We start from the raw sequence: 72089 nt of genomic DNA on the forward strand, positions 1-72089 counted from the left end.
GTATGTAAGCCGTCCGCCATAGTGTAATGGTCAACTGGATGTCATAATATTCACTGAATATTCAAAAAATGCCACAATCCTGCACAGAAAGGCTCAATGGCTCTCTGAGAAACTTCAGTATGGTGAATGATGTCAAGTTGACCATTGCAAGATGGCGGACGCATCTATGTGCTTGGGGCTGTCGAATAGGACATCTATACATGTGTGTAATAGTCTGCTGCTCTTCTTGCTCGTGTGATATGGTATGATATAAATATGAGACAAAAAACACATACAGGGGAATTTTTGCACCAATATCTTGAATTTTAGTGCATAACTGCATTCATGGCATTATTGTCCTGCATCATATTTGGCAACTGTCTGAAATGTAAGATGACATACATGTCTGGGGGTGGGGCCATGTGTTAACTGAGTTAAAATATCTTAATCACGTTATTATAATTATTATTTTTATAACTAATTAATTAAGTTAACACATTAAACTGACAGCCCTAATATATATATAAATGACTTACTATTAGAAACAAAAGCAAATTTAAACAGTGGACCTACTAAGGGCATGTTTATCATGTGCACCTTCTTTTCTTTTTAAAGTTATTCTGATTCAAACCTTTTTAAATTAAAAAACAACTTACAGTCAAGCTCGGCATCCCAAAGGTATTGTTAGTGGCATTGTTCATATTGACCTCTTAACATCAACACAATTAGTGACACAATTAGTTAATTATCAAGTTGTTTATTGTTTGTGACAAAACCAAGTGGACGCCATTAATGAAATCCCTCCAGATCTCATCAATCAGACTGACATAGGCCTACTAAAGGTCCCAATGGACCAATAATGACATGAATGTGCAACTGTTATTATTATTGCAATGAACTTAGAGTACCAGTGAATGTTAAGCATTGAATTGAAATGTGTAAATTTAGTTCAAATGTTACCATCCAAAATCTGATCTCTTAAAATTACATGGTTAGACCTCCAAGTGAAGACAATCAAAAGCTTATGTAGACATTTTTTAGACTAAAGAGTTTTACATACTTTAAATACAGCGAATTCTACAGCGCTTTGTGCTCTGGAAACATCCACACTTCTGATTTAACCCATAAAATTAATTTTATTGGTATAGATAAATGTATTGCTATCAATTTTTACTTTGATAAAACCAGTTAATTTAGGTTTTTAGGTTTACACAACACAGTTATTAAATAAAAATGGAAGATGTTTTATTAATTTTGGCTGTTCATTTACAAAACAACAGCACTTTTGGGGGCATGAAAATGGGTTTCAAAAGTTTTTGAAAATTATACCATAATCCTCTCTGTAAACTTCAAAAATGTGAATTTGTGTAAACAGTTATTTCATGCTATGTGTATCACACGTTCAGTCTATAGGCATGATGAATACTTTAAGAATAGGTATGTGCACAGGTGCGTAGTGTTTCTTTAGAAAGTGACAAAGTGACAGCGTTTTTAATCATTTTAACAGATCTGTGTGAATGAGGATTATTTTTTGACAACATTGTTGTCTGTGTGTGAAACTTTTTAAAAATGCCAAAACTTTTCTGTTTTGATTACATTGCTGTAGTGTAATTTACCCTTAGTTACCATTTTTAGGTTTTAGGTTTTTTAGGTTTATGTCAGTAATGGCATACAAACCCATATTTCTTTTACTGGAGGGCCTATATTGCCCTACAGCCTTGCTTTCATAGCTGCCAGCTTGTCCATTTTATAATAAATGCAGTATACTAAAGATCCCACTCTTTTCATTTCAAGAAAAAAAAAGGTGGTGGACTCAGTGATTTGGGGGCCCTAAGCAAATTCCAGGTGTTGGGCCCTAACACAATAAGGGTGTCAGGGTTTCATAATTTATTGAAGCAGCCCTGGGTGCCGTCATTGGCTAGCGGACCCCTACCTGCTGTTAGCATTCCATTGACTCCCATTCATTTTGGCGTCACTTTGACAGCGAATAACTTTACATCTGAGGCGTTTAAAGACTCCATTTGTTCATTCACTATTTCTAAAGAAACACGGAAATGTATAAAAGGCTCCATTATCTAGTATCTTACGTTATAGTCCTGTAGAAGCAGTTTTTGTAAAAAATAGGCTAACGATTGCAACATAACCTGCGAATCTCTGTCGCACGTTAGAGAAATTACCGTATGAACAGGAGGAGAAGCTCGCAGGCAATCTTCTATTGTCTATGAAGCAATCGGGGGAATGTGGAGGCATAAAGTCAAGGGAGATAATTAATCAGAATACTTACCAAAATTTACTCCTGTTCACGCTCGCCTTCCCTGCAAGTTTCAGTGGGTCATTCAGATTTCTCTTGGCGCAGCGATTAGAAGGCTTCCAATTGTCAGACAGGTTGCTCACGTGACCTCTACGTCATCAAGTGCATACTTCTAATTGACTTTATTTTTCTCCATTGAATCCAATGGGGTCGCTGAGTCCATTTCTTTTACTGTCTATGGAGAGTACAAAGTGTGTGTGTGTGTGTTCGTGCGCATCCAATACCAATACGTCTTCGCTGCATTCACCTTCAGCCCTTATCACAGTGCGACAGTTCTTTTTTCTTCCAACAAAAATAAAGCGACTAACACCCATTAAAACATACTTTAGATAACGACCATTAAGCAGCCATACACAGATATTATTAAAGACGCACATCATTGTCTGAAAGCACTAAATGTCACAGAGAGAGAAACATCATGTGGAGTTATTTTGTTTTGTATTGTTAAATATAGTTTTGTATTAATGAATCATTAGTGTATCATGAGAGTAAGAGTAAAGGAATCTGTGTTTTTTTAAGTAATTGATTTACTGAAGTGGCAAATTGATAATAAATGTTGTTATTTTTCATAAATAGAAACAAATAACAGATTAAACATATTGCCAATAGACAATTAACTATAACATTAATACATGTTTTGTCTAAATTCTTAATGAATATTAGCTGGTTAGTTAAATGATTTGAAATGAAATAAATTTTCAGGGGGTGACTTGATGTATAACCAACCTTATTGTTGATTATAAAGGCAAAAATAAAATTATATTTCATTGTAGATGAATATACATTTTTTTTTCTTGTTGAGCAGAGTAGGTCTGAAAATGAGCAACAGTCAGGTGAGAATAGAACGTAGACAGCCTCTCACACACAATACCACTAGTTCCCAAGATTCATTGCAGTCATTGCTTGTTTTAATTGTCTGCCAATTTCCACGTACATTTCATAAGAAAAAGCAGTGGTATCATCAAAGGATAAACATGAATGTCCTAATAATGAATCAGGAAGTCTTTATTGTAAAAAAAAAAATCTACATTCTCAATTTTCTAGTGACTGGTCACATCTAAATTTTCAGTTTGTTTTTTACAGTGTTGTATACGGCTCGGTGAATACTCCTACTCCCATACATGAAATACAGAGAATACAATGGAATAGTGGATTGCATTAAGGTTAGTAGTATACAATACACTAATAGTCAAAAAATATTTTTTAATCATACCATTATTGGGGCTGAGCCCCCCTAAAATGAAAATCTTAGAATCACCCCTGCGACATTCCATTAATAAGCTCTCTACACAGCACAATGAATCTCTTATTTATATCATATCTAAAATTTGTTATAATGAGAGGATTCCCGAGCTTAGAGAACTCAGCACTTTACAAAAACTTAGCATTTTGAGTGGTCAGTGGATTCTAACTTTAACTTTTCTTGTCATTGCGTTCAAGAAACCATCAGATATGTCTGTGATTGGCTACACTGCTCAATACTGCAAATATGTTGGAGATGGCCTCCCTAGGTGGTATGTAAGTATGTCAAGTCTGTTTGAGAATCTGTGTCCTATTTGTGACAAGTATTATGCATTATTCGTCTTCAGGGGTTATAATGTGGATGATGTCAGTATGATGACTGTCTATATAAGAAAGTTTCAGCTTGAATTTGTTGAAGACAACATCAGCATACTGCAGTCTTTTCTAACTGAAGTGCTGGTAGAGGTTTGAAGTGTGAATGAAGTGAGTAATATACTGACAAATGTTTTATTCTTCAATTAATTAAGGGGAAATTTGGTGTTTTATTGATATGAATGTAAACATATTATTTTTCTTGTATTCCACAGATTCCAGAGTCATAATGGAGAACTTTTCCATCATAGTCAGTTTTGAGCTGACCCTGGATCCATTTTCCATCCCTCCAGGAGCAAAATATCCCATATTTATCTTTGGCATCTTCATCTACATGTTTGGTGCTTTTTGTAATCTGACCCTGTTGCTCCTCATTATTCTGACACAAAGTCTTCACAAGCCAATTTACGTTATTTTGTTCAGCCTCCCTCTGAATGATTTTGTGGGAATTACTTCCATGCTTCCCAAGGTTCTCTCTGACATTGTGACAGAAACCAATAATACATACTATCCCCTCTGTGTTCTCCAGGGTTTTCTGCTCCACATGTATGGAGGTGGTGTTTTGTTCATCCTGGCAGCCATGGCTTTTGATCGCTATATTGCCATTTGTATGCCATTGCGATACAATAGTCTAATGACACCCAGAGTTGTTATGGGGATTGTGGCTCTTGTATGGGGGTTTGACTTTTTATTAATTTGTACACTGTTTTCCTTGCAGGGAATGCAGTCAAGATGTAGATCCCATATTGTGAGTGTGTTTTGTGATAACCCTTCTCTTTTTAAGCTGACCTGTGGTAATACTATAGTTAACAACATTTTTGGCTTATTTACAACAGCCATTATGCAGATTATTAGTGTTTCCATTCAAGTATTTTCTTATGTGAAGATTCTGATTACCTGCTTGGTTACAAGTAGGTCTGACACAAAGAGCAAGGCCATCAACACCTGCGTTGCTCAACTGGTCATTTTCGTCATGTTTGAAATTTTTGTGACTTTCTACATCCTGTCCCACAGGTTCTCAAATGTTAATGCAAATCTGCAGAAAATTGTGGGAATGCTTATTTTTTTGGTGCCTCCTGTTATGAACCCAATTGTTTATGGACTGAACAGCCACGAAATCCGAAAACATTTCCTTAAAATCTTTCACAGAAAAATCTCTTTTTAAATGTGTTTTATTATATAAGTTTGTGCCAAGATGTCTTATAAAGCCTTCTGCTGATGTTCAAAGACAATTCCAATAAACTATTTCTAATATGTAGAGGGCAATTGCACAACTATTTTCACTTTAGGGAAAATTAATACATCACAATAATGCCAAGACCTATATTAATAAAATTATTGTTAAGCTATATAAAAAGAACAACAACAACAACAACTAATTTTGCCTTCACCAGTGTAACAATTCTTTATTTCTCAGTTATTATATAGAAAATTACAAATATTAGTTGATCATAATCAATCCACAAACTCCAGTTCTACATCTGAAACCAATTAAAGGGAACAATACCACATCAGAAAAAAAACCTTTCCAACTTTTGAGAAAATTAACAGAAGATTAAAAGCAAAGAATATTTTTATTTGCTTTGTTCCAAATGTCTTGCTTACTTGCATACTTATAATAGAGAATGCAGAAGTGCATAATGTCATTTTCAGTGTTAACTGATATCTGCTATCATGAATGGCATTTTATGACAAACATCATTAGGCAAAAGCCCTGTCATTTTATGGTAATATACAGTTTTCAGGGTCTGTGTATTCATGAAGACTATAAAACATTGAGATTTTTTTCCTGTCACTTCAGTGTGAAACAATCAGTTTTTTTTGTGTGTGAAAAAAATAAAATAAAATAAAATAGAAGGTGTAGATAATCTTTGTTCTGCCTGCTTCTGTCATTTGACATGCAAACAAAAAAGGTCAGACACATAATTTCTGTAAGTAAAATAGCAGTCTCATGCTCTGTTCTGTTTATACAGACATTATTTGATTCAGACTGGATATTTAAAATGATACAAGTTTGTCTGTTGAGTGCATGGAAAAAGATAAACACACACACACACACACACACGCATGCACGCACACACACACACACACACACACACACACACACACACACACATATTCTATATATATATAGAAGTGCTGTCAGATGATGAACATTTTTCATGCAATTTATTACATGTTTCAGTTTATTAATTTAATTAATTACAATCCATTGCAAAATAACTTTGACTATGAAAATACCCACAAAAGATTATTTATAATTTTTTCTTTTTTCTTAAATGAAAGTATCAAGTAGACATTGCAAATTGTAGCTTTAGAAATATTTTATCTGATTCAACAACAATATAAAATTATTACAGATAAATATTTAGGCTACAATTTAGGCCTAACATAAACTATGGAACATAAAAGGAGATAATTTGAGAAGTACCTGAGTGTTGTTTGTTCATACAATGAAAGGCTTTGGTAACCACAACAGCTTTTTTTTACAAAAAGTCTTCAAAATACCTTCCTTTATGTTCCACTAAAGAAAGGTCTGAAACGACATGAGGGACTTAAACGAGTAAATGATGATATAATAAGAAAAAATTGGGGTATACTATAATATACTATACATTAAAACTATACCTTTAATGTTTTTATTATTATTATTAATAATATTATTATCAGTTATACTCTAAATAATAAACTAAATCTGCTGGCAGGTGCCAGTAAATGTATTTTGTTATTCGTTCAAACGGCTGATTCAGGAAATTCAGGAAAGAGTGAATCAGAAGTTGCTGCCGACTTTATTTCAGTGTAGAGACATATTTCCAGCTGAAACGGAATATTAAATAGATGGCATGGTCTTATTTTTGCGCCCCTCCTCTCTGTCTCTCCCTCATACAAACTAACGGTTTTAGGGGCGTGGTTAAGGATATTCATCTCAAGCTGTCAAACTGACGTCATCAGAAAATGAATGCCATTTTTTTCAGTGGATTAACTTGCACTGAATAATTGTTCACATCAAGACTATCTAGTTGCGCTGGTAAAGTAAATAAGGTCAATTTTGATTTAATGTGTACTTTAAAGGTAAAATATTATTTGCAAGATTGAGCAAAAATACATAATATTGTTCTTAAAATATAACACAATATAAACTTTTTATTTACTGAACTGTTGTATAACATCACATTTAAACTTGTGATATTCAGGACAAAATCAGCACTTGTGTAATCATATACAGTATATACGTAGTATATTAGCGACTGTTTCTATGGGTTGCTGTATGTAAGCCGTCCGCCATATTGTAATGGTCAACTGGATGTCATAATATTCACTGAATATTCAAAAAATGCCACAATCCTGCACAGAAAGGGTCAATGGCTCTCTGAGAAACTTCAGTATGGTGAATGATGTCAAGTTGACCATTGCAAGATGGCGGACGCATCTATGTGCTTGGGGCTGTCGAATAGGACATCTATACATGTGTGTAATAGTCTGCTGCTCTTCTTGCTCGTGTGATATGGTATGATATAAATATGAGACAAAAAACACATACAGGGGAATTTTTGCACCAATATCTTGAATTTTAGTGCATAACTGCATTTATGGCATTATTGTCCTGCATCATATTTGGCAACTGTCTGAAATGTAAGATGACATACATGTCTGGGGGTGGGGCCATGTGTTAACTGAGTTAAAATATCTTAATCACGTTATTATAATTATTATTTTTATAACTTATTAATTAAGTTAACACATTAAACTGACAGCCCTAATATATATAGATGACTTACTATTAGAAAACAAAAAAGATTTAAACAGTGGACCTACTAAGGGCATGTTTATCATGTGCCCCTTCTTTTCTTTTTAAAGTTATTCTGATTCAAACCTTTTTAAATACAAAAACAACTTACAGTCAAGCTCGGCATCCCAAAGGTATTGTTAGTGCCATTATTCATATTGACCTCTTAACATCAACACAATTAGTGACACAATTAGTTAATTATCAAGTTGTTTATTGTATGTGACAAAACCAAATGGACGCCATTAATGAAATCCCTCCAGATCTCATCAATCAGACTGACATAGGCCTACTAAAGGTCCCAATGGACCAATAATGACATGAATGTGCAACTGTTATTATTTTTGCAATGAACTTAGAGTACCAGTGAATGTTAAGCATTGAATTACAATGTGTAAATTTAGTTCAAATGTTACCATCCAAATTCTGATCTCTTAAAATTACATGGTTAGACCTCCAAGTGAAGACAATCAAAAGCTTATGTAGACATTTTTTAGACTAAAGAGTTTTACATACTTTAAATACAGCGAATTCTACAGCGCTTTGTGCTCTGGAAACATCCACACTTCCGATTTAACCCATAAAATTAATTTTATTGGTATAAATAAATGTATTGCTATCAATTTGGTGATATTAAATAATATTTTTTTTAACTTCGATAAAACCAGTTAATTTAGGTTTTTAGGTTTACACAACACAGTTATTAAATAAAAATGGAAGATGTTTTATTAATTTTGGCTGTTCATTTACAAAACAACAGCACTTTTGGGGGCATGAAAATGGGTTTCAAAAGTTTTTGAAAATTATACCATAATCCTCTCTGTAAACTTCAAAAATGTGAATTTGTGTAAACAGTTATTTCATGCTATGTGTATCACACGTTCAGTCTATAGGCATGATGAATACTTTAAGAATAGGTATGTGCACAGGTACGTAGTGTTTCTTTAGAAAGTGACAAAGTGACAGCGTTTTTAATCATTTTAACAGATCCGTGTGAATGAGGATTATTTTTTGACAACATTGTTGTCTGTGTGTAAAACTTTTTAAAAATGCCAAAACTTTTCTGTTTTGATTACATTGCTGTAGTGTAATTTACCCTTAGTTACCATTTTTAGGTTTTAGGTTTTTTAGGTTTATGTCAGTAATGGCATACAAACCCATATTTCTTTTACTGGAGGGCCTATATTGCCCTACACCCTTGCTTTCATAGCTGCCAGCTTGTCCATTTTATTATAAATGCAGTATACTAAAGATCGCACTCTTTTCATTTCATTACAAGGACAGATCCCACTCTTTTAATTTCAAGAGAGAAAAAAAAAAGGGGCGGACTTAGCAATTTGGGGGGCCTAAGCAAATTCCAGGTTTTGGGCCCTAACACAATAAGGGTGTCAGGGTTTCAGAATTTATTGAAGCAGCCCTGGGAGCCGCCATTGGCTAGCGGACCCCCACCTGCTGTTAGCATTCCATTGACTCCCATTCATTTTGGCATCACTTTGACAGCGAATAACTTTACATCTGAGGCGTTTAAAGACACCATTTGTCCATTCATAATTTCTAAAGAAACACGGAAATGTATTAAAGACCTTGTATCTTACGTGATGGTCCCGTAGAAGCAGTTTTTGAAAAAATAGGCTAAACATTGCATCATAACCTGCGACTCTCTGTCGCAAGTTAGAGAAATTACCGAATGAACAGGAGGAGAAGCTCGCAGGCAATCTTGTACTGTCTATGAGGCTATCGTGGGGATGTGGAGGCATTAAGTCAAGGGATATAATTAATCAGAATACTTACCAAAATTTGCTCCTGTTCACGCTCGCCTTCTCTGCAAGATTCGGTGGATTATTCAGATTTCTCTTGGCACAGCGATTAGAAGACTTACAATTGTCAGACAGGTTGCTCACGTGACATCTACGTCATCAAGCTCAGTTTGAGTCTGTGCAGTATGCTCGACCCCTAGGAACTGCATGCTTCTAATTGACTCCATTTTTCTCCATTGAATCCAATGGGGTCGCTGTGTCCATTTCTTTTACTGTCTATGGAGATTACAAGGTGTGTGTGTGTGTGTGTGTGTTTGTGCGCATCCAATACCAATATGTCTTCGCTGCATTCACCTTCAGCCCTTATCACAGTGCGACAGTTCTTTTTTCTTCTAACAAAAATGAAGCGACTAACACCCATTAAAACATACTTTAAATAACAACCATTAAGCAGCCATACACAGATATTATTAAAGACGCACATCATTGTCTGAAAGCACTAAATGTCACAGAGAGAGAAACATCATGTGGAGTTATTTTGTTTTGTATTGTTAAATATAATTTTGTATTAAGTAATAATGAATCATTAGTGTATCATGAGAGTAAGAGTAAAGGAATCTGTGTTTTTTTTAAAGTAATTGATTTACTGAAGTGGCAAATTGATAATAAATGTTGTTATTTTTAATAAATAGAAAAATGACAGATTAAACATATTGCCAATAGACAATTAACTATAACATTAATACATGTTTTGTCTAAATTCTTAATGAATATTAGCTGGTTAGTTAAATTATTTGAAATGAAATAAATTTTCAGGGGGTGACTTGATGTATAACCAACCTTATTGTTGATTATAAAGGCAAAAAGAAAATTATATTTCATTGTAGATGAATATACATTTTTTTTTCTTGTTGAGCAGAGTAGGTCTGCAAATGAGCAACAGTCAGGTGAGAATAGAACGTAGACAGCCTCTCACACACAATACCACTAGTTCCCAAGATTCATTGCAGTCATTGCTTGTTTTAATTGTCTTCCAATTTCCACGTACATTTCATAAGAAAAATGAGTGGTATCATCAAAGGATAAACATGAATGTCCTAATAATGAATCAGGAAGTCTATATTGTAAAAAAAAAAAACTACATTCTCAATTTTCTAGTGACTGGTCACATCTAAATTTTCAGTTTGTTTTTTACAGTGTTGTATACGGCTCGGTGAATACTCCTACTCCCATACATGAAATACAGAGAATACAATGGAATAGTGGATTGCATTAAGGTTAGTAGTATACAATACACTAATAGTCAAAAAATATTTTTTAATCATACCCTTATTGGGGCTGAGCCCCCCTAAAATGAAAATCTTAGAATCGCCCCTGCGACATTCCATTAATAAGCTCTCTACACAGCACAATGAATCTCTTATTTACATCATATCTACAATTTGTTATAATGAGAGGATTCCCGAGCTTAGAGAACTCAGCACTTTACAAAAACTTAGCATTTTGAGTGGTCAGTGGATTCTAACTTTAACTATTCTTGTCATTGCGTTCAAGAAACCATCAGATATGTCTGTGATTGGCTACACTGCTCAATACTGCAAATATGTTGGAGATGGCCTCCCTAGGTGGTAAGTATGTCAAGTCTGTTTGAGAATCTGTGTCCTATTTGTGACAAGTATTATGCATTATTCGTCTTCAGGGGTTATAATGTAGATGATGTCAGTATGATGACTGTCTATATAAGACACTTTCAGCTTGAATTTGTTGAAGACAACATCAGCATACTGCAGTCTTTTCTAACTGAAGTGCTGGTAGAGGTTTGAAGTGTGGATGAAGTGAGTAATATGCTGACAAATGTTTTATTCTTCAATTAATTAAGGGGAAATTTGGTGTTTTATTGATATGAATGTAAACATATTATTTTTCTTGTATTCCAAAGAATCCAGAGTCATAATGGAGAACTTTTCCATCATAGTCAGTTTTGAGCTGACCCTGGATCCATTTTCCATCCCTCCAGGAGCAAAATATCCCATATTTATCTTTGGCATCTTCATCTACATGTTTGGTGCTTTTTGTAATCTGACCCTGTTGCTCCTCATTATTCTGACACAAAGTCTTCACAAGCCAATTTACGTTATTTTGTTCAGCCTCCCTCTGAATGATTTTGTGGGAATTACTTCCATGCTTCCCAAGGTTCTCTCTGACATTGTGACAGAAACCAATAATACATACTATCCCCTCTGTGTTCTCCAGGGTTTTCTGCTCCACATGTATGGAGGTGGTGTTTTGTTCATCCTGGCAGCCATGGCTTTTGATCGCTATATTGCCATTTGCATGCCTCTGCGATATAATGCTCTCATGACACCAAAATTTGTGATGGGAATTGTAGCTTTCGTATGGGGCCTTGACTTTTTTTTAATTGTTTTGCTTTTTTCTTTGCAGGGAAGGAATTATAGATGCAGATCTAACATTTTGAATGTGTTTTGTGATAACCCTTCTCTTGTTAAGCTGACCTGTGGTAATACTATAGTTAACAACATCTATGGCTTATTTACAACAGCCATTATGCAGATTATTAGTGTTTCCATTCAAGTGTTTTCCTACGTGAAGATTCTGATTACCTGCTTGGTCACGAGTAGGTCTGATGCAAAGAGTAAGGCCATCAACACCTGCATTGCTCAACTGGTCATTTTCATCATGTATGAGGTTGCTGGAAGTTTCACCATTCTGTCACACAGGTTCTCAAATGTAAACACCAATCTGCAAAAGATTATAGGAATGCTCATTTTTGTAGTGCCTCCACTTTTGAATCCAATAGTTTATGGATTGAACAGTCATGAATTAAGAAATAATCTGCTAAAAATTATACGCAGGAAAATCACTAAAATGTAAAATATTTGAAAATATCTTTTTTTTTTTAACTGTTTATGCCAAGCGTTTCCACAAAACCCTTTACATAGTAGTGTTATGATATTATAAAAGTGTAGCAGGATAAAATGACTATAGCCATTTAGGCATTTTTAAGAACAAGAAACTGCACTTAAAATAAATTTACATCGCTTAGCATACAGTTCATTTTCACACCGATATATCCATGAACAATGTATTACTCTTTTGGAGAGTCTCAGAGACATAAGGTATGAAACATATCATTGAAGATATGTTCCTGTACACTGTATTTATTTGTTGATATATTTGCATGTGTTTTGTGTGCACAGTTACTATAACATTTTCACATTTCTGAAAAGTGCATATGTTAACATGCATGGTAAAACATAATATTAAAGCTTTAAATCCAGTGGGTTTTGATTAGGTCAAAATGTTAAAACAATATGAATGATGGTTATTGTTATTTTCATATGCATCACTGGTTTCTCTGGGACAATCTTAGTCTAAAAAGTCCAAAAGAGACTGTGTTTAGATATGTTTTATTATAAAGAAATGGCTATTATTCAACCTTTTAGTGGATTCTCATTAGTTAATTGTTGGAAGAAAGGGTGCATGCCGTTTCATGCTTTGGGCCTAAATCTACTAAAAATATATTCTTAATCACTTTTAGGTATGATATCTGTATACTGTAAGCACAAATGTGAAATGTTAATGTAATTGCAATTAATCTCAAGGCATATATATGCATAATGTCTTTTATTAAATATGTATACCCAATGCTACAGGTTTTTTTTTTTTTTTGTAAGAGAAAGGCATGCTGTTTTCTGCAGTGTGCAAATACAACAGACCTACCGTACTACACACTCAAATAGTTTTTATAACATTTGTGACCAAAAAATCAGACATAAGGATAAATCTTTTAAGACTGAGATTTTTACATCAACCGAAACAATAAATAAACTTTTCATTGATGTATGGTTTGTTAGAAGGACAATATTTGGCTGAGATACAAGTATTTGAAATCTGAGGGTACAAAAAAATCTAAATATTGAGAAAATCGCATTTAAAGTTTTCCATGGCAATCCATATTACTAATCAAAAATTAAGATTTGATATATTTACAGTAGGTAATTTACAGAATATCTTTATGTAACATGATCTTTACTTAATATCCTAATGATTTTTGGCATAAAAGAAAAATCTATAATTTTGACCTGGACAAAGTATTCTTGGCTATTGCTAAAAATATACCCCAGCGACTTAAGACTGGTTTTTAGGTCCAGGGTCACATATTAACTTTGCTAACCCTATAACCCTATAGGAAGAATGAAGCTTTTTTTTCTATTTATCTTTGAATTTTTTATTTTCATTGTTGCCTGTTTCAGTTTTTTTTTTTAAACTGGAAAAAAGAAATGGCTAAAAAGAAAGAAAGAAAGAAAAAAAGTAAAAAAAAAAAAAACACTTTCCCCCTTAAATATGGGATGTGCAACATGAACGAACATATTTAAAAAACACTGTACACCTTTTGTAACCAGTCACAGAGAGAAAAAACATGTACAAACATGCATCTCATTGTTAGATGTTTGACAAATGAAAATGTGCTCAAAAATTTGCTATAAATATCCAATTTGTTTGATCTCCAATGACTGGGTTGAATAAAAGTCTGAAAAAAAATTATAATAATAAAATCTATGCTCATCTTACATTATGCAGTATGTGAAGTACTCTTCAACCCATATTGCCCAAAATCTGTAGAAATTTAGCAACTAGAATTGACTCCAAAAATCTGGGTAAAAATTATGTAGTGTATTCCAGCCTTTAGTGTTTAAAATAATGTGTGATGTGTCATTGTTTTCAATAATGTGAAACACATCTGTTCTCAAAAATGATCTAAAAAATGTGTTTCATGACTGTTAAAGGATTTCTAAGGAGTATTTTCATATAGGCTCCAATATTCTAAAGTGGCAGATTCTCATGTCTTAAATCTCAGGTCTATTTTAGACACACACATTACATCATCTGGTGTCAAAGGACCACGAACTAAACCATGATTACAAGTCCCACGACTGTTTTTTTTTTCTGCATAAAAGGTGATGATATACCATCGCCTATAGTGGTGCATAGCTAGTGTATTCAGGTCATACAACTTACAACAGTTAGTGAACTAAGGTAAGACTTATTGTGACTTAATGTAGGCAGTCAGATTTACAAACCTTGTTACATGACCACTATGTAAAATTATTTATGGTGAAAATATATTCGTTTTGTTTTCCATCAAGGTTTTTAATGGCTGGAAACCTTTCAAATCCCACTTTCACATTTAATCTTAAAATTGCAAAACTTGACATCCATCCTAAAGCAATATATCCTGTGTTCATGGCTGGAGCTCTGATCTACGTGTTCTCTCTGGTCTGTAATGGAATCATTCTTGGACTGATAATCACTCAGAGAAGCCTTCACAAGCCGATGTTCTACATCCTGTTCAGCCTTCCTCTAACTGATTTAATTGGAATCACAGTCGGTCTGCCCAGGGTGCTTGTGGACATTTTAACAGAAACAAATGATGTGTATTACCCTACGTGTGTTCTTCAGGCTTTTTTGCTACATATGTATGCATGTTCAATACCTTTTCTACTGGCAGCCATGTCAGTAGACCGGTACATAGCAATATGCAAGCCGCTCAGATATAATTCTATCATGACTCCTTGCAAAATATGTGGAATCATATCTCTGGCATGGGGTCTTGACTTCGTCTTAATACTAGTGTTGTTTTCACTTCAGTCTAGAATGGTAAAATGCAAGTCTTTCATTACCAACGTGTACTGTGACAATGCATCTTTGCTTTTGCTTTCATGTGGAGGGGATTTGACTGTGAACAACGTTTATGGTTTGTTTATAACAGCATTTATACAGATTAGCAGTATCTTAATCCAGCTATTCTCTTATACACAGATTCTCATCACATGTATAAAACAAACACACGCTGATTCAAAAGTTAAGGCTCTAAATACATGTATAGCCCAGATCGCTACTTTTTCCCTCTTTGAAATAGTTTCAACTGTTGCTACGTTATCATATCGGATCCCCAGCATCTCTTCCAATGCACAGAGGATTTGTGGTTTAATGATTTACACAGTCCTTCCAACTGTCAATCCAGTCATATATGGAATGAAAACTAAAGATATTAGAATAGCATTACTCTTGGTTTTAAAAAAGTACAAAGTTAGCCCAGAAAAAAAAAGATTTGCTGTTAAAAACGGAAAGTAATAATTATGGAATGTAAAAAAAAAAAGTTTCTTGATGTTGTATTCTGGATGGAAATTAACACAGGTTTACCTGTATGTTTCATTCTCGTTAAACCTATATCAATCATGAAAAAAAAGTGAATGAACATTTACTAAACAACTGTATCATAACAGAGTTAAAAAAAAAAGATTTTATTACATGATATGTGAGTGTAATTTCTTTGTAATTGTTGTGAAGGTATTACATTATTTTAAAAAACAGCTGTATTATCTGTGTATAATGGACTTGTTACTTTGTACTAGGCTTTTCATGTCTGTATAAATGAGCAAAAAATAAAGGAAATGAATAATTGTGGGATATTTACCAGATCTGAGGATTTGTATATTTTCACTGAATGAACAAAGTGCTTCTGATTATATAGCCTCATCTAACAGTCAAAAGATTTGCAGTTATATTACAGTTATATTTGTGTCATAAAATAAACAGAATGACATTAACAAATAGTGAAAATTAACCCTAAACCTAACAACTGTGAACAAAAATAGTATTTCCCAACAAAGACTTTTGATGTTGCTGTACAAGCATCTTTTGTTTCCACTAAACTGAAGAAACCAACTGAAGAGAATAAAAAAACAAAGGAAAGATTTTGACTTTGTCTAAAACAGTCCAAAAGTGACTGTGCTTAGATGTGTTTTATTATATAGAAATTGCTATTATTTAACCTTTTTGTGGATTCTTATTAATTGTTGGAAGAAAGGGTGCCGTTTCATGCTTTGTGCCTAAATGTACAATAAATATTGATCACTCTTAGGTATGATATCTGTATTCTGTGAGCACAAATGTCAAATGTTAATGTAACTGTAATCTCAAGGCATATATGCATAATGTCTTTTATTAAACATTTATACTCAATGCTACAGGGCTTTTTTTGTGTAAGAGAAAGACATGCTGTTTTCTGCAGTGTGCAAACACAACAGACCTACAAAATCAACATTTATGACCCTGGACCACAAAATCAGTCATAAGGGTAAATCTTTGATTTGAGATTTGTACATCATCTGAAACAATAAATACACTTTCCATTGATGTATGGTTTGTTAGAAGGACAATATTTGGATGAGATACAACTATTTGTATATCTGAAATCTAAGGGTACAATAAATAAATAAATAAATAAAATTAAAAAAATAAACTCTTTGAGAAAAATCACCTTTACATTTGTCCATAGAAATGCATATTATTAATAAAAAATAAAGTTTATATTTACAGTAGGTAACTTACAAAATATCTTTATGTAACATGATTGCTACTTTGCTTTTATTCAAACAAAGTGCATAGTCAGACAGGCAAAAGGTCGTACAACAGCAAACAGATGGGACAGAAACCTACGAGGGCAGAGCAGTGGATCACCACAGCCTAGCAGACAGGACTGAAGCCCACCAGGGTGGAGCAGAGGACCAACAAAGCAGAGCAGACAGGACAGAAGCCCACCAGGGTGGAGCAGAGGACCACCACAGCTGAGCAGATGGGACAGAAGCCCACCAGGGCAGAGCAGAGGACCACCGCAGTGGTATCAATGGCACAGGAGAGCAAGCCTGATCAGGTAGGACTGAAACCGAGAACAAACAGGTAAATGGCAGCCTTGTGGCCATGATAAGGTGGGAAGAAAGTTCCCAAACGGCCTCCATTGCCATGACAGGACGAGAGTTCACAGACGGCCCCCATAGCAGTGACAGGACGGGAGCAAAGAGTATAGAAGTAACAAGAGGCGAAACTCAATAGAACGTTCCATAGCAACAAACGCACCCATGCGCAGAGCTGCAGCTCCGCCATCTTGGACTGAACGCAACACAGCTGTCATAGAATTGAATGATACCGGTCCCATTTCAAAAGCGGTTGAGGGAATTAAATAGTAGTTTATTGTTTTTAATATCTCTATAGCAGACATCCCATGTCTCTAAAATGTGAAACACAACTTGTTCAGATTTTTTGCTTGCATTTTCTTGCAGTTATAGAGTAAAATATATTTTGTAATACATACATACATATATATATATATATATATATATATATATAGAATATAGAATATAAATAATTATATTTTTTAATTTGTACATTTTAATAAACAAACTTATATAACTTTTTTTCTGTTTCACTTTCATAATTTATTTCACTTCAACAATAACCTAGCAAATGTCTTCTTTAAAACAAGACAAACCATACAGTAAGTCTATATTCCAAAGCATTCTTGAATTACAACCATTTAAATCGCATATTTTCAGAGATATATGAACACCTGACCTGACAAATGACCGCTTTAATCAATTCATTGTTATCACTAAATTAACCCTTTAACTGTCACCCTTTTTTCGCATAAACATGAAAATCACTATCCAAACTTAAAGATCATTTCTGAGTCTTGACCCAATTTTGACCAAATACATAACGTTAGCAAACTGTTACTGCGGTCATGGGATAGCTAACGTTACAGCACCTGTACTATGCTGCCCGCAGTTGCAATCAGCTTCCAGAAGAGATCAGATGTGTTAAAACACTAGTCACATTTAAATCTAGACCCAAAACTCATCTGTTTAGCGGTGCATTTATTGAATGAGCACTGTGCAATGTCCGAATTGATTGCACTATATTTTCACTGTTTATTTTATTTTATTTTTTTATGTAAAGCACTTTGAATTACCATTGTGTACGAAATGTGCTATATAAATAAACTTGCCTCGCCTTGCCTTACAGACATAATTGTTAATGCTGCAGTGTATACGGTAGTTCTGCCAACGGTAAAGCCGTTGGTTCAGTCCAAAATGGCGGCAGCGCGATAGCAGCTGCAATGGAGTTTTGACAGGTGACTCGCCTCAGAAAGAGCAGAGTTTCAACTAGAGTTGTTCCGATTCCGATACTAGTATCGGAAATATCTCCGATACCACAACAAATTCTGGCATCGGCATCGGCGAGTACATGAACCCACCGATCTGATACCAATTTCTTAAACTAGTTATGACCGCTAGCTTTGCCTAACCGCTGCATGGTTCTTTTTCGCTGCTCAGAAAGTTGTGCTGTGTTGCCACAAGCAACCCCTGTTTAGAGCAGCGAAGAAGAAATGAAAACGCGTTAGCAGCTCTGATCTATATATGACTGGATCGCTCATCACGTTCTAAACTGCCAAAAGACAGTGAAGCCACTTCTATATTATAGATCAGTGGTTAGCAGTATGTCTCTGTAGTATTGGTAGTAAGTTACAGACTCCCGAGTATATTCGGTACCCGCATCTGCTTTCAGTCAGTCGCTTCCGTGTTAGTTAAAGCGCAGGGCTCCAGACAGTAGCCGAATATATACTAGTGTATGTGAATATTAAACTGCAAAATACTATTTAAATATTACTTCTGCAAATTCTACATCTCTGTGGGTGACGGGTGCAGATGCACGGGAGCTGGCTGTTTTGCAGTCTCTGCTGTGTGTCACTATATGAGGACTCGAACGCATTAACTGTCACTTCATGAGAATTTACCATTTCATTTGAGAAAACTGTCATATCATAAACACAGACACTCAAAGATCTTCATGGCTGCCCATTAAAATAAATGTTTGGTTTAACATGAGTAAATTGACAATATATTAAGCTACTGTTGTAGCCTACAGTAGATTTAACTATGTTTATGTAGTAATAATAAAACATCTCTATTAATAATAATAATTATGCCTAGACGGTTGCTTGTTTTTTACTTCTTTTGTTGTAAAGAGTTTATCTGATTAATATATAATTTTTTATATTAATATAATTATTTGTTGCAGTTTTTATACAGTTATATTGTAAAACTAAAATATCTTTTTTAGTTTGCGATGTTAGATTTTTGGCTGCATTTGAAGTTCTTTTTCGCTTAAGAAAATAAATAATACTGTCAAATTCATGTCAGATAATAAAAATACTGTAATGAATACAGTAGTTCATCATGTATTTGTTCATGTTTTATTACGGGATCAGTCTGAAGCCCACCATAAAATAATTCTAGCAATTTACACAGGGCTAGTAGTATATACAGCTGTATATACAGATACACACCCAGGTATCGGATCAGTACTCGGTATTTGCCGATACCCTGAGCCCAGGTATCGGAATCGGTATCGGGAAGGGAAAAAGGGAACATCTGTAGTTTCAACGCTATCCTCTGCCTCTCCCACAGTGAACGGAGAACCACACAAAAATCAAAGAATAGTCCATGAAATTTCTTAACCTGCATTTAAACTCCCCTCCAGGAAACCATGATTTTACAGGCTTGTTCAGTCCAAAATGAAAAATTTATTTTAAAAGCAACTTCATCAAAAGAAACGTGGCTAGACAACTCACAAAACTGCTGAACATAGTACTCAACTGGTAAGTCTCCTTTCCGAATATGTAGAAGCTGGTTGACTGGGTCCATTGTTGAGCTGGAGAGCCGCTGAACCCTTGATGGCTCAGTACTCTGTTACAGTCAGGGTCGTGTAGGCAAGGTCAGATCCAATTTCAGATTTGATTCAAACAAAGAGCATAGTCAGACAGGCAAAGGTCATACACCAGCAAACAGTATCCAGAGGTCAAAGCAAGAGAATAATCCAATACAGGCAATTGATAAAGGCAAGCAGCAAAAGTTAAGAGGCGAGATAAACAGGCTAGGGTCAGAACAAAAAGACAAGGAAACAATACAAGGCTAAACAATACTGAGCACCTGTATGTGAGTGAGTGCAACCTTTATAATGTTCGGGTTATTGGAAACAGGCAAGTGTGTAATCAGAGGGGATCTTGGGAAATGGAGTCCAGGGTGAATGTCTGAGTGGGGTATGGTAACCTCTGATGGTGAGCAGGAAATGGATCATGACAATCCTAATGATTTTCGGCATAAAAGAAAAATCTATTTTGACCCATACAATGTATTTTTGGCTATTGCTAAAAATATACCCCAGCAACTTTCCACATAGCAAATGTCTTCTAGCCCAGATCCAGGCCACACAATGACTTTTCTCTCGGCCCAAGTACCGCAAAGAATGATGGCCCTGAAGTGGCCCAGAACTGGATTAAAGCCTAGGGCCACACATGGGCCATATCTGGCCCGAATCTCAGCCAGTTAATCACCCTTAACTGGCCCTGAACTGGGCCAAAAGAGGTTTTTATTATTGGTATCAATTCTCAGCCTTAAGTAAACCAGAATCCCCCAAACTGTGCCACACCTGAGCTTTATATAGCCCAGACCCAACCCAGACAGCAAGCAGTTTCAGCCCAGATCCAGCCCACATCTGGCCCATATCGATTTCACACAGGCCAGATGTGGGCCGTATCTGAGCCAATACTAGACTGCTGTCTGGGAATACAGAATCATAATATTTCATATTATTGCCTTTTATATTACTATAGTCGCAATTATTTATTTTATGTATTTTGGTAAACCAGACAGCAACATAGTGTTGACCCAAATCCGTCCCATATCTGGCCTGCTTGAAATCCATGCGGGCCACATGTGGGCCAGATCTGGGACGACACTGCTTGCTGTCTGGGAATGTACATTCAAACTATACCAATAAAGTACATTAAACTGAATAGAAAATCAGACTTAAAGGTGTGCTCCGTCAAAGTGTGCATTTCGCATTCAAAACACGTATCACCGGAAATACGGCATGTCACAATTTATGACGAAACTGGCAAGAGCCAATGAGCGTTTGAAATCGCTGCCGTAAAACTTCTTAATGGCACATTTTTAAATTGTTACTATACCTACAGAGGAAGGAGATACATGTCGCTGATGAATGCGGTTTGAATTTGGATCTGTTCCTCACACAAAACATCACACAGAGGATTTAAATAAAAATAAAATACTTTCATGATAATTTTATTTAATGCTTGTGCATGACAGCATACTAATACAAATTAATTAATGGTAAACCAAATAAATATTACATGATAGTGGTTAAATGATCTCTCTCTCTCTCTGTTTTTTTTTTCATGTAAGGATTATAAGATTATTTGTAAAAAGAATAATAATATAAAATGAAATGAAATTATAATTAAGTGCAGTTTAATGCACTTGACTGATTTGCTTAATTTTGAAAAGATGTTTTATTCTGTTTTGACTTGCAATTTCAAAGACTTAATTTTAACCAGGGCCGTGCACAGACCTTTTGAGGTGCATGTGCTGAAACTGAAAAAGGGCACCCCCTCCCTTTTTTATATCAATTATATATATTCTCTTTTTTAGCTATTCAGTTTGGTTTTATAAGCTAATTTGTATTATTTGGTTAACATGATTATGAATGACATTGAGAAGGTCTCTTATTCAATACACTTTCCCTAAAATAAGCCAGCAATGAAAAAAATAAATAAAAATAGTGTGAAAAGTACAGTTGCAGTGAAAAGCATTTCTGAAGGATCACGTGACACTGAAGAGTACTGAATTGGAGTAATGATGCTGAAAATTCAGCTTTGTTCACAAAAATAAATTACATTTTAAAATATATTCAAATAGAAAACAGTTATTTAAAATTCTAAAAATATTACACAATATAACTGCTTTTGCTGTATTTTGGATCAAATAAATGAAGCCTTGGAATGAATCACGAATTACATTCTGCATGATAAAATATAAAGATTTCACAGTGATCTTCTGTAATTTTTTTGAGTTACTACTACATTACTGTAGTAAAACAATGTTTTACTACATTTTATACATGTGAGGACGAGCGGAGAGTATACCATAACATGATTAGCCTAAATGTTAATAAATTAAGTGTATCAGCAATCATAAATCAAAGAAGAAATTTCTCAGAAATATGTTATCTAGGTGACGAGGATCACGCGTCGCTTTGTGTAAGTTCCAGTACGAAACAGCGCGGGGGCGCATCTGTTATGATTTTCCGATGGTAAAAACAAATTATATGTTGTTGTATTACTTATCAATATATAGTTTTTGACCAGCGAATGTGTGCAAATGTGAAAAATTTTTTGTCCGTCATTAAAACGGCGACAGCGACTGCCGTTGCCGGTGTAGCAGTCAATCTGTTCCCCTCGGAATGTCTGTTCCCCTTTACGCAAACATACTACAATTCTTAGTTGCCGAGTTACTATACGTACGATCAGAACTAGCGTGCGCAAGAAGCGTGACTGGCTGTACGGCAAGTCAAATAATTCAAAATACAGTCCTATATCTTAAACTTGAAAATAAATTTAAGACGAGAGTTTTTTCAACTTGAAATGTAAGAAGATAAGACAAAAATAACATAACAACTGCAAGATGAATAATAATAAAAAAAGAACATAAACGGGAGTGTGATAATCATTTTACTATGCTGCAGTGTAGCAATAAATTTGTCCCTTTTTGCTTTCCTTACATCCAGGTGTGTTTGGTGTATTTGCATCCGCGGAATTTAGTCTACTTTGTGAAAATGTTTGATTAACTATTTGGTTGGGTTTATCACACGGACCTGGCAACCCGAGGGGAAACAGACATTCCGAGGGGAACAGAATCGACTGCTACACCGGCATCACATTACATTTTCATCTACAGGTTACAAACTAGTTTTTGTATCTATATAGACGGAGCTCTCAGTTTTTCCTGTGGTAAAATGCATTTGGCCAAAATCGCATTTTATTAAAGATTTAATGCTACTGTATGCACAGGCTATTTAAGTGTTGGCTATGTATTGGCTATGACTAGATGGCAAATGCTAGCCCTCTCTCTCAGGCGACGTCCCACATGTCTCAGTCAGTGAGTCAGTCAGACATCAAATAAATAAAATATGAGCCTTTATAAACAGTGTTTAGTAGTACTTATTCAAACACGGAAATTTTTTTACCCTTCGCAAAACTTTGTTCAGCTCCGCTGTTGTCTACTGTGCGGCTGCTGTGGAACTTCAGTTAATTCAATGAATATAGAGGGGGCGGAGGTATTAGCTTACTGACAGCTTGAGGATCGAATAAAATTTACACAAGCTCGTTTTAAGAACTTTCATATTGATAAATATACCAATACCATTGATTTAAAAAAAAAGAAGAAAAAAAAACACCACCAAAAAAAAGGGCACTTCGGAGTGTAAGGGCAAAAAGGACATGTGCTCTGCACAGGTTGAGCCCTAGCTGTGCACGTGCCTGAGTCAGGTGATATGTGGCACAAATGAGGCTAAGATCTGGCAGCATATTATGTGACTCATGATAAACAAGATAAATACAACATTGCATGATAATGGTTAAATGATCAGAGACATTTTAATGAAGTGTAGTATTGTTAAAATCAGGCACGTGCACAGCTAGGGCTGTACACACTCACGGTAATACAAAGACTTCTTCAGGGATTCAGAAACATATAGAGGCACTCACGATATGGTAAACACTCACATGTAGGAACAATCTCAATCTCAGTGTGGAACAATCACAATAACAAGTAGGAACAATGAACCGACAAAAGACAGAGCACACTAGGGGATCTAAATCAAGACACAACAGGTGGCACAGATACAGCAATCACGACAAGACTAGGATAACAAGGGGGGCGGGGCAAGGGAACGAGACAACACAAGCACATGGCCCAAGGACAAGGCCATGTGCTTGTACACAAAACATGGGTCTGTCATGATCCTGCCTCAAGACTAGAGAAAAGTCATGACATGAAGGCAGAATCATGACAAAAGCAGTAATATTGTGTAATATTTTTAGAATTTTAAATAACTGTTTTCTATTTGAATATATTTTAAAATGTAATTTATTTTTGTGATCAAAGCTGAATTTTCAGCATCATTACTCCAGTTCAGTACTCTTCAGTGTCACGTGATCCTCCAGAAATGCTTTTCACTGCAACTGTACTTTTTCACACTATTTTTATTTATTTTTTCATTGCTGGCTTATTTTAGGGAAAGTGTAGTGAATAAGAGACCTTCTCAATGTCATTCATAATCATGTTAACCAAATAATACCAATAAATTAGCTTATAAAACCAAACTGAATAGCTAAAAAAGAGAATATATATAATTGATATAAAAAAGGGAGGGGGTGCCCTTTTTCAGTTTCAGCACATGCCCCTCAAAAGGTCTGTGCACGCCCTGGGTCAGTCAGGCCCTGACCTGACTGATCTGGGCTACAATCCTCCCGTCAACAATCAGCCCTCATGTTGTTTGCCGGATCCCCGCCGTGCCGTCATTGTCACACATGGCCCAGCTCTGGCTGGAGGGTACATGCCATTGCCGACATTAGGCCAGCAGTGTCAGCTTGCGCCCACATGTAGGCCAAGTCTGTTTGCAATGTGGGTTGTGGGCCAGGTTCTGTGTTTGTTTTCAATAATGTGAATCACATCTGTTCTCATAAATGATCTAAAAAAATGTGTTTCATGACTGTTAAAGGATTTAACTGTTAAAGAGTATTTTCATATAGGCTACAATATTCTAAAATGACAGATTCAGCAGACATAGTGTTAAAATGTCAAAATCTCATGTCTTAAATCTCAGGTCTATTTTAGACACAAATATTACATCATCTGGTGTCAAAGGACCACAAACTAAACCATGATTACAAGTCCCACAACTTTTTATTCTGCATAAAAGGTGATGATGTACCATAGCCTATTGTATTCAGGTCATACAACTTACAACAGTTAGTGAACTAAGGTAAGACTTATTGTGACTTAATGTAGGCAGTCAGATTTACAAACCTTGTTACATGACCACTAAAATTATCTTTGTTGAAAATATATTTGTTTTTGTTTTCCATCAAGGTTTTTAATGGCTGGAAACCTTTCAAATCCCACTTTCACATTTAATCTTAAAATAGCAAAATTTGATATCCATCCTAAAGCAATATATCCTGTGTTCATGGCTGGAGCTCTGATCTACGTGTTCTCTCTGGTCTGTAATGGAATCATTCTTGGACTGATAATCACTCAGAGAAGCCTTCACAAGCCGATGTTCTACATCCTGTTCAGCCTTCCTCTGACTGATTTAATTGGAATCACAGTCGGTCTGCCCAGGGTGCTTGTGGACATTTTAACAGAAACAAATGATGTGTATTACCCTACGTGTGTTTTTCAGGCTTTTTTGCTACATATTTATGCATGTTCAATACCTTTTCTACTGGCAGCCATGTCAGTAGACCGGTACATAGCAATATGCAAGCCGCTCAGATATAATTCTATCATGACTCCTTGCAAAATATGTGGAATCATATCTCTGGCATGGGGTCTTGACTTCGTCTTAATACTAGTGTTGTTTTCACTTCAGTCTAGAATGGTAAAATGCAAGTCTTTCATTACCAACGTGTACTGTGACAATGCATCTTTGCTTTTGCTTTCATGTGGAGGGGATTTGACTGTGAACAACATTTATGGTTTATTTATAACAGCATTTATACAGATTAGCAGTATCTTAATCCAGCTATTTTCTTATACACAGATTCTCATCACATGTATAAAACAAACACACGCTGATTCAAAAGTTAAGGCTCTAAATACATGTATAGCCCAGATCGCTACTTTTTCCCTCTTTGAAATAGTATCAACTGTTGCTCCATTATCATATCGGATCCCCAGCATCTCTTCCAATGCACAGAAGATTTGTGGTTTAATGATTTACACAGTCCTTCCGACTGTCAATCCAGTCATATATGGAATGAAAACTAAAGATATTAGAATAGCATTACTCTTGGTTTTAAAAAAGTACAAAGTTAGCCCAAGAAAAAATACATTTGTTGTTAAAAACAGAAAATAAAAATTATGGAATGTAAAAAAAAAAAGTTTCTTGATGTTGTATTTTGGATGGAAATTGACACAGGTTTACCTGTATGTTTCATTCTCGTTAAACCTATAGTAATCATGTAAAAAAGTGAATTAACATTTACTAAACAACTGTATCATAAGAGAATTTAAAAATAAGATTTTATTACATGATATTTGGGTGTAATTCCTTTGTAATTTTTGTGAAGGTATTAAATTATTTTTAAAATGCTGTATTATCTGTGTATAATGGACTTGTTACTTTGTACTAGGCTTTTCATGTCTGTATAAACGAGCAAAAAATAAAAGGAAATTAATAATTGTGGGATATTTACCAGATCTGAGGATTTGTATATTTTCAATGAATGAACAAAGTGCTTCTGATTCTATAGCCTCATCTAACAGTCATCAGATTTGCATTTATATTATATTACAGTTAATAGGCATGGTGAGAGAATGAAAGAGACCCTTTTTTATTTCATGAAATAAACAAAAGGACACTAACAAATATTGAATATTAACCCTAAACCTATAACAACTGTGAACAAAAATATTATTTCCCAACAAAGACTTTTGATGTTGCATACAGACTTTATTAAAGGGGTTTAGTTTAGAGTTAGTTCTGGCTGCAGATAAAGTTTTAATAGTAGGTGATTTTAATATCCATGTTGATAATGAAAAAGAAGTATTTATAGACATTCTGAACTCTATTGGGGTTAGACAACATGTTTCAGGACCTACTCATTGTCTAAATCATACTCTAGATTTAATACTGTCACATGGAATTGATGCTGATAGTGTTGAAATTATGCAGCCAAGTGATGATATCTCAGATCATTATTTAGTTTTGTGCAAACTTCATATAGCCAAAATGGTAAATTCTACTTCTTGTTGCAAGTATGGTAGAACCATCACTTCTACCACAAAAGACTGCTTATTAAGTTATCTTCCTGATGTATCTGAATTCCTTAGCATATCCAAAACCTCATTTTACCGCATTTTAAATACAGTTGTTCCTTTACGCTTAAGGAAGGTTAAGGAAACCAGTCTGACACCATGGTATAATGAGCATACTCGCACCCTAAATGGAGTGCAGCTGGAGGAAAACAAAACTAGAGGTATTTCATATTGCTTGGCGGGAAAGTAACCTATCCTACAGAAAAGCATTAAAAACTGCTGCTAGATCTGATTACTTTTCTTCTCTTTTAGAAGAAAACAAACATAACCCCAGGCATTTATTCAATACAGTGGCTAAATTAATGAATAATAAAGCCTCAACAAGTGTTGACATTTCCCAACATCACAGCAGTAATGACTTTATGAATTACTTTACTTCTAAAATCGAAACTATAAAATATGTTAGACCCTATACCATCTAAGCTTCTAAAAGAGGTGCTTCCAGAAGTTATAGATCCTCTTCTGACTATTATTAATTCCTCATTGTCAGTAAGATATGTCCTCAAAACCTTCAAACTGGCTGTTATTAAGCCTTTCATATTCCTTCTTAGAGAAAAATGGTATATGTGAGGATTTCCAGCATCATAGTACTGAGACTGCTCTCCTTAGAGTTACAAATGACCTGCTCTTATCATCTGATTGTGGCTGTATCTCTTTATTAGTTCTATTGGATCTTGGTGCTGCTTTTGACACAATTGACCACAACATTCTTTTGCATAGACTTGAAAACTTTGTTGGCATTTATGGAAGTGCATTAGCATGGTTTAAATCATACTTATATGACTGCCATCAATTTGTAGCAGTAAATGAAGAGGTATCGTATTGATCACAAGTGAAGTATAGAGTACCTCAAGGCTCAGTACTAGGACCGCTACACTTCACGCTTTATATGTTACCCTTGGGAGATATCATCTGGAAACATGGTGTTAGCTTTCACTGTTATGCTGATGATACTTAGCTTTATATTTCTTCGCCTAGAACACCTAGAACACTGTCTAAGACTTGATGGCTGCTCTGTCAATTCTTTGTCATCATTTATGAACATAGGTGTGCTATTTGATCGCAATCTTTCCTTAAAAAGCCATGTTTCTAGCATTTGTTAAACTGCATTTTTCCATCTCAAAAATCTAAATTACGGCCTATGATCTCAATGTCAAATGCAGAAATGTTAATCCATGCATTTATGACCTCAAGGTTAGATTATTTTAATGCTTTATTGGGTGTTTGTTATGCATGCTTAGTAAATAAACTACAGCTAGTCCAAAATGCAGCAGCAAGAGTTCTTACTAGAACGAGGAAGTATGACCATATTAGCCCGGTCCTGTCAACACTGCCCTAGCTCCCTATCAAACGTTGTTTAGATTTTAAAATATTTCTTATTACTTATAAAGCCGTGAATGGTTTAGCACCTCAGTATTTGAATGAGCTCCTTTTACATTAAAATCCTCTATGTCCGCTACGTTCTCAAAACTCAGGCAATTCGATAATACCTAGAGTATCAAAATCAACTGCGGGCGGCAGATCCTTTTCCTATTTGGCACCTAAACTCTGGAATACCCTACCTAACATTGTTTGGGAGGCAGACACACTTTTGCAGTTTAAATCTAGATTAAAGACTCATCTCTTTAACCTGGCTTACACATAACATACTAATATGCTTTTAATATCCAAATCCGTTAAAGGATTATTAGGCTGCATTAATTAGGTAACCGGAACCGGGAACACTTCCCATAACACCCGATGTACTTGCTACATCATTAGAAGAATGGCATCTACGCTAATATTAGTCTGTTTCTCTCTTATTCCGAGGTCACCTTAGCCACCAGATCCAGTCTCTATTCCAGATCAGAGGGTCACTGCAGTCACCCGGATCCAGTATGTATCCAGACCAAGTGGTAGATCAGCACCTAGAAATGTTCAAAACTCGTTCTCGAGTCAAGAACCGTTTCTGTAAGACGTGTCCGATTCGAGAACCGAGGAGCTGATGATACTGCGCATGTGTGATTCAGCATGAAGCAGACTGACACACAGAGCGTCTGAACCAAACTGATTCTTTTGGTGATTAACTCTGAACTGATTCTGTGCGAGTGTTATGAGCGCTGGTAAACCGAAGGCTTGAATCAAGGGCAATCATTGCCAATGACGCCATTACGTCCAGCGCAAAAAAACTGGTGAACCATTTTCTTCAACCGGTTTATTGAATCGAATTGTCCGAAAGAAGTACTGTTGATCCGAAAACCGATGCAACCATTTCTTGACTCGTGAACGAGTCTGTCTATTGTTCGTTATCTGGCTCGGCTAGGTGTTCATCTTCAGTTCTATCTTCACAGCAGTTCAGTCAGTGTACTGTTTGAGTAAATTAATTACTCTAGGATATTGGTTTGTTTGAACTCAGAGGGAGTGTCAGCCACATAAAAAAGTTAACAGCTTAAGTCATTTGTGGATTAATGCGTATTGGAGACGCGAACCGTTTAAAATGATTCAGTTCGATTTGGTGAACTGGTTAAAAAAGATCTGGTTACATCAAATAATTCGTTCGCGAACTAGATATCGGATAACTGCTATGTTTTGAACTCTCTCTCACAACAGACACGGAAGAGAAGACAATGATGAATAAAGTCATAGTTTTTGCTATTTTTGGACCAAAATGTATTTTCGATGCTTGACTGACCCTCTTATGTCACATGGATTACTTTGATGATGTTTTTCTGAACTTTCTGGATATGGACAGTATACCGTTCAGACAGCTTCAATGGAGGGACTGAGAGCTCTCACATTAAATCTAAAATATCTTAAAATGTGTTCCAAAGACAAACAGAGCTCTTACGGGTTTGGAACAACATGAGGGTAAGTTATTAATGACATCATTTTGCTATTTGGGTGAACTAACCCTTTAAGTCTTCCACCATTTTATTGAGTATTTCAATGCATATGCATGCTTTCCCCTAAGTGTAAATAACACTGATTATGCACATTACGTTCATGTACACGCTTTCCCCCTTAATGTAAACAATGCTGATTGCATCCAAACCGTTCTTGGGTACTCTCCAAAATGATGGAAGACGTAACTTAGGGGAGAAGAATGGTTGAGTAAATTGTGTTATTTCTGTGTTATTTCACACAGAGCGTCTGAACCAAACTGATTCTTTTGGTGATTAACTCTGAACTGATTCTGTGCGAGTGTTATGAGCGCTGGTAAACCGAAGGCTTGAATCAAGGGCTATCATTGCCAATGACGCCATTACGTCCAGCGCAAAAAAACTGGTGAACCATTTTCTTCAACCGGTTTATTGAATCGAATTGTCCGAAAGAAGTACTGTTGATCCGAAAACCGATGCAACCATTTCTTGACTCGTGAACGAGTCTGTCTATTGTTCGTTATCTGGCTCGGCTAGGTGTTCATCTTCAGTTCTATCTTCACAGCAGTTCAGTCAGTGTACTGTTTGAGTAAATTAATTACTCTAGGATATTGGTTTGTTTGAACTCAGAGGGAGTGTCAGCCACATAAAAAAAGTTAACAGCTTAAGTCATTTGTGGATTAATGCGTATTGGAGACGCGAACCGTTTAAAATGATTCAGTTCGATTTGGTGAACTGGTTAAAAAAGATCTGGTTACATCAAATAATTCGTTCGCGAACTAGATATCGGATAACTGCTATGTTTTGAACTCTCTCTCACAACAGACATGGAAGAGAAGACAATGATGAATAAAGTCGTAGTTTTTGCTATTTTTGGACCAAAATGTATTTTCGATGCTTGACTGACCCTCTTATGTCACATGGACTACTTTGATGATGTTTTTCTGAACTTTCTGGATATGGACAGTATACCGTTCAGACAGCTTCAATGGAGGGACTGAGAGCTCTCACATTAAATCTAAAATATCTTAAAATGTGTTCCAAAGACAAACAGAGCTCTTACGGGTTTGGAACAACATGAGGGTAAGTTATTAATGACATCATTTTGCTATTTGGGTGAACTAACCCTTTAAGTCTTCCACCATTTTAGAGAGTATAACAATTCATATGCATGCTTTCCCCTAAGTGTAAATAACACTGATTATGCACATTACGTTCATGTACACGCTTTCCCCCTTAATGTAAACAATGCTGATTGCATCCAAATCGTTCTTGGGTACTCTCCAAAATGATGGAAGACGTAACTTAGGGGAGAAGAATGGTTGAGTAAATTGTGTTATTTCTGTTTTCTTTGGCCAAAAAAGTATTCTTATATCATCACAAAACTGAAGTTGAGCCATTTCTGGACCTGGGAACATTTCAGTTGCATTGCTGTCTATGGAGGGTCAGAAATCTACATCTTTTATTAGCCTACGTGATGCAAATGTCTTGTTCTTGATGCCTAAAAAGACATGATGTTTGTATTTAATACATTTGACAGCTTTTAACCTTAACCTGGAGTTGGTTCACCCTCCGCCTATGACCTTAAGTGATCATCCTTCAGCAAGGTTGAATGTCACCTGTAGGCTAATTATTTATATTTGTGGAGTTGGTTGGAGTTGGTTTTTTTCTGTTGAATTAGTCATGGGATCAGGTGTTGTGTTTTGTACAGTAGCTTGTAAGCACAGTAGGCACAGGCCTGCTGGTAGAAAGCGTAACTGCATTATCTGATTTAAAATGCATCTTTCGACTTTTTCATTCAAAACTTGCTGAAAATACTAAAATATCACATTGTACCAATGTTGACAAATAAAATGTGAAGTAATCCTTTTGGTTGATGAAAACCTTTTATTTAAATGAATAAATATATTCTATGCTTTGACTTCCCACACAGCAGATGATCTTGGTGTGAATGTTGTTTCTGGAATGCACCTCATCAGCCAAAGGAGGGTCATGCATGGCAATGATGGCATTACAACAAACATCATAAGACTGGCTCTTGGTAGGTCTGTGGCCCATGATCAATCCTGTGATCATGAGCCACATTTGAAAGTTTTTCTAAATAGATTTTTAAGAATTACTAGGTTTGATTATGTGTAATTGATAGTGAACTGCAATACATTTCTAAACTGTTAAAAAGAGGTTTATTCTTTCACCAATTAACAAATAATTTCCATATTTTGTTACTTAGTGTACATGTGTGTATGCTATTGTGTTAGTGTTTTACACTTTGGATGTCATGTTTCTTTCCCCTTGACTCTCCTATTCATGGAGATTTGTTGCGTGGCAATAAAATAACTATTATGATTATATGCAGTTTATTTTATTTAATCTGTTGTGTTGAACATTGTAAACCAATAATGTCCTGTAGCTATTTTGCTAAATATCAAACAATTGCATCTTCTATATTATTAAGATGGAAAAAAATGTACACCTACAGAAATAAATAGTACAAATATGTTTACAATTAAGTAGGCTACACTTACATGAAGACTTGTGTCATCATCAGTGGCTTAGAAAAATTGATTCCATAAGGAGGGTCTTCCCTTCATGGTGGCTGTCATGTTGAGATCACATGACCAGCTGAATACTATTCATTTAATTTCAATAATCTGACTATTTTTTGACAGTTTCAGAAAATGTGCAAAGGGAATTTATAAGGTCGTCTGTCAAACAAACTGACTGATTTATGATAAACAGGTCAAGCAAAATTATGAATTTGCATCCAAGGCACTTGTGTAACAAATAAAAGTTAAATATATCATCAGTTCATGATCATTTAACACACAGATCTAATTACATCAGAAACTACTTATCTTCTTGTTTTTAAAACAGGTGAAAATTTTCTGTCTGATCTCTTTAGTTTTAAAACCATATACAAGTGGATTCACAAGAGGTGGAAAAATAAAATTGGAAATGGAAAACACTCTGCGTAGGAAAGCGGGAACAAACTCAAATCGATGTGAAATAAGAGGAAAAAGAGTGTTAAGCTCTAACAACAGGAAGACAACCAAATGTGTACCACATGTCTGAAGTGCCTTAATCTTTGCATCAGACTGTTTATTAGTAACACATGTGATTAATATATGAATGTATGTAAATGCCACAACAGAAAGTGAAAGGCCGTGATAAAAAATGATGCAACTCAACCCAACTATATTGTTCACCTCTGTGCCATCACATAAGAGTTTCATTAATGCTGTCTTATAGCAGACTAGATCTGTCATGTGTGTCTGGCAAATCCTGTAAGGTAATAGAATAGTGAAAACTACAGTTATAAGAAAAAAATTTAAAAGCCACATACCAGTTATGATTTTCACCAAGTTATTGGTAGTCATAATGGCTCCATATCTCAGCGGGCAGCAGATAGCGATATACCTGTCATAGGCCATAGCGGTAAGAATAAGATAAGATGCTCCACCATTCAGGTGTGCTAAAAAGCCTTGAAGAAAACATGCAGGATAGGATATTGATCTGTCCTGAGACCATATACTATACAGCAGTTGAGGAAAAAGGCTTGTAGCATTCATTGCATCATTGATGGGCAGGTTAAGCAACAGTATGTACATTGGTTTGTGAAGATTTCTGTTCATGCAAATTGTATTAATAATCGTGAGATTGCAGAGTAAGATAAACAAGTATGTTGTTAATCCAAATATGAATGCAGGATAAATGCTTGTCTCAGGCAGTTCCAGAGAGTGAAAAGTCAGGACCAGTGAGAAGAGAGATTCATTTGGATACATGATGAATGTTCCTACTATTAACAGCCTTCACAATCCTGCTGTTAATGCTATCAATATAAATAAAGAGTAATTATCAACAATAATCCTGCCAGCAAAAATCATGCCAGATCATGACTGGTGTCCAACATTTATCCATTTCATCCTTTCATTTCGCTATATCCAGGATCATCTTACTTAGACTACAACCTGAAAAAGGAATAAACATTAAACAACAGCATGCTAAATTTGCCACAATATGAGATTTTTTTCCTTATTAATCTCGTCAGAGTTTTAAAATAATGTTTAAAGTAATCTATTTGCAAAAATTGTCATGCATAATGTCACCTTAAGTGATCATCCTTCAGCACTGTTGAATGCCACCTGTGGGCAAAAGATTTATACTCATGGAGTTGCCATGTTAATGTTATAGTGTTGTCTTAGTCATGGGAATAGGTGTTGTTTTGTAGCATGTGCACAGCCCTGCTGGTAGATATTGTAACTACAACCTACACAATCTAATTTAAAAAGCTTCTTTCTGCTTTGTCCTTCAAAAGTTGCTAAGAATACTAAAATATCACATTGTACCTGGGTTTTTGACAAATAAAATGTCAGTTAACCCTTTTGGTTGATAAAAATATTTTATGTACATTAATAAATATATTTTACTTTCCACACAGAAGACAATCTTAGTGTAAATATGGTTTCTGAAATGCCCCTCGTCAGCCCAAGGATGGTCACACATGGCAAATGCACTATGTGTGACAGCTAACAACATAAGGCCGACTACTGAAAGGAGGTGTGTGGCCCAGATCAACTCTGCGATCAAGTGTCTCATTTCATTCTTGTGATCATTAGCCACATTTAGAAAGTTTTTCGGTAACGTTTACATTAAGGTTCCCCTTTATAAGGGTTTATAAAGGACTAAAACTTATTTACAAATGCATTATAAATCATTGATAAGCAGTCATTAATGCATGAATAAAAAGGGTGATTTTAGTGCAATATCTGCCAAACAATGAGCCATTTTTAACTCACATGTTAGAAATGTATAATAAGTATATTTATTAATACTGATTTCACTCAAAACCAGATGATTTATTTCATGATGCAGCAAAAATCTAATATTATAGCAAGACTAAATTATGTTATATTTATAGTTTTCTCATTTATATCTCATGATTTGTTACTTTTCTTATGATGTTTCGTACCAGAATCTACTCTATCGTGCCCATGATTCTCCCAAAAAGTTAATGATGCTGATATATTTTCTTTATTAAGAAACAAATTAATCATTATGACAACACGCATGCTGCAAATGCTCACAACATACTTTTGAAAATCAAGCGTTTAGTTGATCCTGATAAGCACTCATCGTTATAGTTGTAAAGACAATGGCTATCTTTTTTCGTGAGGGGGTTTGGCGTCACGGCATCTTTGTTTCCAGGCGGAACGTTAATAAACGCGACGCATACGTCTTGTGGAAATCCTGTATAATTCGTCCTTTTCAGAAAATGTATATGTGCAAAGGGAATGCTTAGACTGCTTCAGTCTAGATTACAATATGATAAACAGGCCAAGCTTTAAAATGGTGAAATGGCATCCCCACGCACTTAGCAGAAAATAAGTTACATATGATATCAGTCCATGATCATTTCACACACAGATCTAATTACATCAGAAACTGCTTATCTTCTTGTTTTTGAAATAGGTCAAAATTTTCAGTAAAAGTAAACATACTCCATTTTAAATTTTACTCAAGTAACAAGTACTCGATTTTTTATGTACTTAAGTAAAAAAGATACATTTTGCAATTTTATGTAAAGTTACTTGTTTTGCAGAACATCACAGTTATATATGGCATGAGAATAAGGCCTGAATTTAGGAAGAACATTTTAAGGAATATATAACTACTGTATATATTCAGAATGATTTTTTCCTTCTCATACACCCCTAGCCAAATGCCCCCAGAGGGCATCACTTCCCACTTTGATAATTACTGTAGTTACCATGTTCTGAACATCACATTCTTTCTTTTTCCCCCAAATATTATCTGTATAGGTGGTTGAATAAAAATATTTGGACTTAGTACCAGCAAGCTTGTTAGCTAGACAGTTAGCATCCGCTAACAATATTAACTAATTTCCAGTATGGTTATGAATAAACATTTATATCTGTCTACTCGACTAGTTAATCCAAACAATATAAAAATGTATACTGTTGATAAACAATACAAAAACAGACATCACATAGGGCATACGTAGCATTTTAATATAACTGTTAACATTACGGCAGCTGGGAATTTGAACATGATTGAGTTATTTTATTTAATCTGTTATTTTATGTTTCTGTTTTTTTTTTTTTTTTTTTTATCTAAAACCCAGAGGTTGAGATTTTTGTGAGATTGATGTGTCTGCATCATCTGCATTCAAGCATTTCAGTGGGCCTAAATAGATCACTCTTAACAGCAGATTTAGTTCACAAACAGCTGACCTAAATATGATTTTCAGTTACAATAGTTACTCCTAAATTTCTACATTAATAACTTACTTCTAACTGCATCAGACACGCGCTCACAAGATCTTCTTACTTGTGAATTTAGTTCCCTGGAGACTCCCAGGCGGCAAGGAAGTCGACCGGAAGTTGAAGTCGGCCGCGTGCTGCCATCTTGTAGTAGAACTTCACTTGCGTTAGCATCCCATTGACCTCCCATTCATTTTGGCATCACTTTGACAGCGAATAACTTTACATCTGAGGCGTTTAAAGAATCCATTTGTCCATTATTTATTTCTAAAGATACACGGCAATGCATAAAGGGCTACATTACCTTCAATGTTACATTATAGCCCCGTAGAAACAGTTTTTGTAAAAATAAGCTAACGATTGCGTTATAACCTCTTGACTCTCTGTCGCACAGTAGAGAAATTACCGTACAGACAGGAGGAGAAGCTCGCAGGCAATTAACTTAATATGGAATGCTGGCGTTACATTTTAAAACACTATACAAAATAATTAATCAGAATAGTTACTCCTGCTCACTCACGCCAAAGAACTCCCTGCTCAAGCTGGCCGTCTCTGCAAGATTAACGATGGCAGTTTTCACGCACAGCTACTAGAAGATTTACATCTGTCAGACAGGTTGCTGACATCGTCAAGCTTCGTTTGAGTCTGCGCGTCAGAAACGGAAGTGCTAAAAATAGGTAGAAATTGACTTCACTTGTCTCAGTTGAGTTCCAATAGGGTCGCTGTGTCCATTTCTTTTACTGTCTATGGGAGACTCAATGGTTCATTTGAATCAGTGAGTTGTTGACTCGGGAACGAATCGTTTGTTGCGATTTGCAATTTGATTTAAAAGGTTCATTGAAAAGACTCAGAAACCTCTTCTGCATGTTGGAGCACGTGATTATTATAACTCAACTGTCACTGTCAATAAACACATCAAGAAACTTTTCATTTCAAATTTCAAACATACTGATTTCTCACTGAAAAGGTCATCTTGTCTGAATCAGAAGACTGCGCTAAATATGCACAGAAAAAAAAAAAATGCAAAAATAGTTGCAGATATGCCATCGAAGAGTAAAACGGGATATAGGCCTACTTTCTTTTTTTATTTGGACTAAAGACTTGTTTTAGCAAAAAGACACAATTTGAAGTAAAGAAAAAAAATCTTTATGGATTATTATTTTTACATACAGTTTTACACTTCACAGGACATTAATTGTTATCATTTGGATTATTGTTGTTTTCATGATCTGTTTGGACTTTCTGTTTTGAACTGAATCTGTTTTCATATACATAAAACACTATAGACTAGCTAATAATGTTTGTTTACTTTATTATAAATATATATTTTTTTAATTAAGATAAGACATAGCTGATCAGCAGATTAATGATGAATGAATAATTATATTTTAACAGTTAATGCTGGTAACTTTTATCAACTGAAATTTTAAGACATTTTAAAAATGTTTAATTTATACAGACTCTGGATAAAAGTGCATAATATAGTGAAAAAACCCCAATAGCTTTCTGTGAGGAAGAAACTGTAAAGTATAATAATCATAATCATAATCATGAATATTAAATGGTTTATTGTAATTTTGCTTTAAATTACCATCTTCAAATACTATGTATCTTACCCTTGAAACAGGCTAGAAATTTCTGTCTGATCTCTTTAGTTTTAAAACCATACACAAGTGGATTGACAAGAGGAGGCAGCACAAAAACTGTTATAGAAAACATCCTGCGTATGTAAGCGGGAACACTTTCCGACCGATGTGCAACAAGGGGAAAAAGAGTGTTGAACTCCAAGAACAGGAAGACAACTAAATGAGTGCCACATGTCTGAAGTGCCTTTTTCTTTGCATCAGACTGCTTATTAGTAACACAGGTGATTAATATATGAATGTATGTAAATGCCACAACAGAAAATGCAAGGATGTGGTACAAAACCAGGGTAAACAATCCATAGATATTATTCACTTTTGTGTCTTCACACATGAGTTTCATTATAGATGGATTATAACAGATAAGATCTGTCATGTGTGTCTGGCAAATCTTGTAATTCAGAAAAAGAAAGAAAATAACAATTATTACAGCAAAATTAAAAAGCCACATCCCAGATATGATTTTCACCAAGTTACTGGTATTCATAATGGCTTCATATCTCAGTGGAGAGCAGATAGCGATATACCTGTCATAGGCCATAGCGGTAAGAATAACATAGGATGCACTACCATACAGGTGTACAATAAAGCCTTGAAGCAAACATGCAGGGTAGGATATGGATGTGTCCTGAGACAATATACTATACAGAAGCTGACAAAAAAGGTTTGTAGCACCCATTGCATCATTGATAGGCATGTTAAGCAACAGTATGTACATTGGTTTGTGAAGATTCCTGTTCAAGCAAATGGTGACAACAATTGTTACATTGCAGAGTAAGATGAACAAGTAAATTGTTAATCCAAATATGAATGCAGGATAAATGCTGGTCTCAGGCAGTTCCAGAGAGTGTAATGTCAGGACCAGTGAGAAGAGAGATTCATTTGGATACATGGTTAATGTTAACTGTTAATGGCCTGTTTAAAGAAAATTAAACAGGTGTATAAAAGTTTAATATAGAATAATTTACAATTTAAGTATAAATAAAGAAAAATGAATAATTTAGATTAAATCGAAATCTCACCAAACTGTTTAATCTTATGTTGCGGTCCAAACTTGAGCTGTCATTTGTTAATTTGGCCTTGTTGCATCTCATACAACCTGGAAAACTCAGCAGTACATCTGATTATCCACAACATATTCAATAAAATCATGACTTATCTTACTTTAGTGGTGTTGGAAAGCACTTTGCTGTTGTCATCTGATTTATACTTGTGCTGTTTACTAAAGGAATGGATTATGCTATTTATAGCATGCGCACATTGGATTCTGATCAACTGACATTCTCTACAGAGCAATTTTTCACATGAGACAGAAGTCTAAATATACTGCCCTCTATTTTGCCCCTTGAGATATAGTACAGTTATATGTCCAAATTATGTATTCAATATTTTCCAATGCATAATTTAAATAATTAAATCAGTTTTATTTTCATAAATGCACTTTTTTTACTTAACACTTAAACTTACTTAATACTTAACACTTTTTTAAACTTACTTTTACATTTACTAGATGCATTATTTGCACCTATAATGATTAAGCATTTTTATATTTATACCAATTTAATAACTTTATATGCAGTAACAACTTTCCGATTTGAATTGATTTATTTATTTTAATTTTTTTCTTGCTGTCGTTCACCTGAAAAAAAAAAGACTTAATAAACTCGATAACATGGTAACTTCAAGTATACAGTATATATCTTCCAGATGAATATGCACATCAAATAGATGTCTCTCACATAAATCCACATATGAAGAAAAATGTGTGTACATGTGTAGACAGACTCCCATAAGTTACTAATAACTGCAATTCAAGCTCCAAACTATTGATCATGCTCTAGCTCTTAGGTAAGGGCATGATAGAACTCTCATGTATGGACACAGTTTGGCTGTGTTTATGACAATGTCTAGCCAGAGCTCACATTTCTCCACACATAAATCCCAAATAGTTTGAAATTGTTAGTGAATGAAGATCAGTATGAGAATTAATGTTAATGTCAAGTATTGTTATGATGTTTGTGAACAAATACTTTTTTGTGTGTGTTAGTTTTCGTCAAACTGCCATAAATTGCTAAGCCTTTGGAACTGACCTTCTTTTCCAAATGCATATTATTTTAAATCAATTAAGTCATCCCCAGAGATCTATAGAATTTTATTAAGAATTTTGTTATATTACATATATTAAGACTCAGGAGGGGAAAGTAAGACTCAAAAGTATTTAATAAAGAAGCAAAAAAAAAAAAAAAAAAATTAGTTACTGTAGGCCATAGCTAGAAGAGTAGAGTAGAGGGCTTATATATTGTTGAGTGACGATTAGCTAGATGTAATTGTAATATGTGACATGGCACTTAGTCTTTCTAGTAGAACTTGCATAAAATTTTTTTTTTATAAAAACACCTAATTCACATTATTCTAACATAAATTATTTAAATCTCATTAGAAGTTTTGTTTCTTTTCCAAATGGACCTATATAATCATTTTATTCTGACATATACAGCAAAATTATTTAATATTTTTTCACTATTTTTTATTACCAACAGGTTAGATTCTCAATAAACTGTAATGAAATAAATTGAAATTCTGAATACCTTTGTAAATAATCTCCTGCTGTAAATGCTCAACATGCAATATTTCAGTTATTTTGGCTAACTAGACTTATAAATACTATAGTGTTTCATTGAGGAATTAATCATTCACGTAGTTTCATTTGTAAATGAAAGCACAACATGCTCATTTATCATCACATCACGTCGAAACTTTATTGGGATAATTGTCAGATAAATGACAAATGAAACTACGTGAATGATTAATTCCTCAACGAAACAATATAGTATTTATAGTCCGGTAGCCAAGGAACATGGTTAAAATAAAAATTTAATAATGAAATATTTTCTATAACAATTAATTTATTATTTCTTAATTCAAAATAAAATATTTATGAATAAATCTCTGATAATCCTGGGTTGCTATGGTGACGCAGGTTTGTTTACGCATTAAACTCATGGCCACGAGAAAAATATGTCGTTACCTCAACATAAGAAGTCTTGGCCAAGGGAAATGGATGTTGTTACCTTGACAAAATGATATTGTGGCCACGACATATTATCATGTTCCCACAAGTTATTAAATCGTTGCCATGACAAAACAAAGTGAACCGACAGTGTCATCTCCCGGGCACCTTATTTTATTATGCAAAATTTGGCCAATCATTTTCAGACACTATTCATCTTACTCTTGAAACAGGTGAGAATTTTTTGTCTGATCTCTTTAGTTTTTAAATCCATCCACAAATTTATTGACAAGAGGAGGAAATACAAAAACTGTTACGGAAAACACAAGGATGTGGTACAAAAACCAGAGTAAACAGTCCATAGATATTATTCACTTTTGTGTCTTCACAAACTAGTCTCATTATAGTACTTCATATCTCAACGGGGAGCACATAGTGATATACCTGTCATAGGCCATAGCGGTAAGAATAACAAACGATGCTCCACCATACAAGTGTACCATAGATGCCTGCAGTAAACATGCAGGATAGGATATTAAACTGTCCTGAGGAAAAAGGCTTGTAGCACCCATTGTGTCACTGATAGTCATGTTAAGCAAAAGCACGTACATTGGTTTATGAAGATTTATGTTCAAGCAAATGGTGACAACAACTGCTACATTGCAAAGTAAGATGAACATGTATGGTGTTAATCCAAATATAAATGCAAGTTACATGCTTGTCTCAATCAGTTCCAAAGAGTGCAAAGTGAGGACATGTGATAGGACAGATCTATTCATACACATGGTGAAAGTTGGTGAAATTCTAATCTTAGCAAACCATTTGAATCTATGATGCTGTCCAAAATTAGAGCTGTCATTTTTTCATTTTGCCTATTTATATTAATCCCATACATCCTTAAAATCTTTTTACCACAGTACTTTTAACTACAGAAGATTTGGTTCTTCAAAACGTAATCAGATAAAATGATTACATAACATTCACCTATCAGAAGCCATTCAAAGTGCTGTTAGGTGTTGTTGGCACTTTGTCATCTAAAGTCATCTGATTTATACTTGTGCTCTGTTTAGGAATATATGATGCCATTTAGCATATGAACATGAGTTTCTAATCAAGTGACATGCTCTACAAATCAATATTTGACATGAGACATAATTCAGTGAATATACTGCCCTCTGCTGTCCACTGAAAGTGCAGTTATTTATCCAAATTATGTTTTAAATATTCCAAATGCAACCCTTGAAACACACACACACACACACACAAACACACACACACACACACACACACACACACACACACACACACACACACACATATATATATATATATATATATATATATAGATTCATAAATACATGCTTTTATTTCTTACTCTCTTGATTTGGCTTGTTTATATGCACAATTTGCAATGCTGAATGCATGAATTTTGTAGGAGAAATACAGTGTTTTTTTTTTTTTTTTTGTAAAATCTCAGCATTACATTGTGTACAAATACTATGTTTTTATTTTGTAGTAATTAAATGAGGCTGAAATGAGGTAAAGTTCATGCTGATTTTTTTTAAAATAAAAAACTCAAATGTAAATGAATGTTCCTCACATTTCCAGGTTTAATAAATAAACATTTCCACCAAGGGAAATAAATGTGTATTTTTACAATTACAATGTAATTAAAGTTAAATTTTTAAGGCATTATTACATTTATTCCAAATTAATAGCTATTTGAATGCAATAATATATTATTAGATTTCATGCATATTTTTTTTCCAAATCCATTGGAAATCCAGTGCTGCTCACAACTCTAAGCCCTGCAGGACCACAGCAGCCCTAGTAGGGCCTACATCATGGCTAGACAATCAATGCCTGCACCTTTGGCAGCTCAGCCTCAGCCTAAAACAAAACCAGTGTCATGGCAAACTCTCTAACCACTAGGCCATGACATTCCCTGATCAACAGGAGAGATGAGGAAATGGCTAAATCCAGAAATGGCAGACCTCCATCCAAGAAATCTTGTGCTCGCTTGCCATCCAGGGGCAGCACAGTGTCTCACAGCAAAAAGGTCCCTGGTAGGGACAAGAGGCCTTTCTGTTTGGAGTTTGCATGTTCTCCCTGTGTCAGTGTGGGTTTACGCTGGGTGATCCGGTTTCCTCCCACAGCCCAAATACATGCAGGTTAAGTGAATTGAAGATTCTAATTTGTCCCCCCTGGCTCGTGTATAGATTGACTTGTGTATGGATTAACTGGTATAGCTGTATATGTTGAATGGTGTTAAGAAGAAGATAAACAAACAAACCAAACTATTGCCATCTTGTGCTTATTTTGACAGCAGATTTGATTCAGTCTTAGTCATAGTCTTTTGACTAGAATGCCATTTAGTTTTAGTCATATTTTAGTTATCTGAATTGTTTTTGTGTGAGTCTAGTTTTAGTCGACATTATGGTCAGTTTTTGGTTTTCACCATTATCTAGTACAGGATAAAAGATATTTCCCCTCACTTAAGAAAATTAATTGCGGTTGGTGCTATGATATTGCCACAGACAATGAATCCTGTTATATATGGACTGAGAACTAAGGAAATCAGGGTCAAAGGGATAACATTTTCCAGTGAAAGGTTTTTGCATCATGAACAAATAACAGTGGTGTTGTCCAAAATATTGTTTCTACAAAACTTACCTTGCAAAGTTTATCAGTTATCTAAATTAATGTAACATACAGTATTAATCTGTTTTCTGTCAAATCTTTCTCTCTAAACATCTATTCTGGGTTGTTTAAAAAATATTTTTCTAAATCTGGGGCACAATGTTCTGTATTAATTTTGAGGGAATTTTCCATTTGTATTATCATCATTTTTATTATTATTATTAACATTTTTATTATTTTGTGTTTACCTTTATTTTGAATTTCACATTGCGTTATGTTTTAGAGTTGAAGAAAATGTCTGTAAAAGGAATGGATAATGTCCTGGCAATGAGCTGCTAGTAGGCCTACTTTTTCTGTTATTTTACATATTTATTTCTTACAGTGTAATATTATATGCCTGTTTTAATGTTTTTTATTCTCTCGCTGTCTTTTCTCAATACCATGTCTGTAAATATTTAAAACACCTCAAATCTCATTTTGATGTCAACCTGATCAGTTCCATTATATGATTCAAATGTCAACACATGTTGAATTTGCTGACATATATGATTCATCTAATTAAAACCTGATTTGGTTAAAAAATTGTTTTTGACTAGCATTTTAAGTAATATACATGATGGACATTTGTTACATGAAGAACTGAGTTTCATTTCATCTGTTTTTATCATAAACAGGATTCTGGATGTAAGTGGACCAAAGCATTGTCATTACATTGACAATAATACTTACCCACTGTACAAATACAGGCCTATATGGACATCATGGATATTAATGCAATGAAAAAAAAAAATGTTTTAAATGATTTTTGACTTTTAATAAAGGAGTTCACTGTGTACACATGGGTTAAATAGATGTTAGGGACATTGGCATTTAATGTATCAAGATGCTGGTGTGAGCTTGTCTAATGTGTCATAATATATTGTATCAAACAATGTCATGGCACAGCAGACTCGTCTCTCATTGGCTGCCAAAATACTGTGTCATCATGACCTCATTTATTACCTGGAGACCCATTAGTTGTTAGGCTTGCATGTCAACATTTTGTATACTGTAGAAACCGTAATTAGTCATTACTTAGATGAATGTACTTAGTTTAAATTAGTCATGTTTGTTTCTAGTGTCTCAACAGGGAATCACAGTAGATTTGATTTCAAAACAGGATAATGAGTCTCTTAGGGATATGCATGACCAATCAAAAGTTTCATAACAAAGTTACACTATGAGAATAGAATACTTTTATTACTATTAGATATTAGATCTTTAAATGCTAGTCAAATTTTTTTTTTAACCAAATCAGGTTTTAATTAGATGAATCATATGTCAGCAAATTCAACATATGTTGACATTTGAACCATATGGAACTTATCAGGTTGACATCAAAATGAGATTTGAGGTATTTTAAATATTTACATAAATGGTATTGAGAAAAGACAGTATCAGTGAGAGAATAAAAAAAAATATTAAAGCAGGCAAGTTACACTATGAGAATATAATACTTTTATTACTAATCGATATTTTATTTATTTATTTGTTATTTATTTGATAGGGACAAAGCATGTTGATGAACACTTGTACAGAATACAAATGTAAACAAGCCGGATTATAGCAGTAATGCTAATTTACGTCCGTAGTCCCTAGGCAGGTACACACAAACAAATACTCACTATACACAAAACTCTGCTAAAAAAACACAATACATAAACCACATCACAAAAATTAGTAAGAAAAATGTTCACACACTTGATTTTTCATAAGCCACTTCTTAAGATGTTCTTTAAAAGTGTGATAATTAGAACACTGTCGTATTGACTGTGGCAAACAGTCTATTAAACAGATATTAAATCTGATATGGCTATGGAAATGTTTATTTTAGCTGATTTTTTTATAAACTATTGGTCTCTGATGAAGTTTTGATGTATAAAGCTGTTTTTTATGAATTTGATGTTTTCTAGTTATAATTTGACATGAGACCTCATATTATAACATAACAGTAACTTTGGCAAACAGTATATGACATTTAATTTAATTTGGCAATTAGATTAGCTAATTCTTCACAAGAAAAGAACAAAAATGTTTAAGAAGAATGAATCTAATTTCTTTCTATGGATGTTTCATTATCTCTCTTACTATACACACACACACACGCACATATTTTTGTTTTGAATTTGTATACCTCTATGAGTCAAAGTGTATAGACCAACAAAAGCTTTATTTGGACATAATTAAACTAATTAAATGCTCATGAGAAACTTTTTTGTTAAATAACAAGACTTCAATCAAGGTAATTATATTTTTGTTTGTACAACAGTGGTTAATTAGACCCATTAGACCCTGGTCATCAGTTTAGAAGCCCTTTAAAAATCGGTTTTCCTTTCACACTGCCCGATTTCAACACAAAGCAAGATTTTAAAAGAAATCAGTAGGTATTTTATTTGTTTGTTCACTTAATTTCCATTTGCAACGAACATTTTTAGTTTTGTCATTATTTTCTGTACAGTACAAATACGATGCACCTTTTTATGATTACAAATATGTGGAATGTGAGGCTGATTTTATACCACTGAAATGGAAAATGTAACACTTCAAATATAAATCCCCTCATACTTTGTTAATGAAAGACATTGGCTTTTCAAAGTGGTTTTTCCTATCAGTTTATCAGAGACTTTTATGGCTTCAAATATTTGACTTGTGTAATAATCATACTGTTTTGTTTCCTCTTTTCAGATTTGGAGTTCAAATGAATTTTTCACTTGCTTTCAGCAATGGAACAAATTCTTTCAATGAAGGATTTTATCTAACTGCCTTTCGCAGTCTAGCAAACAAAAACTACCTTATTTTGGCCTTGGCGATCATTTACATCATCACCTTGCTGGGTAACCTTGTTCTTCTGACTGTTGTGCTAATGAACTCCAGCTTACAGAACCCCAAGTATCTTGCTGTTTGTAATCTAGCCATCGTTGACATTTCAATGAACAGTGTTATTATTCCTCAAATGGTGCCTGTTTTTGTGTTCAATAAGAACTATGTTTCATTTGGAGCATGTTTTTCCCAAATGTTCTTCATGCATTTTTTTGGTGACATGGAATCTTTCTCTCTTGCTCTTTTGGCGTATGATCGTCTGATTGCGATCTGCTGGCCTCTGCGTTACTCTACCATAAACACCAACCTAAGGATGCTGCTCATAATAGTAGGGACTTGGTCTCTGGTTGTTTTGCTTGAGATTTTCCCAGTCGGTCTTGCAGCCAGACTCCCCTACTGTGGCTCAAGAGAGGTAAAAAGCTGCTGTTGTGAACACAGTCCAGTCTATAGGTTGGCTTGTACAGACATTTCATTCAACCGACAACTGGCTACAGCTAAGACTATGACTGCTTTACTAGGCCCTTTGTTTTTTATTATCTTCACCTATGTGATTGTAGTGGTTGCTGTGACAAGGATTGCATCTGTATCACAGCGCTGGAAGGCCTTCCACACCTGTCTCACTCACCTGCTGTTAGTGCTTCTCTATTATATACCTGTCATGGTGGCATATGTTTTAGGAAACCTCCGACTAGTTCAGAATGTGGATCTTTTAACATCAATTCTGACTATTTCTGTTACCATCCCACCAATGCTGAACCCCATCATCTACAGCTTAAAGACCGATGAACTCCGAGACAAGATAGTCAAGCTTCTGAGAAAGCCAAAAGTGGCACAACAGATCATTAAAAATGAGGCCAGTGGTTAACAAATGTCTTGTTTTTCCCATAGTAGGGGAAATATACTTTTTCATATTTTACATTATAATCCATGTTAAGCAGAATGCACTTATAACCTATATGATTATTAAAAATATATCTTTAAATGCTCTGAGCTAGTGCAAGACCCTTTTTTTCTTGCTTTGTATTCATGGTATGATACTTGTAATTAAGCCATACGTTACTCAGAATTAATGCATGTTCAGCAGTCCAGCAGATGAGGATGGCAATGTTTCTCAAGCATAAAGCATCTTTTCATATTCAAGCACACTTGCATTTTTAAATATCACATATCAAGTTTTTTTTTTTTATTAATTTATTCACAAACGATGAAAAAGTATCAAAATAATAATAAGTGTTTTATAATTTCACAAAACTCAGGTCACTGTAAGACCCACTGTCCTTAGAAAAATTGTTATGAGGCTGTGCTATAATGAGATACACACTAATAACAAGCACATTAAAAGTACATCTATACAGTAACCAAATATGATTTTTATTTTATAATATATATTTTTAAAATATGAAAAATTTATGTTGTTGTTTTTTTTTTAACCAAAAAAACAACAATAAACAAGATACACTAAAAATAAATAAGATACCCCAGAATACAAAGCAATTCATTGCATATTTCACTGAAGCAATGTGAAGATGCAATACTTTCCCACTAGATGGCAGGGAAAGACAAGAGAAACTCCTACAATGCAGTTGATAGATTTCCAACATTAAAGCACATACGTGATCCTGGACCACAAAACCTTAAGTGTCAATTTTTTAAAATTGAGATTTATAAATAATCTGAAAGCTGAATAAATAAGCTTTCCATTGATGTATGGTTTGTTCAACGACCCAAAGTTTTGACCCAGTGCATTATGTATTATTATTGCATTTTATTCATGTTTCATTTTTCAGTGCAAAAAATAAAATAAATGATGGAAATATTAGTTGGTTGACATAATGTAATTTGCTAATATGACTCTAGTCCAGCGTTTTTATTCACTTATTTCTAGTACTGTAGTTTATGTAAATAACACATTTTTAGATGTTTTTTCAAATCATTCACAAATGGTTACATGGAAGCACAATTATTGTTTATTATATGTTTCATAATGAAATAAGTGCAAGTGTCCATAAAAAAAACTGTACATTTTGGAGACTGAATGACTATAAAACGAACAAAAAGATAGAATAAAACAAAAGCACACTAAACAGACATCTCATACAGTCATCAAATATACCTTTAGTGAATAATGCATTATAAAAATAGTAATATATCTTATCTCTTTCTAATATAAAATATAAGATTTAATATCTAATATATCTTATCACATGTTGCCATTTACAGGGGAACAAGAGAAAGTATCTTCAGAGCTGTTTCAGCCTTAAAAACAATAATTAATCTTAATTAAAAATATGGTACATAGTCAAGAATATTTTCCTGTGGAAGTCACCGGGTATTTCATGAAGATTCAATCTCTCATTTATCCACTAGATGGCAGAGAAAGGAAACAATGCACTGCAGTTGACTATTTGCACTATTTACATAACTACAAATACAATTTATTAGCATTTGAATAGTGTTTCCTCCTTTTTGTATTTACTCATAGAAAAGCATACTCTACTCAACAACAATAAGGGATCTAAACAGAGTTCTGGGCTGTATTACAGAAGCATATTAACTCAGAATGCTATTCTATTCTATTCTATTCTGTTTATTCTATTTCTATTTTTGTTATATAACCATGGCAGTTTTACATAGGAAATATACAATACTGTTTCAAATCTTAAGTCAAGAATTAAGATAGGAAGTTTCTTATAAAACTAGTTACACAAGCACCGAATTACTTTAAATGTACAATAGGAAGAGAGAGAGAAAAAAAAATAAAACAGTTATATCAACAATATTTTCCCAAATGTTGTCCTAACTAGCATTAAACGAGTTGTTTAATCAAGCACTTTAATATTACTGAATGTTTTGAATTGTTAAGAGTCTGCAAAGCTCCCAGCATGCATTGCAGTTGGAATAAATTATGTGGCTACTTTTATGAGAGTATCAATTGCAGACTTTTTGTTGTTTTTGTTTTGTCATCACTGGTAATGGTTTTTGTGTTGATGTTTAAGATCTTTTTACTTTATAATCTTTGATTTATTCAAGAACTGTGAATATTTACTATCATTCAAAAGTTTGGGGTCAGTCAGATTTTTATTTATTTATGTATTTTTAAAGAGATTAATAGTTTTATTCAGCAAGGAGGCATTCAACTGATTAAATTTCTCATGTATTAAATTGGCATTTATAACTGTTAATAAGCATTTTATGTTTTAAATACACCAATCCGGGTCAAGACTATTTGTATGAACATTGGAGCATAAAAACAAATTATTACTAACAAGTCAGTTAAGCACGTATGAAACATTTTATTCTTGTCGCCCTTTGAGTTCATTCTAAAAACAGTGATCACTATTCATATGTAGAACAAAAAAATTAATGAGAATGTGTGCTTGTGTGAGAACCCTGTCAAAAAGTTCAAAGTTCAATGTTGTGCCCTGTCTTTGGACAGAGTCAACTCATCGAGAGAAAAACAAACAAACATGTAAATTAAGTGTGTGGTATTTTGGTAAAATAGGAGCTTGACTGGCAGATCGTACCATGCACTCTTCCCTGCTATTTACAGTACATCAGCCTGATATAGTGATGTTCACAATAACAATGAACAAAGAGAGGGGAATACATTATTTACTTTATTGATAAATAAAATTTGTTACATTATTAAACTACCATATAAAACCCATGCAAGCACTGACCTTGCAAAATATTTGATAGTTAACATTCTCATTAATACTGTCTAGAAGCATAGCATGGTAAAAAACAAAGCAGTCTTAAAAACAAGTATGGTACATGTGCCTAATTGTATTAAATTATTAGCTTTAATTATGCTTAGGGATTTGACCTGGAGACCTCTAAATAATCTCTATGGAGAATTTGTTAAAATAATCTCCAGACCTCAGGTCCACTTTCATTTAATCTTTTGTTCCACTGGGTGTATTTCATCATGCCATAGAGATTAACATTTTGTGGAATAAATGTATAACATCATCTGTTCTATGACACCGTCTATTCCTACACTATCAATTAAAGGTTTGTGCACACTTTGCTGGTTAATTATTGACAAGTTAGTTAATTATTTTCTGCCTCTCAGTATCTTAACCCAGAGCCTACTGTATTTATAAGGCCTTTTTGTATAGATCTAAAATGTGCCACTTCAGGTTGTGGAGCATGTTTCTATTTGCTGTTAAATCCACTTAATTGTCTATACATTTACTTTTAGAGCAATTATGGTAATATGGCAAGTATGATACATCAGGCATAATTATATCACTAAATCATCATTGCATTGCATTGTATTTGAGTTTTGACCCCACAATAAAAGCTATGCATTGAAATACAATCTAAAATTTAGTCTAATCTTTAGTTTAATCTAAAGTTAAACTTCAGGTTTTCATACACAGTTAAACAACATATATTTACTTGAATTTACCACTAGATAGCAATAAAATACCATCTATGAAGCTGAGATTTTACACGTGCGGCACTGATTTTCTTATGAAGGGTTACTTAGACTTCAAAAAAAGTTTGTCTCTACATCAATTTAATTATAAATAATGTTACATTGTCATTGTTATCTTTAAATCTACAAGCTTCTATTGTGACACAATAAACTGAAACATTTATTTGTGTGCATATGGGTTAATGTTAATTTTCATTTTTCATTACTAAAAACAGGAAAATAACAATGTACAGAAACAAGAGCAACATCTGCAGACCACAGACCAACATGCTCATTTCAAAACAGACCCCTATACAAATTGCTCACAGGAATAAATTATAAAATATTATGTTATTTAGTCAGGTGTCTTAGTTGTTATAGCAGAAAATCTATCAAAATACATTTATAGATGAAAATGTGTTTAAGGTCAACATAGTAACAACTGCACAAGCAGCACCAAGAAGAAAAACACTGAATTAATGAATAAAGGTCAGATAAGAGGCAATTTTTCAATTTTTAAACATACAAAAATTACTCTATTAAAAGTGTTTATTTTTATTTTTTTAAACTTGCATTTTGAAAAGATTTTGTTCACTGGCATTATTTTTGTACTGTTAGTCATACAGACCTCTGTGAGGCCTAGTAATGTCTTTATATGTCTCTATATCGCCCAGCCCTAATTTATCATCCCTGCCAGTGCACTCTCACCCCACACTTTCACGAAATGTGTGGATGAGGCTCTGGCTCCCTTGTGATGCTGAGCTTATGGTGGTTCGACCTCAATATGTTGTTTTTGCACACATGGAAGAATTGGGGTTAAGTCTGAACGGCAAGAAAAGTGTGCTTTCTTCAGCACAGAGGACTACTTATCTGGGCATGGTGTGAGATTCAACCATGATGCAGGCAGTTCTGTCCTTTACTCAGATGGAGTCGATCCTCATGGCAGTCAAGAGAGTGAGAGAAGGCCAGTCACTTGGGAGGTGTCTACGTGCCTTAGACATGTGGAAGAAACCTTGGTTCCAGTCTCAGGGCCCAGTGCTGGGAGCTCCTTGTCAACATGTAATGCTAGTGATGGATGTGTTCCTCACCAGTTGGGGTGCAGTCAAGAGTGGCCACCCTGCCCCCGGTCTGTGGAGTGGTCGCCTTCTCACTTGGCACATCAACCGCCTGGAGATGCTGGCCATGTTTCGAACACTGAAACACTTTCTCCCAGACCTAAGGGATCATCATGTGTTGGTGCACACCGACAACACAGCAGTGGTCTCTTATATCAACCACAAAGGAGGTCTGCATTCAAGCCTCTTTTATAAGCTGGTGCACCAGATCCTTGAATGGGCCTATGGGAAGCTTGTTTCTCTAAGAGCGGTTTAAGTCCCTGGGCATCTCAATATAGGAGCAGACATCCTGGTGAGGCAGGGGCTGGGGCCCAGGGAGTGGAGGCTTCATGTGGTGAATCAGATATGGAGATTTTTTGACCAGGCTCAGGTGGACATGTTTGTGACTCACATGACATTGCACTATCCCCTCGTGTTCTCTCTGACTCATCCAGCTCCTCTCGGACTAGACGCTATGGTGCAATCTTGGCAGAGGCTTCGTCTATACGCTTTTCCCCCGATCACTCTGCTACCGGGAGTTCTGGAGACAGTGTGCAGGGACGGGGGCTGTCTGTTGTTAGTAGCACCATTTTGTCCGGTTAGAGTATAGTTCTCGGACCTGATTTCCCTGTCCATGCAGAAGGCATGATCTTTCACCCCCGCCCAGACCTGTGGAAGTTATGGGTGTGGCCCGTGAGGGGGCACAACTCGTACCTTCTGGTCTCTCAACTGAGGTTGTTAAGACCATCCTCCAATTCAGAGTTCCCTCTATGAGGAAACTGTATGCTTTGCAGTGGAAGCTTTTCACTTCTTGGTGCAGAGACCGCCAGCTTGACAAAGCTAACTGCCTGGTTGGTACAGTTCTGAAGATCCTGCAGGTCTGATTTTCTGCAGGGTTGACCCAATCCACCCTAAAATCTATGTGGTGGCCAATGCAGCCTACCATACCCCTATTGGTGAACAGTTAGTCGGCAGACACTTCCTAGTTATATAGGCGGAACCCATTCCGAACAATGCCGTAGTATGTATGCGCAGCTTGTGTGGCTCTGAGATATTCTAGTCTCACGATTTTTTCGCCAGAGCGCCAGATCTAGCCAAAGCTTTTCTCTACCCTCAAGCGGGTTATGTTCCTAAAGTTTCCTCCTCTGCACCATGGTCTATCATACTCCAGGCCTTTTTTCCGCTTCCTTTCCGGGAGGCTGACTAACAGAAGATTATTTGTTTGTGTCCATTGTGAGCACTGTCACAGTCTTCTGTCTTTGTGTCGTGTTTGTTTGGTGCCATGTGCTCTCTCCCGTCTTTTTCTGACCTTGTTACCTCATTATTGTTTAGTTGCTCCACCTGTGTTTCTCCCTTGCTCCCGGACTCATTGCCTTCACTCTACACACCTGTTTCACCCACTTACACACACACCTGGTGCCCATTGCCTTTGGCTATATATTCTCCTCTCTCACACCACTCTGTGTGAGGATTAATATTAGTTGTTACTTGTTACTCGTATCTTACATTTCTACTGCTTCTGCCCTTTCACTGGTTATCTGTTTCTGTTTTGTTTTTGCCGTGTTGGCCTTTTGTTTCATTAAAATATATTTTCCATGCATTTGGACCCAGACCCTGTTCATTCTTTGCCGCCCCGTGACAAGCACAGGACGCATATGTCCATAGAGCTGCCCTGTGGAGAAGTGTGGACCAACTGCTTGCTTGCTATGGTCCTCAAAACAGACTCTCTGTTGGTGGATAGTGTATGCCATTTTCATTCCCTATGAGTCCTCTAATATCTCCTCACCTCAGGGGGGGGGGGGGGGTTGTGTGGTCAAGGCTCACTTAACTAGGAGTGTGGCGACCTCTAAGGCCTTTCTAGCAGGTGTGTCTATGCAGGACATCTGCAACACAGTGGGTTGGTCCACAGCCCTCACATTAATCAGGTTCATTGGCCTAGATATGCAAGCCACTCCGGGCTCTTTTGTTCTCTAGCGCTTGCATCATTCCTAGAAGCTGACGTTGGTTCCACGCCAAGTGCTTTTATAGCCTCCTGGTCATTATGTCATGCGATTCAGCACATGGTTACATACCAGATTCATCGTAATATGAGTAATAAACAAATCCACAGCTGTACATCCAGGTTTAGTTAGAAAGGTATGGGTCCACTAAACAACATCCCATAGAGCAGTTTTAGTCCAACGTAACAATAACATTGTAATATGGATGGTAATTTCTTTTGTTTAAGTCTCATTTTTTCAGGGACAGTTATTGTTTACATTCTGGATTGCTCCGTGACTGACTCCATGTATTTTTATATGTAATAAAAAATAAATAAAAAAACCCTTAAAAGACTTTGGAAAGAGTTTACCTTTAATTCAATATTTTGAATTAAAGTTTACCTTTAATACTAAATATTATGTTACATTTTCACTGTTACCATTGAATCAGGCAATATATAATTCTGATCACCTTTAAAAAGAGTGACACAATAAACTGAAATATACACATTTATGTGTATATGGGTTCATGTCATTTTTTTATTTATTTTATTTTTTAATTTTTTAATTCATTATTACATAGCAAAGAAGGAAAAACAAGAAACCAACAAATGTAGAGAAAAAAGAGCAACATCAGCTGATCTCAGATCATTAAAAAATGTAACGGTATTACAAATCCAACAGAAACACTTTTTTTTCACTTGATGTATATGAAAAAAAAATGTCTTTCAGAATTTTAAAAGGCATCAAAGAAATACAAAGATTTGTTACTCTGTCAAAAGATCATTTTATAAAGTATGCATTTCTAAAAAAAAGACATTGTTCACTGACATTATTATTAACTCTGTGAGGCCTGTGAATGTAGTTTTCATATAGGTAATTTAATTAGAAATCATTAAATAAGACATTTCAGTCATTTAGAAAGGTTCTCTCTACTTGGTGCAGATCTGTTTTTAAAACATTTTTTAACTATGTATTTGATTTCAGCTGTGTTTAAAACGTAAATGATGGGATTTAGCATTGGCGGAATAGCATATGCCAGAGATGTGCTGATGACCCTTGCATTGGGGGCTAGAGAAAGCAAGAGCTGCGCAAAGTACGTACAGAATAAGGGAAGGAAATATATCCCTACTACCAACAGATGAGAGACACAGGTCTTTAGAGCTTTTAAACGTCCTTGCCAAGTTGTAATTTTGATTAAAGCGAAAAAAATGCCTAGATATGACAGGACTATTGTGACCAATGGTGCTACAAGGTATAAACCTGTGATAAGAAATGCCATGAACTTATTAATGTTATTGTCATTACATGCCAACCTATACACTGGTCCATGATCACAAAAATAACTCTGTATCACATTAGAGTCACAGAATGAAAGTCGGGTGATCAAAGACACCATCAAGGCCACAATAGAAGAATTAAATGCCCAAACTGCTGAGAAAACTAAAACCATACTTGTATTGTTTACAAGAACATGATATCTTAATGGCAAACAGATTGCAATGAAGCGATCATATGCCAGAACAACAAGAGTGACACTTTGAATAGAACTGAAAAGAAACACAAAAAACATGTTCACCAAACAAGCATTGTATGAGATGTACTGTGAGTCAAAGAGAAAAGTCTTCATCATGTTAGGAATCAGTGCATTCGTTTCCCCAATATCAGCCAAGGCCAAGTTAAACACACCAATGTACTTCGGACTGTGCAGACTTCGTTCAAGAGCAATAATGAGAAGCACTATAGAGTTCCCAATTATAGTAATGAAATATGTAATAAATAAGAATATATAGTAATAATTGCTGCTTGGTATGCCTGAAAGTCCAGTGATGAAAAAGTATCCAGGACGAACAACGGAGATATTCTGGTAAAAACTTACATTTAAAGAACTCATTGTAGTTTTGTGTTTGATGTTTTGAGCAATCTGTAAACAGAAATTTCCACAAAAACATAAGCAAAATCTAGGAAAAGTGCATAATTTGTCATTTCAAACCTGTAAATACAATTATAAATTCTGAAAATATACCTTCATGTAACTTTGCATTTTATTTGAGTCACAAACCTCACCCACAGTATTCTCTCATGCTGCAGAGATCTGGCTATCTGTGTAACTGCATCCAAATATATCTTCTGATTTATCTCTTGAGAACCTTCAGACAACACAGTGATGAAATACTTATTTATGTTGTAGTAAGTGTTTTTATCACTAGTTTGGATCGATTTTTTTTATTCCTCACAACCACTGCTCTTTTTGTTCTCATTTGTGCATACCATGATATGGTATTTCAGAACAATTATTTGTCTATTTGTCTATTGTTTGTCTATTATGTGACAAAATGTCTGTGTACTTTCATTTCAAGCACCAAGTGAATATAAATAATTATATATTATTATATATAATACAGCACGGAAATTGTTATTGTGTTTAACGTAATTAAAAAAATAAAAAATTATTAATTCAGCATACTTTTTTTTTTCATTTTTGGAATCCTTTGGCTAGAGCTACAGTAGACAATGGGTCTGTTCAAATACACACTCTTGCCAGGTCTTAAAAATGCCAAAGCACATTGCCCTAAACACACACTAAATCCACACTCTGAAGTGTTATCAAAGGCAAAGCATATCTTATCATGCAACATATTCTGGAAATAAATCGCATAACTTTTTTCAGCGATCTTGTGAGATGTCATGGAAACCTTTCCAGTGTAAACTAAATATTAATAAATAATTACATATTACATTTAATTTGGTAGTAAAACATAACGTGTTGCAAATTTTATTGTCGCAAAGATGTGTGTGTATTTTGTATAAAATTTGCAACTACTTTTTATCACTTAATTAGATACACCACAATTACTACATTGTGTAATCTGTTATGGGGATAACTGAACAGACGTTTTAAAGTTTATATTAGTGCTGCAACGACTCGTCGACGTCACCGATTACGTTGACTACAAAAATACGTCGACGTGCATGAAATGCGTCGACGTGTCACACTGTTTGTTTACATCTCGCGTAATGGCACACAGGGAATGAAGAAAGTTGCATTCTATCACAAAAACAGAGACCACTGCTATCAAAAGTATGGGAATACTTTAAACATAGGCCAAATAAAATGGCCTTTTGTTCCCTTTGCAAAACCGACATGGAAAACATCTTGGCGCTCTCCGGTGTCACAGTTTAACCAGTTAAACCATGACACCGGAGAGCGCCAAGATGTTTTCCTCTGAGGTGCTCGCGCATCGCAGTTGTGCTGCCGTGGTACACCATGTCGGTTTTGATAACAGTGGTCTCTGTTTTTGTGATAGAATGCAACTTTCTCCATTGAAAATGGACGCGTCTGGAAGCCGCTCCTTAAGGGAGGGGTTCTGTCATGATTCTGCCTTCATGCCCAATTACAAGACACCACCCCCCAGCACTGTAGAGAATCAACGACTGGCAGACGATCTGAACGAGTTTTACTGCAGGTTTGAAAGAACACCCATCACCTGCCCTGAACGCCTCCCCACACAACCATTCACACCCTTCACAACTCCTGCAACCAGCCCCAAATGCCTCTCCAAACAACCGTTTACACCATTAACAGCTCCTGCAACCCATCCTGAACACCTCTCCAATCAAGCACTCTCACCATTCACACCTCCTGCATCCCCCCTCTCAGGTGGGGCACCTGCAATTCAGATCAGCGAGGATGCGGTGCGCCAGGTCTTCCGGAAGCAGAAAAGCAAAAAAGCACCAGGCCCAGATTGTGTTACACCAGCCTGTCTGAAATCCTGTGCTGACCAGCTGGCCCCCATCTTCACACAGATCTTCAACAGATCGCTGGAGCTGTGCAAAGTCCCTTCATGCTTCAAACGTTCCACCATCATCCCCATCCCTAAGAAACCCAAAATTACAGGACTAAATGACTACAGGCCTGTGGCTCTAACGTCTGTAGTCATGAAGTCATTTGAAAAACTGGTGCTGGGCCACCTGAAGGACATCACTGGGCCCTTGCTGGATCCTCTTCAGTTTGCCTACAGAGCAAACAGGTCTGTGGACGATGCAGTAAACATTGGACTGCATTATGTTCTGCAACACCTAGACAGACCGGGGACTTATGTGAGGATCCTGTTTGTGGACTTCAGCTCGGCCTTCAACACGATCATCCCAAACTTCCTCCTGCCCAAACTAAATCAGCTCTCCGTGCCCACCTCCATCTGTCAGTGGATCAACAGCTTCCTGACAGACAGGCAGCTGCTAGTGAGGCTGGGAAAATACACATCCAGCACCCGTACAATCAGCACCGGGGCTCCCCAGGGCTGCGTTCTCTCCCCACTGCTCTTCTCCCTGTACACTAATGATTGCACATCTAAGGACCCCTCTGTCAAGCTCCTGAAGTTTGCAGACGACACCACACTCATCGGCCTCATTCAGGACGGTGACGAGTCTGCTTACAGACAGGAGGTAAAAGTGCTGGCTGTCTGGTGCACTCTCAACAACCTGGAGCTTAACACCCTCAAAACAGTGGAGATGATCGTGGACTTCAGGAGAAACCCCTCTGCACTCCCCCCACTCACCATCATGAACAGCACTGTGACTGCAGTGGAGTCATTCAGGTTCCTGGGAACCACCATCTCTCAGGACCTGAAGTGGGCCATTCACAGCTGCTGGACCCGCGTTCCGGATGGGTACCGCACCCGTATACACGGCCGAAGGGCCAGGATGCCGGGCCGTCCATCCCCTACCAGCGCCGCGGCCAACGAGAGAGACGCCGCCCCTCGCGCTTCTCGCGAGGAGGGGAGTGCGTGCGGCCGCCGGACTCCGCCCCTTGCCTGGACCCTTCCTCGATGAACACTGCCCGACCTACACAAACCCCGCAGCACGACGAGGACACCAGATTCCCTGTTATTTTGGACACTTTCCCCCTTTGGCCACTTTTATTCCCTGTGTTATTTTATGATTTCTGTTAATAAAAGCCTCTCCGAGGCCTGACGCCACGCCCACTGTGTCTGTCTTGTGCTCCTCCCGTGACAACATACACTTTATTTATCTAACACACATACTTAGTATACACTTAAATTTTGCACATAATATATATGTACATACATAACTGCATTTTGTAATATACCTGCCTACAATTGTCATTTGTATATTGTCATTCACTATCTACTTATTTGTATTTTTTATTCTTTTATTATGTGTTTTATGTTCTGTCGCTGTCATTCTGTTGTACTGCGGAGCTTCTGTCACGAAAACAAATTCCTCGTATGTGTAAACATACCTGGCAATAAAGCTCATTCTGATTCTGATTCTGATTCTGATGTCCGGACTTTTCTCTAGTCTTGAGGTAGGATCATGACAGACCCGTGTTTTGTGTACAAGCACGTGGCCTTGTCTTTGTGTTGTCTCGTCCCCTTGCCCCCCCCCTTGTTATCCTAGTCTTGTCGAGATTGCCTTATCTGTGCCACCTGTTGTGTCTTAATTAGTTCTCCTATTTAGATCCCCTAGTGTGCTCTGTCTTTTGTCGGTTCATTGTTCCTCATTGTGATTGTTCCACATTGTGATATGTGTTACTACATGTTCCTGTGATATATTGTTATTCGGTGTTGCCATTGGAAGAAGACGTTGTGAGACCTGTTATTGTTTTTTGTAGTTAGTGTTCTTGTGTTTCGAATCTTTGTTTATCGTGTCTTGTTAAGTTATTTAGTGTCTACTCTAGTCAGTGTTTTCCCCCTCGTGGGTTTTGTTTTCCCCTTTTGTTTAGAATAAAACCTGTGTTTGTGCATTCCTGTCTGCAAGTGAGTTCCTCCCTACCCCTCCACATAACAAAGGAAGGGGTTTTACAGCCCTTACTTCATTGTACCCAAGAAAGATGGTGGCCTTTGACCTATCCTGGATCTGCAAGTCTTGAATCGGGCACTTCACTAGCTCCCGTTCAATATGTTGATGCAGAAACGTATTATCAAGTGTGTTCAAGCACAGGATTTGTTTGCAGTGATTGACCTGAAGGACGCATACTTTCATGTCTCGATCATTCCTCATCGCAGATAGTTCCTGCAGTTCGCATTTGAGGGTTGGGCATGGCAGTACAAGGTCCTCCTCTTTGGGGTCTCTTTGTCCCCCCATGTCTTCACGAAGGTTGCGGTGGGTGACTTTGCCCTACAATGGGAAGTGTGCATCAGGATCCACAACTATCTCGACGACTGGCTCATTATGGCTCGGCTGCGAGAGGAGTTGTGCGATCACAGGGACTTTGTGCTTCGGCACCTCAGTCAGTTGGGGCTTCAGGTCAACTAAGAGAAGAGTAAGCTCTCCGCTGTGCAGAGAACCTCTTATCTCGGTATGGAGTTAGACGCGGTGAGTATGACAGCACATCCCACATTTTCAGAAGTCCTGGGGCATATGGAATCTGCAGCCACAGTCACGCCACTCGGATTGCTTCATATGAGACCACTTCAGCACTGGTTCATTCCTGAATCCCAAAATGGGCATGGCGCTGTGATATACATTGTGTCATCATTACACAGATGTGTCACGCCTATTCAGCCCCTGGTCGGACCTTGCTTTTCTATGGGGTGCCCTTAGAACATGAACCCATGCACAGGAAAATATAGTTTATGCATTGAGCAAATTCATTTTGTGTTGGGTGATGGACCTTGTTGGGAAACCAATAACTACATTGCCAATCTGGTGCCATCTCCATTCATGTCACCCATCCACATTTGTACAAGTGTCTTCAAGTTCCCGTGATCGGGGCCGGATTAACCATACGGGCAACTGGGCAATTGCCCAGGGGCCCAAGACCTCTAAAGGGCCCAGGGCAGCAAGGGCACGAGCAAAATACTGTATCTGGTAATCTCCCGCTTTATATTAAACAAACTGTCAACACGGGCTTTTGCGCTGCACAGAGAGACGCTGTGCTGCCTATGACTTTGAACGTGAGTTGTGAGCGGTTGAGAGTCAGTCTCATGCGGACTGACCAATGAAGAGAGGGCCTCAAGTTAAGACCCTCTCCTCATTGGTCAGTCCGCATGAGGCGGGTCAAATGTTACGCCGAGCGGGTTACGTCAGGCGTTGCTACAACAGAAAAAAATCTGACATGGAGAAGCTAAGTGGGAGCGCGAAGTGGAAATTAAAAAAGGAAAAGGACATCAGAAACGCAGAAAGTTTAAAGTATATAACTAAATAGGTAATTTATTCACTCCTGTTAATGTTGCCAACAGTTCTGTTAAGTCAGCTTCCGTCAACGACAAGGGCAACTCAGCTAGCCAGGACTTTTCTACACCGCCAGCTAACGTTTACACCAGTTTTGCACAGTCAAAGTCCAAAAAAAAGCCATTGTTTAAAAGATGTGTTTGCCAAATTAAGGCATTTCAAATTCAAACATGCACTTCGTCATTATTTAGGACAAAAATTGTGTGTTTTGCCAAATTATGTAGCATTTATTTCTGTCTTGTCCTCTTCAGAGAAATTGACAGATTTCTAAATGTTTATGTAGCACAAAAATGTTTAACTGGTTATTTGTGCTGTGATATGTTGTTGTTCTATTTTAAAACAAGTTAAAATGAGCTTAGGATAATAATGTTTATGAGCAGATAATAGCGATACTGCATTATATTTATTTATTTTTTCCTTGAGGTGCCAGCTTCATTAAAATGCTGTAAATTGTTGTGGAGGGATAACTGGCAGATTTCAAATTGTTTGTGTTGGACTAATAACTTGATTGCCTTGTTGAATTCTGAGGAAACAGGGTCACCCTGTCAAAGTGATTTCTGCTTAAAATGAGGACCAAAATGTTTCTTGATGTGTTGTCTGTGGTCTTCTGTTATAGCACTATCAATTCAATACGTTTCTATTGGGAATAAATGTTGTTAAATAAACAATGGTTTGAAAGTGGTTGCTTATTTATTCATTTTTGTGAAAATGGAGGATATTTACCTCCCTCTCAATGTAGTGTCAATTTTCCCAGATAATACAGATGCTGATGTGTTTTGTTTTCATAGCATCATATCTGAGTGAATGTCTTTGATAGGGGACATAGTAGTGCATTTGTAGTTCTATAAGCATTTAAAAATTTGTAAATCAAAATACACCTGATGACAGTTAGAATTTGAAGTACTGAGTATATTTACTGTATATTACAGTAATATATTCTGTTTTTGACCATATTATGGTGATCCTGGGGTCGTGATTGATGGGGCCCTTGAATATTGTTGCCCAGGGTACAACAAAGTGTTAATCTGGCCCTGCCCGTGATCACAAACACCTGGTTTGTCAGGTTTGGTGAGGCTTAGTTTCTCCAAACTGGCCAAATACAACTGAGATGGTGATAAATGAAAGATGTTAACAATAAAAGTGGCAACGATTCTTATTTCAAAGAAATAATGCGCCCGCAAGATTTATACTTTTGCCTGTCTCTGCTTCACGATCCTCTGCTGACTGCGCATGCACCTTCCCAAATGGAAAAGGCTTTTTTGAGTGAACCGTATCTACACTGGACACGACACCGCATCGCAGTGTCTACCCAAGACATTTGAACTCTGTGTCAGTACCTTGTGTAGTGCTGCATCCAGTGTAGCATCACTGATTTATTATAATGAATTCTATAGTATTGTGTCGTGTCGCGCCCATAGTTTCGCCACGCCACTCATGTCCTGCAGACAGGGTGTAGTTAAGTTTCTTATTTAGGCTACTTTCTTGTTTGATTCTATTATTTCTTTGTTATTTATTTTCGTGTTTTGCAGGCTGTGTATTCACTGACGGAAGTGGTAAAATAAACATGCACGTTTGTCAGATGATTGAGCCTCATTTATTATTAGTCGTGTTTAAAATATGATACACACACTTTTTTAAAATACATAAATTACACACACACACACACACACACACACACACACACACACACATATATATATATATATATATATATATATATATATATATATATATATATATATATCAACACCGCGTCACCGGCGGTAGTTGGTCCATTACCACGGTCCATATAGAAAGAAATGCAGTAGGTCAAACACATGACAAAACAGAAATGGGATGGAAATTATTCAGGATAGAAGGATCTAGTAAAGGCTTACGTTTTCATTTTGCACCTAACATTGCACATATGTGTGGGAAAATTTTACATTTAAATACAGAAATACATTGTCATTATTACATATTATATAGTATAGTACATATTGCATATTACATTTCAAATTGAATATTGCTAGTACGCTTCCATCCAGAACATTCAACCCCGGACCTGCTGATGCTTAGATTTTGTTTTTACTTTACAAATGTGGACAAACCAGCTGTATGCAGTATATATTGTAACATTTATATAGCCTACTGCACCTTTCTAAACAACATACTTTTAATAAAATTTGATCTGGTCTATCGTGCTGATGGCGCAGCACATGGTAGCCGAAGGTTCTTTGCTCTCCTGTTGCTTTAGTGTTTTTGTTAGTTTTTCCTGTTTTTTGTTTTTCATACTCAATCAGTTTCACTAGGGATGTACTGCTGAACATTTGGCAGAACACACCACAAAGTCTCTACTAGTTCACTGTTACACAGCAATAAAAGATTCTTATACCAACCTAGAGGCAAAAACGTAAATCTTCTAAACTTGTAGTAAAGACTGTAAAGAGATGGACACACGAAACAGACTGGGCTTTAAAAGATGTGTTTTTGAAACTGCTACCACTAACCTGGACAAACTCAAAGAGACTGTAACATCCTATATTAGTTTCAGTGAGGATATATGCATTCCTACCAGGATTTATTTAACATTTACATGTAACAACGATAAGCCATGGTTTACAGAAGAACTCAGGCATCTTCGTCAGGCCAAAGAGGATACCCACAGTAATGGGGAGAGAGTCAATCAGGCCAGTAACAGACTGAATAAAGAGATTGAACTGGCTAAAAGGAACTACAGTAAAAAGTTGGAATATCAGTTCACTTCCAATAAATCCACTTCAGTGTGGAAAGGTCTGAAAACCATCACAAACTACAAGACAGCATTCCCCTGCCACTGAGGTGAATCAACAACTTGCTAAAGACCTGAATGAGTTTTATTGTAAATTTGAAACCCCCACACCCATTTTGACCATCTCACTACACAACTGATAATACCTCCTCCAATCCCCCTGTTTCTGACAGATAGGCAACAGCTAGTGAGACTGGGGAAACTCATGTCAAACAGCTGCTCCACCAACACCAGAGCTCCTCTACCCACTGTTCTTCTTCGTGTACACCAATGACTGGACCTCTAAAGACCCCTCTGTCTATCTGGTTTGGTTCAGCTACAAAATCAGACATCAGAAGACTACAGAGAATGGTTCGGACTGCTGAAAGGATTATTGGTGCTCTCTTGCCCACCCTTCAATTACTGTATACATCCAGAGTATGGAAAATGGCTCAGAAAATCACTCTGGATCCCTCACATCCAAGTTATCCCCTTTTTGAACTTTTGCCATCTGGCCGGCGCTTCAGAGCTGCAAGTATGCGGACAGCCAGGCACAAAAACATTTTCTTCCCTCAGGCAATCTACCTCATGAACAGTTAAATGTTCTCCAGTTCATGCAATAAAAATGTGCAATTATTTATTTTTACTACCTCCATCATAGTACATCCCTGCATCTCACTCTATTCTGTTCCATTTTATCATCTATAGCACAACTGTTCATATAGTTTATTTATTTTTCTATCTATTTTTCAATATTTGTGTATTTATATTTACAATGTTTATATTTTATAAAATTGATTTTTTTTTTCTGTGTTGTTGTCGTCTCTGTGTACTGGAAGCTTATGTCTCTAAAACAAATAACTTCTATGCACAAGCATACCTGGTAATACAGCGCTTTCTGATTCTGATCTGATTCTAATTCGGAAGGTGAAAGATGGAGTGAACAGCATCTATGCAACTGAGAGTGTGAGATGAAAACCATTGTGACCTTTTTCCTCACTAAATATAATTTAAATGATTTTGGAATAATCTTTATTTTCTCACTTTGTTTTCATTCTGAATATTTACCTACATTTCCATTGTTATGCTCAAATTAACATTGTAGGACTTTGGAATTGAAGTTAATCTGTATCTCTTAATCTTATCTGTGTCATCATAACTGTACTCGCATAAATGTATTTAATACAATAAAGAATACAAGACATAATTTTGTGCAAATTTACTATGTATATGCTTTCACACATAGACAATCAGTTTAGTGGTAACTAAAACACAACTTGAGTTTAAGTTAAAATCTGAAAATAATAAAATAATGTTAATTTATTTAGAAAGTCAACTGTTTTTTCAGAATTTGTCCACTACTAACAGTAAAAGATTAAAATGTAATATAATGAAACAAATGAACATAGTAGTCATAATCTTTTCACAAATTACTTGTTAAAATATTCTGCCTTTTCGGTTGTTTTGTCTTAAGGTGAGTAAGAACACAAGCTGTACATTTACTTGCGACATCAGATGCATTCATAAATAAAGTACGGTAAATAAGTAGCATATCACTGCTGTTCATCAATTCAAATATTAAGTCCCAGTGGTGATGATGACACTTCATCTATGATATATATTACAAATGAAAAAGCACATACAATAACTGCAGTCATTTTGAAATGTTTTCTCTAATTGATGCAGATTTGTTGCTAAGCATTTTCCTTAATAAGTTTTTGATTTCAGCTGTGTTTAAAACATAAATAATAGGATTTAGCATTGGTGGAACAACATATGCCAGAGATGTACTGATGACCCTTGCATTGGGTGTGAGAGAAAGCAAGAGCTGGGCAAGGTATGTGAAGCATATGGGGAAGAAATATATTCCTACTAATAACAGGTGAGAAACACAGGTCTTCAGAGCTTTCAAACGTCTTTCCCAAGTTGTAATTTTGCTTAAAGCAAGAAAAATGCTCAGATATGACAGGAATATAATGATCATTGGTGCAATAAGGAATGAAGATGTGATGACAAATCCCACTGACTTATTAATGTTATAGTCATTACATGCCAATCTATACACTGGTCCATGATCACAAAAATAACTCTGTATCACAGTGGATTCACAGAATGAAATTCGAGTGATCAAAGACACCATCAAGGCCACCAAAGAAGAATTAAATGCCCATATTGCAGGGAAAACTAAAAACATAGTAGTATTGTTCACTATGACATGATATCTTAATGGCAAACAGATTGCAATGAAGCGATCATATGCCAGAACAACAAGAGTGACACTTTGCAAACTACTAAAGAAGAACACAAAAAACATGTTAGCCAAACAAGCATTGTAGGAGATGTACTGTGAGTCAAAGAGAAAAGTCTTCATCATGTTAGGAATCAGTGCATTAGTTTCACCAATATCAGCCAAGGCCAAGTTAAACACACCAATGTACTTTGGACTGTGCAGACTTCGTTCAAGAGTTATAAGGAGAATGACTATAGAGTTTGCAATCATAGTAATAAAATAAATAAGAAATAAGAATATATAGAAATAACTGCTGTTTGGTTTACCTGAAAGTCCAATGATGAAAAAGTATTGAGGACGGACAATGGAAATATTCTGGGATAAACTTGCATTTACAGAATTCATGGCAGCTTTTGTATTAGTTGTTTTTCACAAGCTGAAAATAGAAATTACCATGTAAAAAAGACACAAGAAAAATGTAGAGAATATTCAAAACAGTTATTCCACACTTTTAACAGCAATATTTAAATGCAAGAAATCTACAGTTGTATGCATTTGCTTACTAGATAACATTAAACATACAGACCTGTACAAACATACATAAAGCTTCAGCACTATAAAGCAAACTGACTGTGACAGCCCAAACACTTGTGCGCTGCTTTGAATTACTGCTTTTAAAATCCAATGCTCATCCTTATTCTCTCATGCTACAAAGATAATTGTCTGGCTGTCACTCAATCCAAAAATATCTTCTGATTCATCTCTTGAGGGCTTTCAGAAAACATGATGTAATCCTTGTATGTATGTTATAGTATAGTTGCTGCTACAGTCTTCAAAGATAAACTTTATGCTAGTTAATTATGTGCCCTGATAGCTACAGTGCAACATTGTCAAGTTTTTGATCTTAATGCTTTACACAAAACTATTCAACATGCACATACAAAAATTAAGCCATTAGTAGCAAATACAGACTACAGAGCAAAAGGTTCTATAGGCTTAAGAACCTTATGGTGACTGGGGAATGGGACATGATTGCGTAATTTATTTTTGTTGTGTCCACAGCATTAACTTGTGGGGACAACAACATGTTAAATATTGACATGATAATCATTGCCATGAATTAATTTTGTCCTTATGTAATTAATTAACATCCTTATGTCGTGGCCTCAAGATTCTATGTTGAAAAAAATATGGAAATAAATATGGAAAAACCTTATTGTGTGTGTAATTATTTGTGATAGATTAAAATATGTTGTTCCAGATCCAGATCAATCCTAGCCTCAAGTTAAAATCCTACATTTGAGGATGATTGCCACGTTTCACTCCTAGTGGTGGTCACATTAAACTTTTAAATTGGTCATGAAGCAGTCATTTTGATTAGAATTATAGACTGTGAAAAAAAAAATTATGAACAATGTGTGTCCACTTTCTTCCTTTATCGGAAAGTAAAGCCTAGCATCATAATATGGGTGCTGTCATCTTATGAAAATGAGATCATTTGGAGCCAATGTCTGCTAGTAGTGATTAATTTGGAGCCTGAGTCTACGAAGTAGTGATTATGATGTGGGGCCACGATATCAAAGTTCCTCCCAGACTCCCACAGACCCAATCGCAAGCTCACAATCATGACACCACACACCATTTTTATAGCATCATATAACTAACCCAAAAGAAAACTTATTAGAAAACCGAACACTGAGGTAAGCTCCACAATAATGTCATAACACATCACTGCATAAATGATGCACAGTGAGGATAATTTAAGTTTAGGCTATAGCTTATTCTTATTTATTTTTTTAAATGAAGTGTCTTTTAAAACCAGTCCATTATAACCTACAATTGGTTTTAGGCCTATAATTGAAATGTTAACACTGCAGTCAACAAATGAAAATTAAGAGCAGATTACCATGTACAGTTCAGCATCAGTGCATGTACAGCATCATTTAACAGTTTAATTAAATTGCTAAAATAAATATTTTATATTATTTTAATAAAAGTTGTGTTCCCCAACTTTATGTCTGTAGTGTTACAGCAATGGATACGAAAAGGTGGGATTATTTTGGACTACTTAAGTATAAAGTATTAGATTGCAATTAATTAAAAAGCCCCAAATTTTTTTACTGAACAAACCATATTAAACTAATTTTAAATACTAGCGATAAATGGTAGCTGTAAAAAAAAAAAAGAAAAAAAAAAGTGGGGTTTAATCTCTAAAAAAACATTTATCCTATTTGAAGGCAGTTAAATTGTCTTATTAAAATAAATCTAAACTTTATACTAATGCAAATGATCACAATAGAGACAAAATTCACACCAAAGCTGGTGTTTCTTTAGGAGGCAATTTCTGTGCATCCACTGTGTATGATTTGAGGGATTATTAAAGTTAAAAAACTTAAAGTTAAAGTAACACACACGTATGGAACTGGTAGACTAGACCAAACTGAACTAAAAGGACATTGCTTATAAAGACAGGCAAAACGAGGGAGCTAAGGAGACACACATGAGAACTAATCAATAATCAAGTAGAGACATGAGGCGTTTCTCAGTGTAAAGGATACTTCCTTGGCAGGACTGGTCCTTCCAGTCACTTCCTTCAGAGGCTAGGCGAGGCTCCTCTTTAGCATTCGGAGAAAACGTAAATGGAACAGGCTATCAAGTGTACGTAATTGCGTCATTACGTCAGTGAAAAGGTCCATTTGAATAATGCTGTGAATGGTACCGTTAAATTACCTTGGTCAACTTAACTAGTTATTTATAAATACCGCTGACACAAACAAGCTAACAATTGTTAAATGACAGGTCCGGTTCAGCTAGCCATTTGTACTTGTATAATTTACAATATCAATATGGTAGTAATTTGTACTGGCATTTAAACGTTAAACTTACTTATATTTACTACAGTTATAACAAATGTTTGGTAACGTAAATAAAAACCGTTAACGCTCCAACTCCGCTAAAGTTTGACATTTTTGAATTTTTGAACAAAGAAAAAAAATGGCACATACACTGCACTCAAGGCAGTTCAACTGGCACAAGAGAGTTTTATGCCCAAGATTTATACAATGTGTCAGTTGTAGCGTATATAAATCACCAGTGAGGCATCCACTCTTCCTCACTTCTCTCACTCTCAACTAGCCTGTTGTTATTTGTGGATTAACATCTATTGTCGTTTAGCGCTGTCCATGTCACTGGCCACCTGAACTGCAGGGTAGACCTGTAATCAATGCAAAGAGTGGTTCAGCGGGAGTGGAGACTCCACCCCCAGACTGTGGAAATGATCTAGAAATGTATTTGGATGAGCGGAGGAGCATGGAAATGATCTAGAAATGTATTTGGATGAACGGAGGACCTTTTTGCATCAGTGGAGAACACTTGTTGTCCCAGCCCACTCTTGGCAGAGAGTACACAAGTATGCTTTTTTCTCCAATGAACATCCTACATCAGGTACTGTGCAGAATCAGACAGAAGAACCAGTTTTGCTGGTTGTGATGAAATGGCCTACTCAGCCTGGTTCCTGGAATGTTTTTGAGCACTCCCTGGCGTAATCCTTTGAGGATGGATCTCCTCTCCTAGGCAAACAGTTCAATCTAGCACCCTGCTTGATCTCATTCATTCTGCCCTTTTTACAAGATTATGACCGCACTCACTCCACACTTATAGCTGCAAAGTAGCTGCAGTTTCAGCCTTCCAAAATGGTATTGAAAGGGAGTCAGTCAGCAAAAACCAAATCAGTGATTAAATTTCTCCATGGCACGAAGCAGCTTAACCCTCCATCTCCAAACCAGATTCCAAAAAAATTGGGACACTGTACAAATTGTGAATAAAATATTAATGCAATGATGTGGACTTTTGAAATTTCAATTTTGTATTCAGAATACAACATAGATGACATATCAAATGTTTAAACCGAGAAAATGTATCATTTTAAGGGAAAAATAAGTTGATTTTAAATTTCATGGCATTAACACATCTCAAAAAAGTCAAAAAAGTGAAAGTGACGTGACATTCAGCCAAGTATGGTAACCCATATTCAGAATTTGTGCTCTGGATTTAACCCATCCAAAGTGCACACACACACTGTGAACATTAACCCAGAGCAGTGGGCAGCCATTTATGCTGCGGTACCCGGGGAGCAGTTGGGGATTCCGTGCCTTGCTCAAGGGCACCTAAGTTGTGGTATTGAAGGTGGAGAGAGAACCGTACATTCACTCCCCCAACCTACAATTCCTGCCAGCCCAAGACTCGAACTCACAACCTTTCGATTGCAAGTCTGACTATTTAACCATTAGGCCATGACTTCCTAAAGTTGGGACAAGGCCATGTTTACCACTGAGTGGCATCCCCTCTTCTTTTTATAACAGTCTGCAAACATCTGGGGACTGAGGAGACTCAAGTTGCTCAAGTTTAGGAATAGGAATGTTGTCCCATTCTTGTTTAATACAGGCTTCTATTTGCTCAACTGTCTTAGGTCTTTATTGCATCTTCCTGTTTATGATGCGCCAAATGTTTTCTATGGGTGAATGATCTGGACTGCAGGCTGGCCATATCAGTGCCCGGATCCTTCTTCTATGCAGCCAGTATGTGGTCTGGCATTGTCATGTTGGAAAGATGTGTAAGCTGCCCATGCCACATGCACTCATGCAACCCCATACCATCAGAGATGCAGGTTTCTGAACTGAGCGCTGATAACAACTTGGATTGTCCTTATCCTCTTTAGTCCGGATGACATGGCGTCCCAGTTTTCCAAAAAGAACTTCAAATTTTGATTAGTCTGATCAAAGAAACCGTTTTCCACTTTGCCACATGTCCATTTTAAATGAGCCTTGGCCCAGAGAAAACACCTGCGTTTCTGGATCATGTTTAGATATGGCTTCTTTTTTTACCTATAGAGTTTTAGCCGGCAATGGCAGATGGCACAATGGATTGTGTTCACCGACAATGTTTTCTGTAAGTATTCCTGAGCCCATGTTGTGATTTCCATTACAGTAGCATTCCTGTATGTGATGCAGTGCCATCTAAGGGCCCAAAGATCACAGGCATCCAGTATGGACTTGAACACTTTGTTGGCATTAATGGAAGTGCATTAGAATGGTTTAAATCGTACTTAATTGTTCTTACTGCTAAATTCTGAAAAAACAAAGGTGTTAATTATAGGACCTAAAAACTCTGCTTGTAATGACCTAGAACACTGTCTAAGACTTGATGGTTGCTCTGTCAATTCTTCGTCATCTGTTAGGAATCTAGGTGTGCTATTTGATCGCAATCTTTCCTTAGAAAGCCACGTTTCTAGCATTTGTAAAACTGCATTTTTCCATCTAAAAAATAAACAATGTCAAATGCAGAAATGTTAATCCATGCATTTATGACCTCAAAGTTAGATTATTGTAATGATTAATTGGGTGGTTGTTCTGTACGCTTAGTAAACAAACTACAGCTAGTCCAAAATGCAGCAGCAAGAGTTCTTACTAGAACAAGGAAGTATGACCATATTAGCCCGGTCCTGTCAACACTGCACTGGCTCCCTATCAAACATCGTATAGATTTTAAAATATTGCTTTTTATTACTTATAAAGCCCTGAATGGTTTAGCACCTCAGTATTTGAATGAGCTCTTTTTACATTATAATCCTCTACGTCCGCTACGTTCTCAAAACTCAGGCAATTTGTTAATACCTAGAATATCAAAATCAACTGCGGGCGGCAGTTCCTTTTCCTATTTGTCGCCTAAACTCTGGAATTACCTACCTAACATTGTTCGGGAGGCAGACAAACTCTTGTAGTTTAAATCTAGATTTAAGACCCATCTCTTTAACCTGGCATACACATAACATACTAATATGCTTTTAATATCCAA

The 72089-nt window shown here is 35.9% G+C and overlaps 8 protein-coding genes and 2 pseudogenes across 8 annotated transcripts; 5 read left to right on the plus strand and 5 right to left on the minus strand.

Moving 5' to 3' along the window:
• Positions 1 to 4133: 4133 nt before the first annotated feature.
• LOC113115504 (olfactory receptor 52J3-like) lies at positions 4134 to 5057 on the plus strand (the record flags this gene model as incomplete). Its single annotated transcript, XM_026283094.1, has 1 exon — positions 4134 to 5057. A coding segment is annotated over exon 1 (924 nt), but the record flags the coding sequence as incomplete, so codon positions are not given.
• A 6344-nt stretch (positions 5058 to 11401) lies between these two features.
• LOC113115505 (olfactory receptor 52B2-like) lies at positions 11402 to 12340 on the plus strand. Its single transcript, XM_026283095.1, has one exon. The coding sequence runs from the start codon at positions 11402 to 11404 to the stop codon at positions 12338 to 12340; it is 939 nt and encodes a 312-aa protein (XP_026138880.1).
• Positions 12341 to 14623: 2283 nt separating this feature from the next.
• LOC113114575 (putative gustatory receptor clone PTE01) lies at positions 14624 to 15604 on the plus strand. Its single transcript, XM_026281458.1, has one exon. The coding sequence runs from the start codon at positions 14624 to 14626 to the stop codon at positions 15602 to 15604; it is 981 nt and encodes a 326-aa protein (XP_026137243.1).
• Positions 15605 to 25330: 9726 nt separating this feature from the next.
• On the plus strand, positions 25331 to 26311 carry LOC113115506 (olfactory receptor 146-like). The gene has a single exon (XM_026283096.1). The coding sequence runs from the start codon at positions 25331 to 25333 to the stop codon at positions 26309 to 26311; it is 981 nt and encodes a 326-aa protein (XP_026138881.1).
• Positions 26312 to 32971: 6660 nt separating this feature from the next.
• LOC113114576 (olfactory receptor 52J3-like) lies at positions 32972 to 33913 on the minus strand. The gene has a single exon (XM_026281459.1). The coding sequence runs from the start codon at positions 33911 to 33913 to the stop codon at positions 32972 to 32974; it is 942 nt and encodes a 313-aa protein (XP_026137244.1).
• Positions 33914 to 38008: 4095 nt separating this feature from the next.
• LOC113115507 (olfactory receptor 52J3-like) lies at positions 38009 to 38947 on the minus strand. The gene has a single exon (XM_026283097.1). It carries the CDS (start codon positions 38945 to 38947, stop codon positions 38009 to 38011), a length of 939 nt encoding a protein of 312 aa, XP_026138882.1.
• Positions 38948 to 41267: 2320 nt separating this feature from the next.
• On the minus strand, positions 41268 to 41850 carry LOC113114577 (olfactory receptor 4F15-like; annotated as a pseudogene).
• Positions 41851 to 46784: 4934 nt separating this feature from the next.
• LOC113114578 (olfactory receptor 52K1-like) lies at positions 46785 to 47429 on the plus strand (annotated as a pseudogene).
• A 7544-nt stretch (positions 47430 to 54973) lies between these two features.
• Positions 54974 to 56137, minus strand: LOC113115508 (olfactory receptor 1N1-like). The gene is made up of 2 exons (XM_026283098.1): positions 56087 to 56137; positions 54974 to 55984 (listed from the first exon to the last, which is right to left on the minus strand). The coding sequence occupies exons 1-2, from the start codon at positions 56102 to 56104 to the stop codon at positions 54974 to 54976; spliced, it is 1029 nt and encodes a 342-aa protein (XP_026138883.1). The 5' UTR covers positions 56105 to 56137.
• A 9523-nt stretch (positions 56138 to 65660) lies between these two features.
• On the minus strand, positions 65661 to 66647 carry LOC113115509 (olfactory receptor 1M1-like). The gene has a single exon (XM_026283099.1). It carries the CDS (start codon positions 66639 to 66641, stop codon positions 65661 to 65663), a length of 981 nt encoding a protein of 326 aa, XP_026138884.1. The 5' UTR covers positions 66642 to 66647.
• Between the last annotated feature and the right edge of the window lie 5442 nt (positions 66648 to 72089).

Source organism: Carassius auratus, chromosome 15 (genome assembly GCF_003368295.1).
Source record: "Carassius auratus strain Wakin chromosome 15, ASM336829v1, whole genome shotgun sequence".
In the NCBI taxonomy this organism is placed as follows: domain Eukaryota; kingdom Metazoa; phylum Chordata; class Actinopteri; order Cypriniformes; family Cyprinidae; genus Carassius; species Carassius auratus.

Coding starts and splice junctions, on each gene's coding strand:
- LOC113114576 (XM_026281459.1), bottom strand. CDS start 33,913: ATGTATCCAAATGAATCTCTCTTCTCACTGGTCCTGACTTTTCACTCT.
- LOC113115506 (XM_026283096.1), top strand. CDS start 25,331: ATGGCTGGAAACCTTTCAAATCCCACTTTCACATTTAATCTTAAAATA.
- LOC113114575 (XM_026281458.1), top strand. CDS start 14,624: ATGGCTGGAAACCTTTCAAATCCCACTTTCACATTTAATCTTAAAATT.
- LOC113115505 (XM_026283095.1), top strand. CDS start 11,402: ATGGAGAACTTTTCCATCATAGTCAGTTTTGAGCTGACCCTGGATCCA.
- LOC113115507 (XM_026283097.1), bottom strand. CDS start 38,947: ATGTATCCAAATGAATCTCTCTTCTCACTGGTCCTGACATTACACTCT.
- LOC113115509 (XM_026283099.1), bottom strand. CDS start 66,641: ATGAATTCTGTAAATGCAAGTTTATCCCAGAATATTTCCATTGTCCGT.